This window comes from Micromys minutus (assembly GCF_963924665.1).
Source record: "Micromys minutus genome assembly, chromosome: X".
Lineage (NCBI taxonomy): Eukaryota > Metazoa > Chordata > Mammalia > Rodentia > Muridae > Micromys > Micromys minutus.
The window spans coordinates 121,729,323-121,801,411 of NC_137970.1; the positions used below are offsets into that span (position 1 = coordinate 121,729,323).

A 72,089-nucleotide genomic window follows, 5' to 3' on the forward strand; every position below is an offset into this window, starting at 1 on the left:
TGTTCCTAACAATGACACAAGCACATAGCAATGAATAAAAGACTAATCATTTTGTAAAATTAAGTTTACATACTAGTGTAAAAGACTAACAACTTGCCTGATAATTTTTTGACATCCAAGGAAGGATCATGATTGTGAAACTTAGAATGTTAGTCAGAAGGGATAAAAGATGCCAGAATGTATAAAACTTTAAGACTTGAATAAATAATGAGTTTAACTTTTACCAAAGAAATCCTATCAGAAATCCCATTGGAGTGTTTTGGCAGTGTGATTGGTGTGGCACATAAGCAGGGATATGATTTTGTGTTGGAACTTGACAAAAGAAAAGAGTGGCTACAGGAAAATAGGTGAAAGAATAAAAGCATGGGTAATGCATGAGTGGTGAGAAGGAGAACTGGACTCTGAAAGAATTTGATATGCAATAGGACTGAGAGACCCCAGTATGAGCCCACCTCAGAGAATTTAAAGAGGAAAGATAATGCCACAAACATATCCCGGTGCTGAGGACAAGCGCCAAACACTTTAAATCTACCTAAATACAGGGATGAATAAGACGTTTTTCTCCCTAGATAGTACTAACAGTCCAATGAGAAAAAGAACTGTAAATAAATAATTCTCCTGTATTATAAATGACAGTAAAATATTAAACATTCAGACCCTGTTCTATAATCCGTGCAGAAAAAGAAACAGGAAACATATACACAATACTGTAAGAGCACACTCACACACAAAATTCTCTTTTGTTCCTGTTTTTAAAAGAAGTATTTATTTATCAAGTTTCACTTAGTACAATGCATATAAACGGAATTCACAATACAAGGTAAAATTTAAATCAAAACCCCATAATTCCATGCAAATAACATGAACAAACTCCTAATGCGTTGGTATCACATCTCAAAATTAACCCTAATATTTAAAGAAAAAAAGTTAAAGTGTACATTCATGTGCCTTACAGGATAGTAAACCAAAAAGCTAGAATTAACAAACATGTCGAAATGTGTCACTTTGAACCATAGACAAACCTCCTATATGTTTTACAGAAAAGCATGTTTCTCAACATTCATCAGATTTTTTTTATATATATTGTGGTATAAGAACATTTACTAGAAGTGAAAGTCCTTAAGTACTATAAGTGAACCTAAATATGCAAACTGTCCAGAGCCACAGGCAGAGCTGGCACACAGCCATCATCATCATCTCGGCCTGCCCGCAGAGAACTGAGCACCCAGAGGAGACACAGGAGTGCTCTCCTTACTGAGCCCACAGGTGAGCCCATGCTGTCTATCCACTGAGTGTCTGGGGAGAGACCTCTGGAAACTCTCAGGGTACAGGTATCACACTACTGCTTGGGTCTATTCCCTTCAGGCCTCCAACTTTACTAAGAGCTAGAGCCAGTCCATTGCCATCTAAACTCACAGTCTGCCCATAGAGAGCTGAACACCAAGGACCAATCTCCCTCTGAAGCCCAAGGCCCACAGACACACAGTAAAGACACACTTCATTCAGAGACAACAAGATAAACTAACATCGAAGATAAAAAGATGGCAAGAGGCAAGCACAGGAATCTAAGCAACAGAAAATAAGACAACGTGGCATCATCAGGACCATGATCTCCCACTACAGCAAGCAAGTATATCCCAACAAACCAGAAAAACAAGATTTGGCCTTAAAATCCTGCCTCATGCTGATAATAGGGGGCCTGGAGAAGCATATAAATAACTCCCTTAAAGAAATAGAGGAGAACATGGAAAAACAATTACAAGCCCTTAGAGAAACACAAGAAAACACAAGCAAACAGATGAAGGAATTGAACTAAACCATCCAGGATTTAAGAACAGAAATCGAAACAATAAAGAAAAAACAGAGAAACAAGCCTGGAGACAGAAAACCTAGGAAAGAGGTCAGGAGTCATAGACACAAGCATTACCAACAGAATCCAAGACATGGAAGAGAGAATCTCAGGGTCAAAAGAAAACATAGAAAGCACTGACACAACAGTCAGAGAAAATGTACAAATTAAAAAGCTCCTAACCAAAAACATCCAGGAGATCCAGGACACAATGAGAAAACCAAACCTCAGGATAATAGGTGTAGAAGAGAGCAAAGACTCCCAAGTGAAAGGCCCAGTAAATATCTTCAACAATATTGTAGAAGAAATTTTTCCTAACTTAAGAAAGAGATAACCGTGAACATACAAGAAGCCCACAGCACTCCAAAGAGACTAGACCAGAAAAGAAATCCCTCACAACATATAATAATCAAAACAACAAATGTTCAAAAAACAGAAAGAATACTAAAAGCAGTAAGGGAAAAAGGACAGGTAACACATAAAGGCAGACCAATCAGAATTACACCAGACTTCACAACAGAGACTATGAAAGCTAGAAGATCCTGGACAGACATCATATAGACACTAAGAGAACACAATGCCAGCCCAGGTTACTATATCCAGCAAAACTCTCAATTAATATAGATGGAGAAACCAAGATATTCCAGGACAAGACCAAATTTACATAATATATGTCCACAAATCCAGCCCTACAAGGGATAATAGATGAAAATCTCCACCACAAAGAGTGAAACTTCACCCTAGGAAAAGCAAGAAATTAATCTTTTTGCAACAAAACCAAAGAAGAAAAGCACACAAACATAATTCTACCTCTAACAAGAAAAATACCAGGAAACAACAATCACTATTCCTTAATATCTCTTAACGTCAATGGACTCAATTCCCCAATAAAAAGATACAGACTATCAGATTGGATCCAACATTTTGCTGCATACAGGAAACTCATCTCAGCAACAAAGACAGGCACTACCTCAGAGTTAAAGGTTGGGGAGAAAAAAAAAAAAAAAAAAAAAAAAAAAAAAACTTTCCAAGCAAACGGTCCCAAGAACCAAGCTAGAGTAGCCATCCTAATATCGAATAAAATAGATTTTCAGCCAAAGTCATGAAAAAAGATAAGGAAAAACATTTTTTACTCATCAAATGTAAAATCAATCTAGATGAACTCTTAATTCTGAACATCTACACTCCAAATACCAGGGCAGCCACATTCATAAAAGAAAATCTACTAAAGCTATGTTGCACCATACACAGTAATAGTGGGAGACTTTAACACTTCACTCTCATCAATGGACAGATCATGGAAACAAACTGAAGAGAGACAAAGTGAAACTAACAGAAGCTATGACCAAATGGAATTAACAAATATCTATAGAATATTTATATAAAACAAAAGAATATAACTTCTCAGCACCTCATGGCACCTTCTCCAAAATTGACCATAGAGTTGATCACAAAACAGTCCTCAGCAGATATAAGAACATTGAAATAATCCCATACACCTTATCAGATCACCATGGACTAAGACTGGTCTTCAATAACAACAAAAACAACAAAAAGCCCACATACACATGGAAGCTAAACAATGCTCTACTCAGCAATAGCTTGGTCAAAGAAGAAATAAAGAAAGAAATCGAAGACTATTTAGAATGTAAGAAAAAGGAAAGCACTACATACCCAAAATTATGGGAAACAATGAAAGCAGTGTGAAGGGGAAAACTTATAGCTTTGAGCACCTACAAAAGAAACTGGAGAGAACATACAATAACAGCTTAACAGCAAAGCTGAAAGCTCTAGAACAAAAAGAAGCAGATATGGAGGAGTAGATGGCAAGAAATAATCAAACACAGAGCTAAAATCAACAAAATCGAAATAAAAAGAACTATACAAAAAATCAACACAACCAAGAACTGGTTCTTTGAGAAAATCAACAAGATTGATAAACCCTTAGCCAGACTAACGAGAGGGCACAGAGTATCCAAATTAACAAAATAAGAAAGGAAAGTGGAGAAATAACTGAAAATAACTGAAACTGGGGAAAGTCAAGAAGTCATCAGATCCTAGTACAAAAGCCTATACTCAACAAAACTGGAAAATCTAGTGGAAATGGACAATTTTCTAGACATTTACCAGGTACCAATGTTAAATCAGGATCAGATAAACCATCTAAACAGCCCTATACCCCTAAAGAAATAGAAGCAGTCATCAAAAGCCTCACAAACAAAAAAGCCCAGGGCCAGAAGGGTACAGTGCCGAATTCTATCAGACCTTCATATAACACCTAATACCAATACTCTCCAAAGTATTGTACAAAATAGAAACAGAGGGAACACTACCCAGTTCATTTGTTAAAGGCACAATAACACTCATTCCTAAACCACACAAAGACCCTACACAGAATTAGCACTTCAGACCAATTTCCCCCATGAACATTGATGAAAAAATACTTAATAAAATTCTTGCAAACCGAATCCAATAACACATCAAAATGTTCATTCACCATGATCAAGTAGGCTTCATTCCAAGGATACAAGGATTGTTCAATATATGGAAATCTATCAACATAATCCATTCTATAAACAAATACAAAGACAAAAAAGAGATGACCATCTCTTTAGATGTGGAAAAAGCAGTTGACTAAATTTAATACCTCTTCATGTTAAAAGACTTGCAAAGATCAGGAATTCAAAGACCATACTTAAACACAGTAAAGCAATATACAGCAAACCAGTAGCCAACATCAAACTAAATATTGAGAAACTTGAAACAATCCCACTAAAATCAGGGACTAGACAAGGCTGCCCACTCTCTCTTTACCTATTCAATATAGTACTGGAAGTACTAGCCAGAGCAATTCGACAGCAAAAAGAGGTCAAAGGAATACAAATTGGAAAGGAAGAAGTCAAAATATCACTATTTGCAGATGACATGATAGTGTACTTAAGTGACTCCCAAAAATTCCACCAGAGAACTTCTACAGCTGATAAACAACTTCAACAAAGTGGCTGGATATAAAATTAACTCAAAAAAATCAGTAGCATTCCTCTACTCAAATAATAAACAGGCTGAGAAAGAAATTAGGAAATTGAAAGCCATAACAATAGTCACAAAGAATATAAAATACTTTGGTGTGACCCTATCCGAGCAAGTCAAGGATCTGTATGACAAGAACTTCAAGTCTCTGAAGAAGGAAATTGAAGAAGACCTCAGAAGTTGGAAAGATCTCTCATGCTTATGGATTGAAAGGATCAATCACTTGATATTTCCTGAAGATCTTGGTCACATCCACTCATACGGCTCTGACCACTATAACCACCTCCATAGCCATCGCTCAGCTGCTGACTGGCCAGACCTCCATAACTAGACTTGTTGGATAAACCTATTCCTCCCATCATCTGGCTACCATAAGCACCACTGCTTGTCCCTGCTGTAGAATTCAAAAAGAGCTCTGCGTAGCTATGTAGCTATGATCATAAGCTCCTCTACTCGTCCCTGCGGTAGAATTCACAAGAGCTCCACATATCTGTGCTGCATATTTGCTTTATCTTTTATCATAGCTGCCACAGCATCTTCATGAGTAGCAAACTCAACATCTGCCTCACCTGTAACTCTGCCATTAGGTCTTATTTCAATGTATATTTCTATAGGATTAAGAGGTGAGAAAAAATTGTAAATATCATTTTCGGTGGCTCTGTATGGTAACTGCCTCATGTGTGCACAGTGCCCTGTGGTGCTTTGGAAACTGGACCTGCTATCTCCATATCTATGATCAAACGTTCCTGAGAAACAGTAGTTTAGGTCTCTCCCAAATCAATCAGACCCACAACCATACCTATCATTGTAAAGTCCATAGTCATCATCGACTCCACAGCCTCCACCATAGGCGCCCCGCCTCATCCTTTCAAAGCCGGCTCCTCTGCCAATGCTATTATAGCCTCTTCCAGCCCCTGGCCTATCATAAGCTCTGCTACGCTTGAAGATTTTGATGTACCTATACCCTGTTCTTTACTTGTGTTTCTTTAAGGCCTTTCCGGCTATCTCCTATGAAGCAAACTGCACAAACGCTTCCCCTGTGTTCTACCCCTGAAAGACCACTGGCAGTGTCATCCCATTTAGCATAATTTATAACTCTGAAAACTGAACAATTTTTTCCTTGCTACAGCCAAATGAGAGTCCTCTGAGCCATACAAAACCATCATTGGCAGTATCAGGACTATTTGAACCTATATGCTTTAACAACCAATCCATTTCAACACTGTTGGATTTGAATACTTCAATATATCTGTGTCCCCGATGGCACCTGAATCGGGCAAAGGCCTGAGGATTTGAAAAGAAGAGACATGACTCGGTCATCCATGTTACCAGAATGTCATTTTATTCTCTGAATCCAGCTCTAGATATCAGAAAAAAAAGGCAGTATATATACACATATATATATACACATATATATACAAATATATATATATATGTGTGTGTATATATATACATATAGCCCTAGCTGCCTGGTGGAAGAGACACCCCCTGGGTCGAACCTGTAACCTCCAGCACTGTAAACAGGAACACAGGCATGAGTCACGGCTTGTGACTTGGCTGATCTGAACTTCAAAGGAGGCCGTGTTGTTTCCCCAATGTCTAGGCATAAAAGCCGGCAGTTCGACTAATTCTTTGGGGAGGGCATCACTCCCAACATGTCCCATGGTTTCTTTGTCTTTCTTTAAAGCCAATTTCACTTAATCTTTAGATTCAAGTTCGACAAATGCTTTGCCACTCAGTCTGTCTTCTCTGGTGTAGATGAAATAAACACCTGATGTGCCATTTTGGATTTTGCAATCAGAGAAAGAGCACATCACTTCCTCCGCTGTGAAGGACCAGGGTAGGCCTCTGACCTTCACCACAAACCCCTCCCTGCCCTCTGTGCTCAGCATCAGGATGACTGATGGACTCTTGATGACACGCCTGACTCAATGCAATTTCAAAGTGGCCTTTGACCCTGTTCGGGTTTCTTCCAGAAATCTGATCAACAGAAATACTTAAATGTTTGCTGCAGGACTCCAAAGAGACTGAGAGATTTTTCTCCTTCTTCCTTCAAAAGGCTAGATGATAGCCGATGGCCAGAACTATTTCTCCACACAAAATTCTTGCCAAGGTACATGGAGACAATTACAGGAGTTTTCACGACCCTGGGAATGGTGGCACATGCCTTTATTCCCGGTAGCTGGGTGGCTGGAACAAACAGATCACCATGTATTTAAGGCCCGCCAAAGGAAATATTGAGACCCTGTCTGAAAAGAAATTTTAAAAATAAAAATTTAATGGTAGCAGTGAGAAACAGATTTATAGTCCAGTAGCATCTCTGCATATGCAAAAGTCATACACATTTACTATCTATGTTGTGGCAGACTTGGTGGGACATGCTTTCTCTGCCAGCACTCTAGAAGTAAAACATAGGGAATTCAAGGATAGCCTCTACTAATTCTGATTTCTGGCCAGCCTGCCTTATAAGAAAATCTGTCCTAAAAAAGATAAAAATTATCTTAAACTATTAATATGTCAAACATTACAACTGGTTTCTAGAAGAATGAGACAAGTAACATACACAATAATATGAGCAAAAGAGGGGCCGTGTAAGAACTAATAGTGAGCATGCTGAGAATTGAAAGAAACACTCACTCAAATATTTGCACCTGAACTGAAATAACTACACAATAGGACTTTATCTAATAACTTTAAGGGGGAGAGAAAAGTATAGAGTGTCACAAAATTGTGAAAGTGCGTCTTAGGACAGTGAGCTTTGTGAAGTACAGATACGTTTGAAAGCCCTGAGTAAACTGCAGATCTTACACTTGGAAGATAGAATCTTCACAATCAATACGTCTGTCCCCTTTAATTACACTGTAGTTAAAGCCAATGTCATGCCCCTGTGGTGAGATTTGTATTCAGCCCTACTGGATTCTTAATATACTGTGGCTACTCTAAAGACCATACTTCAATGGGACATTTCTGTTTACTATAGCCTCAAGGAATATGGCCCTTGATCCACTGCCTTAAAGCTAGAGTTCCAACAGCGTTAGTATTGTTCTGGCTGCGGCCAGCTGGGAACTGGAAGCCTAGTACTATGTCACCTCCCTGGGGCAACTCACCCTTCCTGTTCCAAGTGCACACTTCCAAATAAGTCTTCTTTGTCACACTGCAGCTGGAATCATCTGGCTTCTGTGCTCACTTATTCCACACTACAGTCAGGTTTATATCCAACTGCAAAAGATATATCCACACTTTATATTTTTATGTTTCTTCATGGGTGTATGGGTGTATATGCATCCAAGTGTGTTAGGGCGAAGGACAACTTCTTCTAACCTAGTCCTTGCCTTCTACTCAAAGACAGAGTTTCTCTTTTGGTTGTTTGAAGCTAAGGCACATTGACCTGTGAACTTCGGGGGAATAAATTTTGTGGGAGTGCTTACTTAGGCACTTAAGCTCAGCTTTATATGAATTCTAGGAATTCAGAATTTCATGCTCACATAGCAAATGCTTTACCCACTCGAGCCAGACACCTCTCCAGCCCCACATTTACAGTTTTGAGAAGCTGAATTTCACCCATCTGTAGAGAAATTACTCCTGTAGGTTCAAATTTCAACAATGACAGTCTTTTTGTTACTACCTCACCTAGGACTCACTAGTACTTAGTACAGTGCTTGGCACATGGTAGGTATTTAATAAACTTAGTTGGATGCAAGCCTTCTGGATTAAGGGAGCATGGGTCAGGCTGGACACAAGCCCAGTACAGAGGCCGAGGGGCCAGGAGGCTAGGCTTGGTTCTACTGTAGAAGGCAAAGGAAGAGTTGCGTGGAAAGAACACAGTGATGTGCATAGACATTTCATTACTGCTTTACTGATGCCCTGCCTCTGGTACAGAAGAGGTAGAAGGTAGAAGGTAGAAGAGGCAGAAGCCAACATTCATTCTGTCTCACCTTCCCGCCCCCCCACCCCCGTCAATTCTCCTTATTACAAATTCCAAGTAAAAGTATGAGAGTGTGAGGGACAGCACTTTCTGAGAGGGATATTTCCTGAAGTTCTGGCACACTCCATTGGCTCTTAAAAAGTATTCAAAGTTCGCATAATACTTCCCCAAATCGCTGGGTAGTATAGCGATTTATTTTGCATTCTGGCCATAAGGGTCCCAGAAGTCAGGGTCAGTGTAGTTTTATACTGTTCCTATAGCAAAGTGTTCTCCAATCGGACTTATGACTTCTTTTTTGCCGCGACTTCCAGTTCTATCAGGTCCCACGCCAGTGCAGTGAAAAATCTACTCAAAGCCCCTCCACTTCTGGTCGGGCCCCATTTTCGACAACTGGAGGCCTTTTCCTATGTCCTCGTTTCCTCCTATATAGAAAAGACCTCTAGTCCCTGCGGCTGGCCATAGGCAGGACGACCGGTTACTACCCTGTGCGCTTTCCCGCCTTTCATCAGTGAGCGCCAAAGGGTCCACCCGGTTAGCCTGAGACAGGTACCCAGGAGGGCGCATGCGCGTGCTCAGCTGCCCGAGAAGAGGCGAGGGCGGAGCCAAGGGGGCGGAGTCCCCTGGGGGAGGGGCTGCGAGGGTCACGTGGTGTCGTTTGACTGTTTACAGGAGGCGCGGCAGAACCCGCGGCCTCAGTCAGTCAGGCGCTGGGGAGCGTTTCGGTTTCACTTCCGGTGAGGGGCCGCGCCTGAGAGGGCGGGCAGTGAAGCCAACGGACGGCGAGCGCGGGCGGTGGCAGTGACGGCGGCGCCGCTGCCGGGGGGCGTGCGGTAACGCGGCGGCGGCGACGACGGCTGGGCCTCGAGCGCCTGCAGCCCACCTCTCGGAGGCGGGCTCCCCGAACGAGGACGGACGAGAAGATGGAGGAGCTGGTGGTGGAAGTGAGGGGCTCCAATGGCGCTTTCTACAAGGTAACCAGCTACCGGACAGGCCCGGTCCTCGGCCTCCCTCCCTCCCTTGTGTCCCGGGCGGCGGGCGGGCCCCTCCGGCACGGTGGGAACGGCCGGCTGTCGGTTGTGAGGGAGCAGCGGACTCCGGGCCTAGAGCCCGCCTCAGCGCTCGGACTCCCGCCTGAGGCCCCGGCGCCCAGCGGAACGCGTAAGGAGCGCGGGAGCTGAGCGAGGTTGAGCGGCCGAGTTCGGTCAGCAAAGCGGGAATAGGAGGACAGGGGATCCGGCCGTAGCGCCGGTGTCGCGTGAAGTGGCGGCAGCGGCTTAGTCCTGCTTTCCCAAATAATCCTCTCCTAGTGGGTTCGGGGCCTGACACGCGGGGAACCGTGAGGAAACAGGGGGCGCCTCAGCCCCGCCGCCTCCTGCCCTGCTGGACGGCCGTTAGGAGTCTCGGGCTCCGGGTTTTCGGCCCACAGTCCAGACTTTGGAGAGCTCCCCTGCTCTGGGCGAGGGGAGTGGAGGGAGTAGTGAGAAGCGCTCGGCAGCCCGGAGTCACAATGGCAACTGCTCTTTCGTGTCCTCTTTGTGAATTTCGAAGGAGGGGTTTAGACCTAAAAGTTTCTGAAAGACCATGACATCTAGGAGAGCCATTTAAAATGCTAGCCAAAGCTTATATCCACGGCCTCCTACCCTTTCTAACTGGGAGAAATTCAGGGATAAGCATGTCGCGGTTTCTAAAAATATTACCAAGTCTGCTTATTTTAAATTTTCCTTTGTGTTTAAGTTCTCAGGGACCCGAATTTGTGCCACAGTACTTCAGGAAATTAACGGGGACAGTATGATCGCTACTGAATTTTTACCAGGATGGTTTGGAATGTTTGTTCTGTGTGCTGAAGTGCATAAACTTGAGTATATTCGCTTTGACTTTTGCGGTGTTGCAGTGGACTATATTCTTGAGGTTTTGAATAGGCATTCATAGAACTACTGAGGGTTTTTTATACCATTGAATATTAGATAACATTGTATATTTTAAAAGGAACCTTAAAGTATATGTACTGTGATATGATTCTTGATACTGCATAAATGTAGATCTAACAGTATTATAAATTCTCCTTTTTTTGACTGTTTATAAACTCTGTAAGGCCCCACCTCACTAGAATATTTTAGTAACAGAAGCTGCACGTGGAAGGAAGCATGGAAAATAGCTTTTGCCATTGTCCACTAGTTTTAAGTTTATTGTAGAATAACTTGGACATTTCAAATGGGACATACTAGCCTAAACTCAGTAAACTATGCTTTTACCAAGTTTATGGAAACATTTAGTGGGAGATAAATTTCATGAATGAAGGAAATTTGTAAAATACTAATTTATACTAAAAATACCCTTTTGTTGTAGTATAGAAGGATAGAAGGATACAGAAAGAACACAGCATTTATGTTACTAATTATACCAGTGTAGTTTTTTGTTTGTTTGGTTGGTTTTTTGTTTTTGCTTTTTTTTTTTGTTTTGGTTTTTTTGTGTTTTAGTTTGCTGTAATAAAAAAATGTTTCACTTAGTTTTGGTTAGTTTTCATTAGAAGGTTCTAGACTGACAGTTTTAGTTACTCTATAGAGTTGGGGCACTGAGACACAGATGAGCAAGGGATAATAGTTGAGTATTTTTTGTTCATCTCTAATACCAGCTTAGATTTGAGTTCACTGTTAGTGGCATTTAATGAAGTTGGCTTGCCATTGAGGGCAAGTAGCACATCCTACTCTTGAAGGATTTATTGGCCCCAGTAATTTTGCTTGCAAACTGACTGGATGTGCTCCATTTCCACTATTAATCCCCTTGACTTTGTTTTTCAACAATTTCTTAATTTGAAGGTGAACAAAAATGAGTAGGTTATGAATTATCCTTTTATTCCTTGAGGGGACATATAGTACTTTTAAAAAATATATGTTGAAGAATTGCTATTGTGTTTATTTTTGTTTTTTTTAAGTTTCAACTGTTCTATATTAAGGGAAGGATACTGACTATACTAAAAGAGGTTTAAATTTTACATCACTTAAAATATTGACTGTGAACAGGAAAAAAAAAAATAAAGTGGAAACATGCTGACTTGTTTTCTGGTGAAATTCATGACAAAGATGAGAAGTAAAGACCATTACTAAATTGGTAGAAAAAAATTTAAAGCAAGTAAGTCAAATTCAGTATAATTGAATTCAGTCTTTAATTGCTTACTAGAACTACTGTATTGTGAAGGATAGTTGACATCCCCTGACCACATTAAGTTTGCAGAGTAACTATATAGAACACATATTAGAAAAGATTTGATTCTTTCTCTAAAAGATCACTAAAGTGTAGATTTTAAATTCACAAATCATCCTTCTGGCATGATAAGGGCCAACCAGCTCTAATTTGGATTTTTTTTTCTTTTGGTGTTTAATTTTTTTAAACTATTAGATGTATTTGTGACTATGTAAACATAGTTTTAAAAAAAACCTTTGTTTTTTTTTTTTTCTTTAACCTCGAAAGAGTTGGTCACACATATTAGTTTTTGAGCCCTTAAGACATGCTATATTTAAAATTAAAAAAAAAAAAACCTTTGATTTGTATCTCACATGATCTTTAAAAAACATTGCTTAAACTAGTAATGTTGCAAAACACTTCTATACATCTTTATTCAAGGTGCACCTGCCCCATGTAGTTTTTTTGTGTATTGCAGTTTTGGGTATGTTAAGAATGATAATGCATTGACTTCATTTTGATGGAGAATGTGTGACATTTCTAGGTTTTATATTCTAGTATCAAAATTAGTAAAAATGTTATAGAAATACACAAAGCTTTTAAATTTCAAAGTATAATGGCTAATATCTAATTATTATGTGTAGTTATGCAAATTCACAAATATTTTGTCATCTTAGTTTTAAGCTCTGCATCTGAGAATAGACTCCCATCAGCTGATTATTATTACCATATATTGTAGTTTTTGATATACAATAATATACAGTCAAAAAGTTTTTTAATGCCAGGTTTGGTAGATCACACCTGTAATCCCAGCATCTGGGAGGCAGAGGCTGGTGGATCTCTGAGTTTCCTGCCAGCCAGGGCTACCTAGTGAGGCCCTGTCTTTAAAAGGGGGGGGTGTGTGCAGGGGTGTGGTTAACAAAGTCTTTAATACCCAGCATACATTGGCTTGAAGAAATAAATGTTTTACCCCAAACATTCAGAAGCTTTAGCAATTTATAAGTCTACATAAAATTTAAATAAACTCACATTTGTGGTTTTCTCTGAAATCCAGCAATCTTCAAGTATGAGTGTTGATTTACGTGTTAAAGAAATGAATAATATAAATTACCACATTTTACCCTCCCAAATCTACATACCCTTTGTAAGATTTAGTGTCCTGGTGGATGTAACACCCCACCTTGGAAATGTGTGATTCCAGTTCCATACTCTATACCTGATTCTGATAACCTCAAGATTACTAATTTTGTGCAAAATTTTGTTCAGATTCTGGCCCACTATGGGAGATGGTGGGATCATGGTTATGGTAATAGTTACCAGGTGTGGAATCTTAGACACTGCTGTGCCTCTATTAACTTCTTCCCAATGTTTTAATTTATATAAGGGGTGTAGATATATGGGGAGAAGAGATAAAGAATAACTAATGCTTGTCAGGGTGCTGAAAATTTTGGATGTGGGAATTGAAATTAGACTTGACAACGAAATGATAAAATTCAGCTTGAAGAAATAAAGTAGATTCTATTTGTTGCCCACTTTTCAGTTTCATTATAATCTTTGCTCATATGTATTACTATGACATTGCCTTAGAATAATCTCCAGTTTATGTATCAGTGTTCTTTATTAACCTTTATTGTTTGAAATATTTTCCTATAAATTCTTACAAAGGAAAGATAAAGTTACAAATCTTTGACCGCTGTGAAGATTGCTTTTGTTAGTTACTCTAGGAACTCACTAAACCTGAAAAACCATAAGTTATATGAACAGTATATAAGCATCAGGAAAACAAGTCAGTGGATGCAGTTTTCTTTGTATCTGTTGTCTTTGGTCAAAGTGAATCACATTTTTCTTAGAATTTGTGGAAGAACTGTTGCTGTTTTAGTGTTTATTTTATATTGCTAGGGCCTACATGTGAAGTGGGGAGAATAAAAACTCACTGTATATGTGAAGCCTTGGGTTTGAAATGTACAGCTTATAGGGGTAAAGTTTTACTTCATTTTATATATATGAATATTTTACCTACATGTATGTCTATGCACCAAGGAAATGATAGAAGATGGTTTCAGGTTCCATGGGGATAGATGTACAGATTATTTGAGCTGTAATATAGGTTCTAGATTTCCTAACTCCTAGTTTGATATCTTAAAACTTAAGAAGTCATTATAGGGGAATAAAAGTTTACCCTAATAGGACTGGACTTTTTGACCTTTGTGCACCAGTTTAATAAAGCAGTGTTTGCTTTAGTTCTGGTTATAATATATCATCAGGACTATGACTTGACCCAATTGTCATTAAATGAGGGATGCTATGATGACTTAAAATTTCTAGTTTCCCCCTACTGAACAACCTTAGTGTCACTGCTTTTTTTTTGAATCATTTTTTTTTCAAACCCTAAAGCCTTGTTTTATCTTCCCAGAGTAAAAGTAACCATTACTATTTAGTAATTTTATAGGACTGTCCCTTCCTTTCTTGTTGTATCTTACTTTTTAAGCCTTTATTTGACTTTTATTTGGTTTCGTAAATAACAGTCTTTGGATCTGTCATGATTATGAGTGGATAAATCTCATCTCTCCTTAGGAAAACATTAGCACTATTGAGTGACTGACGTCCTGTGGAGAACTGGACTCTTTAGTCTTGCCCTTAATAGTTTCTTGTTTGATAGCCCCATTAAAGCCTTTGTAAAGTATAGAGGGAGAATTTAACCTTCTAAAATACAAAGGCAATTATTGTACTGTATCTTTTATGAAAATTATATATGTTTATAGTTACATTACACCTTTAAAAGGCTAGTCTAGGACCTTACTTAAAAATGAGGACTCTGAAGTTCCCAAATCCTGCAGCTATTATGGGATAGAGCCAAGATTTTTGAGCCTATATTTAATTCATAACAAAACTCAACCTCTAAGTTCTCTAATCCCATTAATAGCCCTACCTGTCAGATGCAGTGAAGCTCTTTTGGCATTCATCTAATCTGCCTTTGAATATATCACAGAAATCTTCTCAGCCTGTTATTTATACAAACATCAACTTAGCATGTTAGGAAAAAAATCACAGCAAAATGAAGTTTTTCAAGTTGGTAGATGAGGTGATAGCTCTCTAGAGGAACCTAGTGAATGAGTTGAGAGAGTCAGAGTTTTTAAAAAAGCATCATTGGAAGAAGGATGATGAGAACACAAAGATATGAAACCTGTGGAGAAGTTTTGCTAAAAGACTTTAGAACTGACAGGATGTATTGTCCTTACTGTGTGTGCAGGGCAAAGTCTACAACTGAGATTCTTTTATTTACTTAGTAAAGCAGTAACCAGAAGGTATTAAATGCCTTCCATAACAGTTAATATACTAACAGTGACTAAAATGACTGATTTTTAAACAACCTTGTAAATATCTATACATAGATAAGCCTCATTAACTCAGAAGCAGTGACCATGTTGGGATGTGATGATTACTCAAACTATTTCTGACACTTTTCATCCAGAATTACATTCTAGGACTGTGAAAACATTTCTTTTTGCCTCTTATTTTTTGGCCTTTTTGCTTTCTCTCTTTTTTAGTTATACCATTTACAGCTCTCTTTGAAAGAACACTTCATTTTTAGGAAATAGGCAAATGTACTGAATGCATATGATTAAACTAGATAAAAATTTAGGCAAGTAGGGAGGAATAAGAATACAGCCATATAGTCATAAGACTATGGCTGACATCTAGAGTTATTTTTTTATGGCTAGTTTGAAAACTCTAAACATCTATAAATGTTTTAAATCAATAGGGTATGCTACAATCGACATTGATCCATCCATAGCTTTTGAACAGTCAAAATGTGGCAGGTGAATTTCAATGAATTAATTTTAATATAAATAGCCATAGGTCACTTCTGGTTACCACAGGCAATACCACAGGCAATACAAACAGCAAAGACCATCTGTACCAAAGTTCAGTTTGCTGACTAAAGCGTTTACCTTATTCAATATATAATGTACTGTAAAGAACTAGTGCAGTTACATATGCTGTTGTGCTGTTGCCAAGGCATGCAAACATCATATAACTTTCATGAGGATGAGGACAGAAGTAGTAGTAAATGAAGGATAATCGAAGTCTTGATTTTAGTTGGCAGTTTAATAATCTCCCCCAGAAATACATTATTAACTTGGTATTAGCTACTATGTGAGGTCAAAGGACACCTTCCCCTTTTCCATAATTTTAGTCTGTAGTATATGAAACCAAGATCCTGAGTGAACAGTTCTCACAACTTTTCATTTAAAATCAAGTACATTGTTGTTGTATAGGACAAACAATCCCCTAGCACACTGGACACATGCTTGCTTATGAAATAGGGTATATTCTAAAGTATCAGAATAATATTAAACCAGAGTTGTTAAAATATACTATAAAATATTTAATAATTTAAATATATCTGGGAAATAAGCAACATCAAGTAGATGGGAAGAACATTTGGATTCATCATCATTTAAACCTGAAAATATAAGGATATATTGTGTTTGCTCCCTGCAGCTTATGGCCTCATATTTCATATTCCTGCTGTTTGGAGTCTCCATCATTCATTGTATTTTGGCTTCACATCATCATTTAGGGGCTCCCAATAGGGATTTTAACCCTGATACACATATCACTTACCTGGCCTCCATTTTTTTTTTTTTTTTTTTTTTTTTTTTTTGCAATTTGGGTGGGTATTTTTATAATTTTTATTATGCATGTAAAAGCTTGTGGATCACCAATGTGTGCTGCCAGTGCCATATTGCTGAAATGAATCCTGGGGAAATAACTTTGTCACTAGTTTGAACATGATTTTCATGGTGCTGCTGTCTTCTCAAAGGAACACTTATTGCTTGAGTGGTAGAAATATCTATCCAACCCCCATACATACATACACACACACACACACACACACACACACACACATCATGGGTTTAATATTCTATTCTTCATTCATTGTCTCAGCTTTATTATTTTTTTTTTTTTTTACAGTCTCAAGCTGTTTTTGTTGTCTATGTTTTTACTCTTGCTTTTCCATCCTCTAATGTCTTTGGCTAATTCATCCTTATACTTTAGGGTCAGTCAAATCTTCACTTTCTAAAATATTTTCTTTTTTGAAAGTAGCAGCACTACCAAAAGTCAGACTTTAACCAGGGCTAGGAAAGGAACATCTTAGTAGATATTCATTGAATTCATTCTAAGTATTTCCAAAATAACAGTGCATTAACTAAATTTAACTTAGTTATAGTTTCTTCCTGAATTGAAACCTAAAAAAGCAAATATAAGATAGGTAAATTAAAAGAGGGAAAAGACAGTGGATCGATCACTTATGGATAAGTTACAGGTTTATCATTACTGCTAGGCATGTGGTTCTAGAATAAGTTTCTTAATTTTTAATAATGTAGCCTAAAGTATACCTCTAACTTCATTCTCAACACTGAATTGTCACGGCCAGTGTAGCTATCACTTTGAGACACTAAACTCTGAGACAGTTTTTCTTATTTAGTGTTGTAATAATTTGTATTCCTAAAGCTTATTTATAGTACCTAGCAAAATAGATGTGGTGAAGAAAGAAACATCAGAAACTGGTTTTCAATCAAAAATCCATTTTATTCTTAAATGGCCTTCGAGTTTAAAAGTTAATTTGTTGTGGTTTTTCTTGCAGGCATTTGTAAAAGATGTCCATGAAGATTCTATAACAGTTGCTTTTGAAAACAAGTAAGTTTCTCACTATATAATCTTAATGTTGAAGACTTTTACTGCTTTATACCCATTCCTTTTTTCCTCATTTTTTAAAATTAAAGTCTGGTTTGAGTGTTTTTTCCTATTACAAAACAAAGCTCCCAGAGAGCTCAGTATTAAATCCATGGAAGGCCCTATTTTGCTAATGTTTGACTTCATAGGTCCTTACTATATAATCTTGATCCTTAAGTCCATTTGATTATAAAACAAAAGACACATTCTTCTCAATGAGCTGAAAGTTTAAATAGTCTGTTAAAACTATTTTATGATCAGTTGAAAATGTGGGGATTTGTGCATGTTTACGGTAAAAATGGTTGTAGGTTTTATGGTTTATTTTACCAGAAGAAATTGTTCCTTATTAGGCTATTATTATTTTTTATATATTTTTAATCAATAATAATGAAAGGTAATCTTTACTGCTTTTTGTTTCTAGATCATAAAACAGTACTTAAAGATCTAGTAATATGGGCTATATGAAAAAGTCAATAGTATAGATATTATTATCATTTCATTGAGGGAAGAAAAGTCTAGTCACTAAATTCATTGCATAGTAATAAAGGCTATTATCTCAGTAAATCTCCTGAACTGTAGTGTGACATGGAGATACTGAACACTAAAAACAAATACCTTGCTTCTAAAATGTTAAGAGTAGACCTATAATCACTGCCTAGAAAAATCTGAAGTTAGACTGTAAGTTTAGATTCGTTAGGCTATCAATGGGACAAAGTAGTAACCGTTTATGCCTGGTACACATTTACAAAGATATAGATGAAAAGACAAACAGAATATTAAACCCTGTTCCATGTTCCAGACTAATAATTTTAGTCTACAAGTTTAAATAATAGAATATCTTTTCCTGAATGTGTAAAAACAAAAGTTCCATAATTGCCTTTTTACTGTCCATCATTAAACAATAGACAACTTTATAGTACATCTCTATTTAAGATATCATGGGTAATTTGGGGAATCATCTTCTTTTGTATTTAAAGTCTATCATTTTTACTTTTAATTATGTAAATGAATGTGTGAGTATGTGCAACAAGAGTGCAGATGTTGGTGGACGTTAGAGGTATCAAATCTCTGGAGCTGGAATTAGAGGCAGCTGTAAGTTGCCCAGCAAAGGTGCTGAGAACGAGCTCAGGTCTGCCGTAGGCATTATTTAATGGCTAAGCCATGCTTCTAGCTTCAATGTGATTATACATTTATCTGCTTATTTCCTTCACTAGTAAAAAACCATTTTCAAAAATGGGCATTTTCTCCTGTAAACTGTTAAGCAGAATCTTTGTTCTTTGTGTGCTTCTTTTTTGGCTTTCCATCTAAAATGGGGGGTAAAGAAAGAGAAAGATTGATCAGAAATCCATGAAAGAAAACACATTATTTTATAGAATAGGATCCTTTTGTTTAGAAAGAATAGCTTAGTTAGGGTGCTTAATTTTTAACCTTCTATATTTCACATCTTTGAATCTGTACTTAGAGTTAAAGTTATTCTCACTTCTTTGGAACCAAGAAATTTATATTTTACATTGCATGCCTTATAAGTGAAATGTACGTGTCAATTCGTAACGTGTTAAAAAGTCACTAGTTATCAGTGAGTGTAAAAAAGCCATTCTGCTTAATTATGCTCTTTTTGAATGTATTCATAAGTCACAGGGGGAAGTCGGTCTAATTTCATCACTCAACAGATTTCCACAAATTCTGACTTATTTGTCCTCTTGCACAATAGTGCTTTGTTTGTAAACAGAAAAATTGACAGATAAATATTCCTCAGTGGTATTTTATTAAAAGCCCTATATCAAAATATAGACATTTTATGAGGCTAGAAAGATTACTCAGCAGTTAAAGATATTTGCTGTTCTTACAGGACTGGAATTCAGTTCTCAGCACCCGAAACTCTAGTTCTAGGCTATCTGAAATTCTCTTCTGGCCTCTGTTCATGCACATTCACAGACACACAGGCACAGAAGTTTTTACACAGAACAGATCTCTTTTCTTAATGGAAAAAGTGACTGCTCTAAGTGATTGAATCATCTACTGTTTTTATAAAATTAGTATGTCTTTGTAAGTACAAAAGTATGGTGTTTTAAAGCTATTCAATATTTTAAGTTAAGAAATTAGACAATTTAATTGAACTCCTGTAGGCTGTCTCTATTGGGTTTCTGTGGTTTAGGAGAACCCCCACCAACCCAGTCCATGCTGATACATCATACCGATCAGCATCCAGCTACCTATGGCAAGAGTTGACTACCTCGTGGGATCTAAAATTTAAAGGGGGAAAAGTGAGTTGAGAATTGCTAATGTGCTGACTGCCATTTTGCTTTGGGAAGCAGAGGATATTTACTGTGGTTGATGGAATCTAGTCAGAATTATTTTGCAATTACTATGTTGATGATATTACTAACAATTGTCAATACTAATTTAAGCATCAAAGGAATTTCTGTTGTAGACTTGGGCTTTTAAAGTCTCAGTTAAAATTATTAAAAGAAAATCCCTTTGAGTAATAGTTTTGATTTGTTGTCTTTAGAAAAATTGTGTGGAAACTCAGGTTGCTATGCTGCATGTAGACTTCATTTAAATGTCTGTACATTGTTATTATGTACCACTCAGCAAAAACTGGCCATTTGAAGGCATTTGCTTCTTTAAACCAAGAGTCACACTTAACCAAAGATGATTGCAGCATGTTCACTATTTGCATTAAACACCAGAAGCATGTCAAATAATGATATTTTGTTTATTTGCAGCTGGCAGCCAGAGAGACAGATTCCATTTCATGATGTGAGATTCCCACCACCTGTAGGTTATAATAAAGATATAAACGAAAGTGATGAAGTTGAGGTGAGTTCCCCAAGCCATGAAATAACCAAGGACTGAGGGCATCTGTATATTTACTTTTCTTTGACAAGATTTTAAAATGGTGTTATTTTTAACACTGTTTAAACTACCTTGAGTGTTAAAGTTGAAATGGACATACTCTTTTGACATACCCTTTTAGTTAATGATTTGAAATTCTGTATGGTACTTATATTTTCTATTCAGTCACACTCAAGGAATATCTTGTTATTGTCCCAAGTTACTTTACCCCATTAGTAGACCCTTGCCCTATCTCTAAATCTTTGTGTAGGTAATACTTTATTTGTTACTATTATATTCACTTTTTAAGCAAAATGAGTTTGGAAAAAATAGTTTTCCAAAGGAAAGTAATAATTCTAACAAAGCATGAATATGATATTTACATGCCTATGATCTCAGCCCTTATGAGGTGGAGGTTGGAAGATCAGGAATTCATAGTTCATCATTGGCTAAATAGCAAGTTAGATGCCAATTGTTCATATATGAGAGCCTTACCTCTAAAAGAAAAATTTTAAAGAATTCTAGAGCCAGGTGTGGTGGCACATGGCCTTTAAATTGAGCACTCAGAAAACAGGCACGTGAACCTCTAAGAGTTTTAGGCCCACCAGGTCTACAGTACTAAGTTCTAGGACAACCAAGTCTACATAGACCCTGTTTGAAAAATAAAAAGAAATTTTATTTAATAGACAAGTAATCTAAAATTTATTTTAGTAGTAGTAGTGTATCTTTCTAGTATATATTTTTTAAACCTATATCTTTTATACCACATATGTAGCCGAAATGTCCTTTTAAAGGGCCATACTGTGAACTACCTGCTCATTTTCCATTTGACTTTTGGAATAAAAGTTGCTGTTGAAACCTTATCAAAATTATTGTATGTGTGATTCTCAGTGGAAATTGGTTTTGTATTATACTTTGGACTTATAGTTTTATTTATCTTACAAATTTTGTTGTCTCTTTTACCTCCTACTTTCCAAGCCTCATTTTTAGCTCCTTTTAAAAACTCTGTGGGGCTTAGTTTATTGCATTATTTTTTACAGTTTTATGTATAGTTGTATGAAGAAAGCAAATATATAGGTGCTTGTTAGAGGTAAGCAATATGAAGTTAAGTTCTTAAATGCTAATTTTCTGCTCAGGATATCAGGTGCATCAAAATAGGACAGTCTTCTCCCTTTGATAAGATTACATTTTAGCTGGAATAGTTAATGTCATGATAGGTTAAAGCCATATGAAAGAAGAGAAAGCTAAGGGGCAGCAGTGATATTTCAGAGTCCAGTTGGAGGTCTCTGAATGTTCAAACCTATGTTCTTTTCTCTGCAGTTTAAATGAGGAATAACACATTTATTAGCCTAAAACTGTACTTAGTATATTCTGGGTTTGGCCTTGCAAGAAATCTTTTTTTTTCTGTAGACATATCTTTTATTCTCCTGTAGTAATTGTCTGGAAGGCTCACGGCCTCAGTCTGCTCATCTAGGCTTCATCCTGGGAGCTTCTAGTCTCCATACAGTCTATTTTTTTTCCTTGCAACTTTATTTTTAAAAAAAGAGAGATACATGTACAGATTTTTAAGAGCATTTTGGAATAAAACTATATGAATATGTTTTTGTCAGTACTTGATGTTTTTAAAGGTTTGATAGTGTGCTTGTAAATACAGTTGTTATCTAAACCTCTACAGGCCTTGTTCCCAAGGCTGATGATCTGAGTTAAATCCCCAGAACTGGCATGGTAGAAGGAGAGACCAGATACTTGGAGATTGTCCTCTGACTTCCACATGAGCACCTATAGCATCACCAAGTAAATAAAGGTTTTTGTTCTTCCTCAAAAACCCTCTGGTATTTCCTTCTCTGTGAGCTTCTTGCTATGTTAAAGCAAAGGCCAGTTTCTGTGTTTGTTTCTATGGCAATACTTTGGAGGGGTAAAGAAAACCATTTTGTTTTTTTCAACTTAATTGCACAACAGTTGAATCCCAGTGAGATGCATCATAAAACTGACCTCAGAAGCTAGTGAGATGGCATAGCAGATCGTGGCACTTACATTCTATTAATGCTTATCTTTTAGTGTCTTCACAAAAGATTGCATGCTACACATTGCAAATGAACTTGGACTGGTTTCCTGAGAGATGATTATTAGAGCTGTGTATGAAAGCCAGAAAAGTGGTATTAAAGTTTGCATGAATAGATTTGTCCTTTTTAAAAGGAAGAGCCAGAAAAGCAGAGTAGCCTTCAGAAGAAATGAAGGCCAGGACTACAGTAAGCTGAGAGTGATCAGTGAGCTTATCTTCTTATCTTCTTAGTGAACATTTAGTTGTTGCCTTTTTCTTTAACTTTGTATTGGTTTTCCTTGTAATAATAAAATGAAATAATGCTTATATGATTTCAGATACATTTTTGTAGATCGTTGAATACCTACAGAAGAAAATCTAATCATGTTATGAATATCAGCTTTTTACAAGTGTTCATGTCAACAGTACTAAGTATTAATAATGTAGATCAGAGAAGTAAGCAAAATGCTTTTAACCATGAGTTTTCAAGTTGTTTTCAATTATGTATCTTTGTCCAAATCAACATATATGTACAGTTTGGTTAAAGTCATATGGCATACTATTTCTAAGATACATACAGACTTTTTAAGATTTCCTCAGTGTCTAATGTCTGCTCCTTCAGAATTATGTTAATCATAAGTATTCTGTTTTATAATTTTTGTGTAGGTTTATTCCAGAGCAAATGAAAAAGAGCCTTGCTGTTGGTGGTTAGCTAAAGTGAGGATGATAAAGGGCGAGGTAGGAAAATGCGTATTTGTTCATACTATTTACATTTTCTAAACTCACAATTTAATTTTGGTATTTATTTTTTAATTGCTGCCTAATTTTAAGCCATTTTATAGAAATGTTTTTATTATAGGTATACTATGTTTCTATATGCTATATGTTTCTATCCCCCCCCACACACACACAAAGAGTTTATATTTTAAAATGATAGGAGCTGGGCATGGTGATCCATTCCCTTAATCCCAGCACTAAGTGGCTGAGTCACAAAGATCAGGGTTCAAGGTCATCCATGGCTATATAATAAGTACTAGGCTAGTCTGGGCTATTATGAGTTCCTATCTCAAAAAAATAGGGAAAGTTAAAAAGTTTTCCATTCTTTTAAAAAATATCACTAAGAATGACTTGTTAATTTCTCTCAGTTTTATGTGATAGAATATGCAGCATGTGATGCTACATATAATGAAATTGTCACAATTGAGCGTCTACGATCTGTTAATCCCAACAAACCTGCTACTAAAGATACTTTCCATAAGATTAAGCTGGAAGTGCCAGAAGATTTACGACAAATGTAAGTTGATATAAAAAAAATGATTTATGAAAAAATGCTGGGAACATGCAAGTGTTTGTGTTTTTATTAATATACATTTTTATATACACATATGCATATGTAAATTAAAATGTATACAGTTTACTACATATGCATTAAGATATTGATATAAGTTACTAATTCAGAATGTAAATTTTAAAATAGTATGTTTTGTATCTTTGGCAAAAGTAGTTTGGTTATAATAAGGAAGGAAAAATAATTTTTTTTCCTAGTTATATAATCAAGCAAATCCTATATTTGTTTAAACTTACTTGATGTATGGCTAAAGTTTATAAATTTACACTGAGCTCTCTAAACAGATTCTTTTCATAAGCTTTAAAATTTTGAAAATGACAAAACGATAATTCTATCAAAAGTGACATTGTAGACTACAAAGTTTCTCCCTTTTACATAAAATATTTTCTGAAAAATACATACAAAGTTAGAGCTGAAGAGGCTTGGAAAGCCCTGTCTGTAATCTTTTATCTGGAATGATGTTAAACACTTCAGATAAGAGATAAACTTTTAAAGGTACAGAAAGTGATGTGGACTACTAAGCTAGATAAATGTCATTATAGTTCAGAATACATATAATTTTCATTTTTAATTCTAGAGATGATGTATGCAAGTAATTTTTATGTTTTCATCTCTCTTTTCACAGATATAACTGCTCCTCTTTAAAAGAGAAAAGAGAGAATTCAGATACCCTGTATCTTATCTCCATAAGTTTTTAGTTTGACCACAAAAAATATTGACATGTGTAAATAAAATCAAAACTTATACAGAAAAGACTAATTCCGATAAATGTGACTTCTTCAGCAATCTAACCCTAATAGAAATTCCTTAAGAGCATAACTGTTTAGCCAGATATGAAACATACCTGTTATCTATTGAGAGGTAGAGGCCAGCCTCAGTTGTGTAATTGAGTTTAAGACTAACCTAGAATAACATCAGCATGTGCACACATGAAAACACATGAGTAAATAAATGCTAAAAATAATAGCTAAAAGGACAAAGATGGGGGGATGTGGATGCAGTGTTTATGCATAAAATTTTCCAAAGAAATTTTAAATGTTTTAATTAGCTGCGTTTTTTACCCTTTTTGTGTTAAATATTTGCTTTAACTATTTTAAAGATGTACAGTAAAAGAACATAATTTGTAAATAGAGCTAGATTTTACAATAAAAGAAATTTAGTATAAATCCTTGGTTCTTAGTGTAATTCTATCTGCATATGTTGTGTTAGTGATTGGTGATCATACATGTTAATGATGAATATGTTTTATTTGTAGGTGTGCCAAAGAATCGGCACATAAGGATTTTAAAAAGGCAGTTGGTGCCTTCTCTGTAAGTTATGATCCAGAAAATTACCAGCTGGTAATTTTGGTGAGTGTTTTTTTTTTAATTGTCTAGTTTGGTTTATTTCATTAGGGACCTTTGCTTTGGTAACAGTGTTGTTAACTTTAAATCACTCAGTCCATCAATGAAGTCACCTCAAAGAGAGCCCACATGTTGATTGACATGCACTTTCGAAGTCTGCGCACCAAGTTGTCTCTTATACTGAGAAATGAAGAAGCCAGTAAACAACTGGAGGTATGTTCCTTTCCCCAGCACTGTTGGTAAGGCTGTCCAGAAGTAGCTATATAGTTCTCAAATGCAAGTATGGACAGCTTATTTATTTACTATTTTCTATTTTCTTCCATTTTGGAAATATAAATTGTACAAATATAAGCATACTAAAAATTTCATGCCTGATGTTTTAAAATTACACAGCAGTCATATATTTTAAGGAAAATTTGAACATTAATTTTTTACCACAAGTTTGTCAAAGCTACTTTAAGTGAGACAATGCTTCTTCTATGTAACATGTTATCATTAAAGTACTTGAAAGATAGTTAAATATCTAATCTTATTCCTTTCATTATGTATGTTTATCTCTGTTTAAAAGGGTATAGAACTTCTTCATTCTAATTGGTTGTCACTCTTTAAAACTCCTGTCTTCAGATTCCTGCCAGAGGCTATTTCCCTAACTTACTATTTCGTCTCTTAAGGTGCATTTTATCTACTTTTATTAATTCTCCAATAATTGCCATCACCATGCATTTATTTTCATTGATAACTATCTAGTACTTCCATTCATTACCATAGAAACTAAATGAGTTTTGTTTTAATGTACCAACTTAAGTAGATTACTGTCAATTTGAAGAGTCCCTCATCATTATTCATTTCTTTAGGGGGAATCATCAATTGGTATAGCAAAAGAAAAAGGAAGTTACAAATTGAAGTTTAAGAGAAAAGGTAGTCAAGGCTGTGAAAAGTGAAAATTTCCACTTTCCAACTTGGTGTGTGATTGATGAACTCTTAACAGAAAAGAAAAGTTTACTTTTGTTTGCCAAATGGCTGTTGAGCTGTTGAGGTCTGTTTGATTGTTTTGGGGGGTTTGTTTGCTTTTTGGGTTTTTTTTTTTTTTTTGCTCTCATTCTTTCTTGATGTCCCCCATGTTTACACTTTGGTGGTTTAGTGATTTTCTCATAACTTTTAGGCCACTGCAGCCTTCTTAATTTCATTGTGAGTATTATGAACATGTATTCATATACCTCTTCTTAAGTATCTAATTCTTGAATGTTCTTTGCCATACCTTTTTGGTTTACATGTATTCATAAATTATCAATGGGAAGGGTGAACCAGGGTAATGAATCAAGATCCAAAAAAAATGCAACTTCTTGGAAAATTTTTGTATACTTTACTACTATTACCTTTAAAAACAACTATTGTTCTTTTAAAGTTGCTTACATTAGATATATTCATTCATGCAAATTATCTGCTGTGTTGAATAATGATAAACTATGTGCATGCCTATTATCTTCACTACTAATATTTAAAAGGTTCATAAATCCTTATAAGAAATACCCATTTTTCAACATGAGCCACTAATCTGTTTGGTTTTCATTAATGGCATGCTAGAACTAAACATTCAGTTTTGATATGCTTCTTAAAGACAGTGATTATCCACATATGTGGGGTATCATTGGAACTTAGTTTTGTCATTGCTGAATATTTTAAAGAGTTCATCAGGCTTTAGTGGATTCAGATCACAAAGTCTTACAGACTCTGAACATATAAGTAATACAAAATTGAGAGTTATGTTTTCTGGGAATGTTCACTTAACTGCTAAACCACAAAGTTTTAGGAATTTTCTCCTTGGGTTTGGGGAGTATGGGGGTGTTGTTTTAATGCCACATCTCAACAGAAAGATGTTTAGATCCCCCATACCTGGTAATATACTATGAAAATATCACCATTTCTGGAAAATGTACTTATATATCCATAATAAGAGCAGTGAATATTTTTTTTAATTTAAGATAGCATTTTTACTTGTTACTTGAATTGAGTCTGTCAGACCAAGTGAGCTGTTCTTAATTGGGACTATTTTGTCTGCTCCTTAATTATTACATTGTGGATGTCATTGAATAACAAAGGCAGCCTTGCAAAATAATAGATTTGCAAACATAACCTTGAAAAACTGTCAGTAAGCTCTTTCCTGTTAACAACAAACAAAAAAGAAAAACTGTTTTAAATGGCATAGACCTTCAGTAGTCTCAAAAGAACTTATGTGTGATTCTAAGATTAGTTTTCCTACTATAACAATTTGTAGGACCCTCATATACAGGGTCAAGATAATTTACATGGCTGACCTAAATGAAATTGTCTTAAAAATTGATAAGACATGTTAATCAGTTGTACATTTCTCTTCAGAGTTCAAGGCAGCTTGCTTCAAGATTTCATGAACAGTTCATCGTAAGAGAAGATCTCATGGGTCTAGCTATTGGTACTCATGGTGCTAATATTCAGCAAGCTAGAAAAGTACCTGGGGTCACTGCTATTGATTTAGATGAGGATACCTGCACATTTCATATTTATGGGGAGGTAAATATTTCACCATATAATCCAATTCGCCCCCCCCCACTCACAACAAATAGTATTTCAAATGCCAAGTCTTGCTTGATACTGCACCCACTCACCCTTCTTTATTAGGATCAAGATGCAGTGAAAAAGGCTAGAAGCTTTCTGGAATTTGCTGAAGATGTCATACAAGTTCCACGAAACTTAGTAGGTAAGTCAAAATTAACTATTGATATATACCACAAAAAATTAATTTTTAGATTAGAAATTCTGGTTTAGTGGCATGAGTTTTGTTCTCTACCGCTGACCTAAAAAGAGTTCAAGGTAGAAGAGTAAGGAAGCCACACACAGCAATAGTCAAAACTGTGGCAATAATTATAAGAACTACAAATCCTTTTGCAAGATCTTTTACTAGTTTGTTACTTAAAATAGCTAGGAAGCAACTTTTTCCTTTTTACCAATTTTGCTTCCTGTAAGGAGACAAACTAAGCATATAGTAGCATTTCAGCCATGGCTTGTATAAGTGCTTTAAGTTCCCCCTAGAATCTGGAATGCTTGATATGTAGGTTTCTAGAATTAATGGTGCTTAATTTGTAAATTCTTGCTTTATACTCATGTATGATGATGGCTATGAAAGTAGCCATGTCCTGATTTTATATATAATTGATTTTTATACAGTGAGGCAAACAACTATTTATTACTACTACTACTAGATTTTTCTGAGTTTCAACAGGTGTTACTAAAGAACACATACAAGCCTTTTCATTGTAGTTTAGAGTTATCTGAAAGTATGCTTTACCTATGAATATGCTGTTCTATATTGTGATTAATGCATTGAAATAATATTGTTAGTTACATTGGCCTGCAGAGTTTTTGTTCCTTTTAGATATTTAGCTAGCTTTCTAAGCTCCTTTGAAACTTAAGACCATCATTTGCAAATGTGCCATACATAATTCTAATAATAGCTCCTATATATAAATGAAGAAATGTAAATCAGAGCTAGATGAGAATTGAAATTGTCAAATAAGCAAATACATTTATTAGCCTTTTTTTCCTTAATTCCTTTTGTAGAGCTTTACAAGTGCTAAAAACCACAATACCAGTGAGTTTAAAATATACACTCTTATGTGAGATAAGGGGTTCTCTTTGAATTACCTTTAAAATTTCAAAATTACCCAATCAGTACACAAGTATTAATCAGCCGTAGTGTCTGACCAAATGAGCTTAAATAATGACCTAATCAATGAGACTAATCTATAATTAAATTATCTTCCTAAAAAGCTTCTCTTTTGAATCTTATAATTCAGTATGTATATGTATATGAATGTGTAAGATGGTTTTAGTTTAGTGTGCTTGTAGGATTTGAGTGATGCCTTAGAACCAAACATGAATTATTTATTTTAGGCAAAGTAATAGGAAAAAATGGAAAACTGATTCAAGAGATCGTAGACAAGTCAGGAGTTGTGAGGGTGAGGATTGAAGCTGAAAATGAGAAAAGTGTCCCACAAGAAGAGGTATGTAATAGTGCTTATTTTTCTGGTTTGTCTAAGAGGAAAGACTTTTGTATGTCTTGATTTTTTAATGTATTAATACAGAGACTGCTTTATTGCGTACATATAATTTTTTTGTTGTTTTTGTGATACTCTGAATCAAATCCAGGCCTTTGCGCCTACTGGGCATTTATTCTACTATTGATAATTGTTCTGATTATTGGACATGCTTAATACTATGGATATGGATACTAGACTGTTTTGATTTGGCTTGGTTTTTGGTTTTTCAAGACAGTTTCTCTGTGTAGCCCTGCCTATCCTGAAATTCGCTCTGTATACTAGGCTGACCTGGAACTCAGAGATCTGCCTTCCTCTGCCTCATGAATTCTATGCCTAAAAGTGTGCCCCACCACCCAGTGACTAATGTTTTTAAATGCTGGGCCTTAGATAAGTAATTTTAACCTCTATTTGTCTTCATTTTGTGATCTTATAATGGGTAGTTATAAGTTTGCTATTATAAAGTATATCACTGGTTCAGCCATTAATGACAAAAAACATGCATAGACAACCTTTATAAATGCTTGTTTGATGATTATGTGGTGAGTTCATTTTGTGTGTGCTTTTTCAGCATGTAAGATCACTTCTCCCAACACGACTTTGTAACTTTTGGTCCTATCTACCTGGACATTTGCTTACTGGTATAAGCTTTTAAGTATTCGTGTGGAGTGTGGAAAGGGCCACAGAATCGCTCATGCAGTTGTACTTTAAAAATACGGGCCATGCACAAGCTTAGAATTCACATTAACTAACTCTCTTTTGCAAAAGAGTATTTAATTAAAGTTAAATTCATTTAGTGTTTTTAAGGTTTATTTTTTTTTTCAGCAAAATGTGGGTTTGTGTATGACAGAGACAGAGAGACAGAGAGAGACACAGAAACAGAGAGAGACACAGAGACAGAGAGAGAGAGAGAGAGAGAGAGAGAGAGAGAGAGAACATGAGCTAGCGAGAGCACTCAATTGTGAGCTGCCTGACACAGGTGCTAGAAACCAAACTTAGTTCCACTGCAAAAACAGTATATGCTCTTACTCTTAACCTCTACTAAAATCCATCTTTCTCTAACCCCTGATTTGGTTTTTTAATTGCATAATTTTTATGCTCTGTAATTTTATATGTCAAAATACTTTATAGTAGTAAACTGTATTTTTAAACATTGTTAATGGGAAAATGTGAACCTTAAACATTGTTTGTTTCTAATTTTCAGATTTCTTTATAAATATTTTAAGTGGCTATGCTTAACAATTGTGATTCTCGCAGTAATTGAACTCAATACTCATAAAATTGGAACTTTTTGTGTTTTATGTTTTTTATCAAGGAAATTATGCCACCAAGTTCCCTACCTTCCAATAATTCAAGGGTTGGACCTAATTCCTCTGAAGAAAAGAAACATTTAGATACAAAGGAAAACACTCATTTTTCTCAACCTAACAGTACAAAAGTCCAGAGGGTAAGAATTAGTCACCTCTAACCACACTAAATGTAATTTCTTTGACACAGATTCCACATTTGGTATTTGGGCTGTTTTCTCTGGTTAGATTTGTAGGCTACTCTTACACTAGGTTTTCACATAGGATTGATATCATATGAGATTACAAAACAAAGTAATGCATATTTTTTCAATTTATTCAGTGACAAATCTTAAGCTGTAAACCTAATGGGGTCACTTATTTTCTGTTGAGGGTGGACTTTTTTTTTCATGCTATAAACTCCTTAAATTTTGCAGGTGTTGTAACTCAAAGTGTATCTTCTATTAGATATGTTAGTAACTACTTAAAACCATATTTTAGAAACAGGTTTTCACTATTTGAACTAAACTAACTATTTAGAAATGCATTTAGAAGTCCTGCAGTGAAAGTCCTGCGTTCAGGCTTCTGTGTTCATTATAGTTAATCACATCACTTGCATTCCTTATACTGCTTTAGGTGTTAGTGGTTTCATCAATTGTAGCAGGGGGACCCCAGAAACCTGAACCCAAGGCTTGGCAGGTAGGAAACCATTCCTTGAAAAATACATTTTAAGTTGATATTTTAATGTTTATTCCCCCTGTTAAGAAAAAGTGAAAATGAGCCTCATGGTTGGGGGCTGATGAAGGAGTGTTTGTGGGTATTTGGATCCACAGCCCTGAGCTAAATCTCAAACATCTTCATTCCACTTAGAAGTTCTTCCCTTACATGTCCAGTGTCATTTTCTACCAGTCTTCCTGCTGTGTCTTCTAGGAAGTTTGATTCCTACTGAAGTTCTTGGAACTCCCTAAAATTTATCATCTCTGCTGCTTTTAGATGTATACACTAGAAACCCAAGTGCGGGTTTATTCTACCCAGACTGTTCTTTTTCCTGCATTTGCCTTATCACTTTGACCCTGTTGTGTGTGAAGCTTTCCTTGTGTGCCTACCACAGGTCTCCCACCTGCTCCATCTTCCTGTGTGCTCACCAAGAGCATGTTTATAGATGTTTTCTTGTTGGTCTATTCAACCACATTGTAAGCTCCTTGACGTCAGGGCCCCTTCCTGGTATATGAGAATTGCTTATAATAAGGATGCTATAACTAAAAAAAAAAAAAAAAAAAAAAAAAAAAAAAAAAGACTGAAAGCAAAAATGCCATTTTATACAAAGAACTAAAACTTCAAGTGAATTGGATACTCCCTTCTGTTGGGCATCCCTGTTCTCATCTTAGAAAACAGAATCACTTTGTCCTAATATTGGTATTCTATATTTTCAGTTTATTCAGATCTTCTGATTAGACACTTGACTTGTCCCTGATACTCTTAACAGTTTGTACCATGCTATAAGAGAAAATAGCTTTAAATGATGTTCTTCGAATTCTGCCTAATTAAATCTACAGCACAGAATTAAAAGCTTGTTTTGGTGATTACTTGGGAAGCATGTAGTATTCCATGACTTGATATTTAGCACTTGGAAATAGTACAGTTAAAGCCTTTGTTACTATGCTGGTGAGAAAAGGAATAATATTGGAGGGGGCACTTTTTATATTGTAGTACAAAAAAGAAAATATTTACAAGGTTTTTTTTTTTTTTTGGCACCTGATAGTTCAGATAGTTACTGCTACTAGGAAGCAGTGCCTTGCCTACTATATGATAATCAGCCTATAAGTAATCTTTTTGGGGGATTAAGTTTTATTCTTCATCAATAGTAACATTCTTGTACAAGAATGGAAAATCCTATGTCCTTCCTTCCTGTTCTAAATCTACTATATACTGAATATAACTAGGGAAAGCATCCCAACAATAGCTACATGTTCTAAGAAATGTTCTTTTAGGAAAAAGGGACATTTTGCTCAAGAGACAGCTTCTTGTTTTCCTATACCTTGCCAAACACTTGTAACTGTAATACTTTTTATTAGTCATGTGTGAGTATCAATAACCATGTATTTCCTTTGTAGCAAAATGATCTGTTTTCAGCTTAGATTGTGTCTTATATGTCCCCTCTTTGTACACCTGTGGTTAGACTTCCCTACTGGTTGTGATATGGAATGTTTTTTTTTCTTCTCTTATGCTGATGAGAAATACAAGTATTTAGATTGTACCTTTAAAATGATCCCTATATTAAAGTGGCGTGCATAGAAGATCAAAGTTTTTCTTATGATTTAACTTTGTAAGATTTTTTTATAATATGTTTTTGAAATTTTCTAGACTTATTAAATATTATGCTTATGATTTTGCCTTGATTTTTTGTTGTAGTTACACTGAGTACTCAGTGTATTTTAATTTAAAATCTAATTTTTGTTCATGATTTGGATTCTGCTGATTTGTTTGGCAATTTTTTTTTTCTATTGTATCCTTGGTATCTGATTTTAAACTAAATTTGGTTTAGGTAAAACTTACAGTGAATGAATTAAAGCATAATTATTCATCTGGTTTACCACAATAAAGCTTGCCTAATTTTTAGTTAAGTATTGGTTATTTTGCCAACGTTAAATGGTTGTCTTTAAAACAGTATGATATTTAAGAAATTACTATACTGATCTGCCCTTGGTTTTACATATTGATTTATATTTTAAACAGACGTTTGTATACTTATTGCTCACCAGACCCTCTACTAGGGATTTAGTCATTAGTTTTTTTTTGTGTGTTTGTTTTGTTTTCAGATTAACCATCACTAGTTCTTTAGGTTCACTGTTACAATTTTTTTTTCAGGGTATGGTACCATTTGTTTTTGTGGGAACAAAAGACAGCATCGCTAATGCCACTGTTCTTTTGGATTATCACCTGAACTATTTAAAGGTGAGGACAGGATGACTTTTAACTTCTAATCTTCTTGTATATAATTATTAAAAACTGTATATAAATCCTCTCAAAACTAGGCTCCTTCTAAGCTGTGTATAACAGTATATGACCTTGTAGAAATAATTGACAAAATAGATTGTTTCAGTTTATTTTTTTCTAAAAGTGTAAGTTAATTTTTAATTGTAAATCTTAAGGCTAATATCCCAGTTTTCAATACATTCCTATATTTATAGTTATTTTTCTCTTAAACCCTTAGATTCCATTTAGGTAATGATTGTTTTATATATACATATATGTGTGTGTGTGTGTGTGTGTGTGTGTGTGTGTGCGCACACACACACACACACACGCACGCATGTATGCATGTATATATTTGAAACTTCTAGCTTTTATGGATGTTTTCCAATCTAAATTTTCAGTGTACTTGCCTTTGTTGTCCCTCCTATGTTATTTATCAAGGAAATTCTAGTATTTCGTGAAGTCCTCTGTTTAAATATTTACTCTTTATACTTTTCTCTATATTGTGTTAATGACAATATAAACCACTTGTGCTTTCTTGTATAAGCTCATCTTACTGATTTTACTGTTATGCCTTCATTAGCTTGCAAGCTGGGAAGTAGGAACCCAGAGGCTATTAGTAAAAAGAGCATGGGATTGGCAATACATCTATGAAATAGTTATGTAATTCTAGGCTATTCACTGCCCTACAATAAATACTTTTTCAATTTCCCTTTGGCCCAAATATAAAATTTAATGAAATGAAATCTTAACTGTTTTCATTGTTATAATGTCTTATTTGTTAAAATATATACCATAATTATTCAATTAGGTCTTTTTTTAAAAGTCTAAAAAATAATATAAGTTCTCTTTTATTTATAATCCTACCTTAAGATGTGTTTGCTGACTTAAAGAATAAAATGTAAATCAGTCTGCTAGTAAGTAAGAGTGAAAAGAAAAAAATGGTGCAGTACCTGGTCATTTTGTTCATTCTTAATGGTGGTCAGTTAATAAGGAAAAGTGGGAAGGTTTCATCCAGCAAGGTTTGCATGGGTAGGATGCCACTTTGGTTTGCTTATTTATTTTTTGTTGGACAGTGTTTTATGTGCAATCTGTTGTATGTTTTTCTTTATAATCTTCACTAAAAATAATTATTGTGACCTAGATAGACAGGGCTGCATTATATCATGTCCCTTGTTCTTTCAATTAATGCTTTTTCTTAGATATTTTGATTTATTTTTCTCTATTGAATATTTGTCTGTTACTGGCAGCTGTTTTGTTGCCATTCTTATCATCAACAAATCATCTTTTGGTTGGGTCTAGCATCTCACTAAAACTTACTGCTTTACCTAAGTAGAATAACTGGAATACCATTCTCTTATGCAATATCTAGATAAAAGATTTCATTAACTAGAAATACACCTTTTCAGGAAGCCACTCATTCAGGTAGACTTTCCTTTTTCCTACCAAGTTTATTAAAGATTCTGGTATAGAGACCAAGTAAAGTTCTCTGAATTCTCAGTTTGACCATTTTTCCTCCACATGTGAGAACCAAGATTTTGACAACTTAGTTTCAATGACCTCTTCTTAACTGACACACTGGATATTTGCTTTAGTTACAGATCTTATTCCCTGTAGCTAATAAGTGTGGTGTCATGGATATGCAAGAAAGGCAAGGATTAAAGTGAAAGTTTCATCTGCATTTTATAGATCCCATGTTATTGTACATACTATATGTAAAAGGGTCTATCAGTGGATTCTGGAGTTGATATATTTTGTTGAACCCAATGCATATTGTTTTCAATGCTTGTTTAAGCAGAGTTTTAGTATTTTAAGAGATTTTCAAGGCATGATGTGAGAGAGCTAGGCATTTTGATGTGAGACCCAGGGATTTCTTCCCATTCATATAAAGGAATATTATTAGCATGCTTAGTTCATTGAAAATAAGTGATCCTGAATCATATGATTATGTGCAAAATAGTACATGTTCTTTTAAAAATATATCCCAAGCATAATACTTAGTAAATTAGGATATTAACTGACAACATAATTTCATTGAGCTCATTTATGTGTGATTTCTTTTTTTAAGGTTAGTTGATTAAACCTAAAATGTCTGTCATTTATCTGTATTTTTATATTTTTTTAGTATTGTTTTAGTCAATCTTAAAAAGTCCCCAAACTATATATCTCTGCCTTATCCATAGACTAATTGATTAGCAGTGCCAAATCACTCAAATTTACTCAATATAACTTTAAAACTGAGTGTTTTTGTTATATTTCTAAGTCTTGATATCAGTAAGTATATCAATAATAATCTTTCTTTTTAAGACCATTCAATTTTCTAATCTGTGTTACCATTGTTTACTATAAATTTAGAACTGAAATTGAAATATTTCCAGTATACTTTTTTTATCTGATGAAAAGGAGAAAGGTATTACTAAGTAAAATGTCAAATTATTTTTACTTTTATCTTGTATATTTTAAATAGGAAGTAGACCAGTTGCGTTTGGAGAGATTACAAATTGATGAGCAGTTGCGACAAATTGGAGCTAGTTCTAGACCACCACCAAATCGTACAGATAAGGAAAAAGGCTATGTGACTGATGATGGTCAAGGAATGGGTCGAGGTAGTAGACCTTACAGAAATAGGGGGCACGGCAGACGCGGTCCTGGATATACTTCAGGTACAAACTAAGCATTTTCCTCAGTAACTTTATCTGTTCCTAGACTTAATAGCTGCTAATCTCTAATATTCCTTAGAACTCCATTATAACAGTTTCTCACTACATGGTTTCCAACTCAGTGGGTCAAATTGTGTTTCAAGAGACATGTAGAGTAAAAGCCCGTTAATGACACACATAGTTCACAGGGCAATTGTGAGTTCTGTCCATATTCTAATTGGGGATAAATCTGCATAAGCCCTTGTGTGTTGATGACCTAAGACCTCTCCTGATTTTATTACTGTATAGCCAAAACTTTTTTCATTTGTGTACTGTGGCTCATTTTTTGTCAGGCATGTGCTGGTCATACTTGCTGGATGGACTGTGTAAACCAGGGGTGTGCATCCTATGGCTCATAAGATGATTTTGAGTGGCATGGCAAAAGTCAGCCATAGGCACAGTCAAGAAGTAGGCGAAGTGTCTCTTTGCCTTCCCAGCTCTTCTATCCGTACTTCTTTCTTTTTTCTCAGTAACTTTCAGTGAAACCAGTGCCCAGCTACGAGTTCCTACTGTCTTTCTTGCTCAACTATGTATCTACTATGTAACTTGCTAATTATGGTATAAGGTATAATCCATCTCACAAATATTTGCATTTCAAAAGGGAACTCTTTAAGATGGAAAAGACTTCAAGATCCACAGGAGTGACGCTATAATGGTGAAGCTATAATTGCTCATTAGCTCCAACAGAGGAAGAGAGAGAGGTAGTAGAGGTGATGATATTCCAGAGTGGGGAAAAACACCTACTCAAAAGGCCAACCTTGAACCTAACCCTTAACCCTCCTCCCATCAGTTTATTCTTTTGACCAATGAATTTCCACCTCACTGTGGAACTCTTTTCCCCGACTCCCATCCCCTATATCATTAATCCCCTCAGACATAAACAGTTGTTTAAAGTGATCCTTTGTTCAGTCATTTCACTGGTAGTGGGAGGGATACTGTGGGCCATGCATCAGGAATGCATATCCCCTTTCATTGGGGATAATCCCACAAGAGTCCCTTTCCTGAGACACAACAATCATAGTGGCCTGCTTTTAGAGTTGGCCAGAATGTGTACATTCTTCTGTCCCTGTGTCTATTAAAAGCTCTCATTATAGAAGTTTTGATTATCAAACTATTACATTGTCATAGACAATTTTCTTCTATTCATCAGAGCTATTTAAAAAATATGGCACATTCAGAGCTGAACTTTAGGCAGCTAACAGAACACCTTTTAAAATGTATAACAAAAAATTACTTCAAATATGGCAAGCCCTTTGAATTTAAAATTACTTGTTTTAAAACACAGATGAGTATATTCTTCGGTAGGCTTTTAAATAGAATATTGAATCACCCCTAAAACTTCATCTCTGGAAGCTTCTGTTAACCTTTTTTTTAAAGTCAGACAATGGTATATAACTTTTAACTCTCGATAGGAACTAATTCTGAAGCATCAAATGCTTCTGAAACAGAATCTGACCACAGAGACGAACTCAGTGATTGGTCATTAGCTCCAACAGAGGAAGAGAGGGAGAGCTTCCTGCGCAGAGGAGACGGACGGCGGCGCGGAGGAGGAGGAAGAGGACAAGGAGGAAGAGGAAGAGGAGGAGGCTTCAAAGGTATAGCTGAGAAGTAAAGGTTAAGGGCCAGCGAGGTGGTTCAATGGATAAGGTACTGACTGCCAATTGTGAAACCCTAGTTCAATCCCCAGGACCCACATGGTGAAAGGAGTGCTACTTATCTTCTGGCCTATACATGAGCTGTGGTATATAGGCCTCCTGGTATACAGGTACACCTGGAAATAAAAAATCTAACAGTGTTTTTAAAGAGAGAGAAAGATTAAAAGTAAACTGTTAGCTATTTGAGGCTGAGTAAAAATCATCATCATCATAGCAAATGATTACTTTTTCATTTGTATAAAAGAATATTAGACAGACTTCCTTACAATCTGATTGTTAATTACATCTGATTGTTAATCCAGATTGACCTGTTGATTCATAAGATAATACCTTCAGAATATTTTGTTTCTTGTTACCAGAATAGATTATTAGCTTGTACAATTGGAATTGGTAGGTTCTAAATTATATTTTAGCTTCCATTGTTTGTCTGAATGGGGAATCTGAAAATGGAGACTTTTGAGCAAATTACAGTCAGTAACTGTTAAATATCTTTAAAATATACAGGAAACGACGATCATTCCCGAACAGATAATCGTCCACGTAATCCAAGAGAGGCTAAAGGAAGGACAGCTGATGGACCCCTGCAGGTAAAGCTTAGGTGATTCTTTCCATCTAAGTAGTTTGAATATGGCAATTTGAGAGGAGAGGGCTTACTTTGCTTTATTTTTCAGCATGTTCAAAGATGATATGTTCATACAGTATGATTTTTTTTCAGCATTACATTTGTGGACAGTCTTAGTTCTTTGTGACAACTAGTATGCGGATTTTTCCAGTGAATATATGATATTTGTGAACACTTTGGCAGCCACATTGTACTTTGTAGACGCTGTGGTAGTTCTCCAACCCTCTGGAACAAATATTCTGAATGAAATGTAATAAGTGATCCTCTCCCTTTGACTGCAGGGATAACCTGTTGTCTTTATCTGTCTTGCAGTTATGACAAGATAGGACTTACGGTGTTTAGCTTGTTTCCATGCCCTGTGTGTAGGTCAGCTATTCATTTACAAGCACAGTCTTATCTGAGAATCCCTTCTCAAATAAGCTATTGTCAGTGCTTAAACAGTTGTTAAGTAATTTCAGATTTACTCCCTGAACACACCTGGCACCTTTACTAAGAGCTTCATGTGTGTTTTATCTCACCTAATCTTACAGTAATCCACTGAGGTAAGAAGTTTTATTATCCAATTTATAGGTGAGTAAGCAGAAGCTGCAGTTCAGTGTCCACAGTTACTTAGCTAGCATATGGTGGAATGATACTCATTCACTTTGCTATCTGATTCTCAGAACTCATGGTCTCTTTCACTATCTGTAAGGTTAACTCTAAATTTTAAAACAAATAAGAGTTTCTTTCTGCCTAGATACCAGTATACATGATTAGCTAATTTTAACTCAAAATGTTAAAGTAGAATCTTCTGAATCTATCCCAACTCTAAGGGACTCTTAACTTCATGACATGGTCCTTTCTGAAGGACCAGATAGTTTGTCATTGACACTTAAAATAGTTTATACCCCTTAAAATTTTATTTTTAAGTTACATTAATCTTCATACCTTCCTTGGATTTTAGTTCTACAAATCATTGTTTCCAGATTTTCCCTTGCCATTTTGTTCTTCACAATTCAAGTTATTCAAGTTAGAGGACCATTTGATTCTTCTTACTGACAACTTCCAGGTTCCTAGACTGATACAAGCTAAAATCAAAAATTTATGCTAGACATTATTTGGAATCTCAATGTCTTTTTGGTTTTTTCATGTATATATTTTATGTGTATGAGTATGTAGGTACATCAGGCATTGGGTCCTCTAAAACTAGTTAACAGGTGATTGTGAACCACCATGTGGGCACATGGGAACTGAACCCAGATCCTCTGGAACAACAGGGGATCTGAACTGCTGAGCCATCTTCCCAGCCCCCACTATTTAGACTTTGAAGCAACTATAAAAGAGGTTTCTAAAGGATCGGGTGGAACTTTTGGTATAGAAAAACTTACTGATACCATGATACATGTAAAGGTGGGAACTAAGGTTAGCTGATGAATTGTCTAGTTGAATTTTTTATTCAGGTGAACCTGTCATAGGAAGACATTATTTTTTTGTCTCTCTTGGATTTATTGTGAGGTGTGCTTTGTGTATGTGCATGTGTATCTATATGGTATGCCGGATACTTTACCTATAGCATATATATTTTCTATTAGTCAATAATAGTAATGTGTTTTGAATAGTCTCATTATTTTATTTTGTTTACAACATAACGTTGGAAAATACAAAGTGATTTTTTTTTCTTATAGATTGGACACAATGAGATGGCTACTATTTTCCAGCTAAATAATATTGTTTTAAAAAGTTAAAACAATAAAGAGCCTACCATGCTTTACTTTCTTACAGTTCTATTTTGATCTGCATTCCCCTTTTATTTTTTGAGACAGGATTCCACTGGGTGGCCTGGAACTCAAAGATCCAGCTGCCTGTTTCCCCCTTGAACATGTGGATTGCATATTTTAGGCTTAACATTTCTTGTGAGGCCATTTATGTAGGATCTGGTGTGTATGTATATATAACAGCTATAATTGTTTTAGATAAGAGTTAACTGCACTAATAAAAGGAGTGTCCATACTAAACTATTACAGAGTGCCTCCAGTGAAGGGAGCCGGCTGCGCACGGGTAAAGATCGTAACCAGAAGAAGGAAAAGCCAGAAAGTGTGGATGGGCTGCAACCGCTCGTGAATGGAGTACCCTAAACTACATAATTCCGAAGTTATATTTCCTCTACCGTTTCCGTAATTCTTACTCCATTTTAGAAAACTTTGTTAGGCCAAAGACAAATAGTAGGCAAGATGGCACAGGGCATGAAGTGAACACAAATTCTGCAAAGAATTTTTCTGATATTGGCCATAATCAACAATCTTCCAGATTTGCACAAAAAGATCTTGAAATTTGAAGCATAACTTTTAAGTACACTTAACACTTCAGGGCAGAAATTTACTTTTATTTTTTAAAAATACTAAGCAGTAATCTTTATTAACTATGACCATTTTCCTGCATTGGGCTATATAACTCAGCAGTATGTTTCAGTCTTTCTGAGTAAATCACATTTGTGGTAATCATACTAGATTTCTGTCTTCAGTCTCATATAAAGTCTCCATGAAATGCCATGCCATTTCATGTCCTGTGTCAGTTTATGTTTTGGTCCACTTTTCCAGTATTTTAATGGACCCAGAAATGTGTGTGATGTGACATTTGTTATTTTCATTAGCAAAAAAAGTTGTATGATCTGTGCCTTTTTTATATCTTGGCAGGTAGGAATATTATATTTGGATGCAGAGTTCAGGGAAGATAAGTTGGAAACACTAAATGTTAAAGATGTAGCAAACCCTGTCAAACATTAGTACTTTATAGAAGAATGCATGCTTTCCATATTTTTTTCCTTACATAAACATCAGCTTAGGCAGTATAAAGAATAGGACTTGTTTTTCGTTTTTGTTTTGTTGCACTGAAGTATGACAAATAGTGTTATTGGAAGGGATGTGTAATTTTTCTGTATAGACAGGAGAAGAAATAACTATCTTTTCATTTGGGAGAGGCTAAAGATGTTTCAGCTACTTGCAAATCTTCCTGGTCGAAAGTTAGTAGGATATGCCTGCTCTTTGGCCTGATGACGAATTTCAACTTAGAAAGTTTTTCTTTGTCCTCCCTAAGTTTTGTCAAGTTTTTCATTCATATTTACATTAAAGCTTATTTTGGGGAGATATGAAGGTCATCTTCATAAATACATAATAACCCTCAAAAGTATATAGGTACTTTGTCTGAGAAACATTGAAAGCAGGTTAAATGTTTTATAACTTTGAAATACAAAGTCTAATGTAGAAGCAGAACTGAAAAGCAGACCTACAATTGGTTAAAAAAATAATTCTTTTTTTTTTTTCTTTTTTGATGTGTTGAGTTTTATTTTTTGTTTTTATTCTGTTTTTTAATGAATGAAATTTACTGAAGAAAAATATGTGAAGGGCCTTCACTCTGAGATGTTATATTTTTCTTAAAAAATAACTCTGAGTAGGGGTACCACTGAATCTGTACAGAGCCGTACAAACAGAAGTTCTGCCTTTGATGTACTTTGTGAATTTTTTGAATTTTCATTTTTCATTTAGTTTTCCTTGCATACAAATAAGCATATAAAATGGCAACAAACTGCACATGATTTCACAAATATTAAAACATCTTTTAAAAAGTATTGCCAAACATTAATGTTGATTTCTAGTTATTTATTCTGGGAATGTATAGTATTTGAAAACAGAAATTGGTACCTTGCACACATCATCTGTAAGTTGTTCAGTTTAAAATACTGTAGATAATTAACCAAGGTAGAATGACCTTGTAATGTAACTGCTCTTGGGCAATATTCTCTGTACATATTAGCGACAACAGATTGGATTTTATGTTGACATTTGTTTGGTTATAGTGCAATATATTTTGTATGCAAGCAGTTTCAATAAAGTTTGATCTTCCTCTGCTAAATTGATGTTGATGCAATCCTCAATGATTGCTTTTAAAATTTTAAGATAGGAAAGAAATCTATAGAAAGTGTTCTGTTACAAAATGTAACTGTTACCATTGGAAATTTCACATGTCATAGGAGATTAGCCGTTATTTACCAACTTTCAAGAACATAATCTTGTTTAATAAGGTGAAAAATCAACATTTGGTACACAGTCACAATGTACCGTTAAAATATGCACTAAGTCTCTTTTTTACAAAGGCTGAATTCAGCAAGGCGCTAACTTGCTTAAATGTGAATTACTAACTTCTAAAACTGTAATTTGATTCACATGTTTTCAAATGGAGTTGGAGTTGATTCATATTACAATATTTGTGTGCAAAATGTGTATGTTTTTCAGTTCAAAGTCATGTTTTTAAAATCTTATTAAAGTTTCAAAAATCTGAAGATTGTTTATCTTATCTAGATGTAAATTTTTATTAAAAAGTTGCACTTATGAAAAAGCAAATACTAGTCTGACAGATGTTTGCTCTGGTTTTAAATTTCGACACAAATGACAAAAATAATGTGTTGGGGTTGGAGGAGATACTTATCATTCAAAGCAAATGATTGTTTTACATGTTCCTTTTTGTTTTGGTGCATGTGTGGGTGGGTGTGTGTGTACATGTGTCCACAGAGATCAGAAGAGGGAGTCAGAACCCTTGAAATTTGAGATACAGGTTACTGTGAGCCATCATGTAGGTGCTGGAAACTGAACCCAGGTTTTATAGAAGAGGAGTAAGCACTCTTAGCTGCTGAGCTATCCCTCCAGGGCTGTTTATCATTGTGACAGAGTCTTATACTGTAAGGTAAGCTGGCTTGGAATTCATTATATAGACTGGTCTTAACCTCAAAGTCATGGCAGTCCTTTTTTTTTTTATCCCTCTTACCTCCTGAATGTTGGGATTTTATATGGGTGTGATCCTGGCTTCTATGTGCTTTTAAAAAACAGTAGTGAACATTTGTGTTTTTTTCTAAAAAGAAGCAAGGGTCATGTTGGGTGGATGAACAAGAGGTGGGAAATGCCTGGGGGAAACAAGAAAAAACATGATCCTATGTTGAGACATAGGATTCTAGTAAACTTTATTATGCATTCACTAATGTCTGTGCACACATCAGAATACCCTGTCATTGGGGAGGCAGGGTGAATAACCAGGCCTTTGTAGTTTAAAAAGGCTATTGTACATTTTTTTTATTTTACTGTGTGTGTGTGCGCGCGCGCATGCGGGCCAAAGTATTTAAGTAGACAATAGAGGACAAGTTTTTGAATTTGATTCTTTCTGTGGTATGAGTCCCAGGGATCAAACTCAAGTCCCTTAGGCTTGTTGGATGCACCTTACTCTAAATTCAAAACAACAGCAAAAAGATAATAATTTGTTTAAATTTTTTGCATGAATATAATCAGAGAAATAGGTTCACTAGAGCTTGGGTAGCCTGTCATGGACTGGGTCCCTGAAGAAAACCTGTTCTTCCTCCTCTAGCAAACAGCAGCCATCAACTGAGGTCATCAGATATGGGTTGAACATTTAGCCCTGTCGTATCCAGAAAACACTCCATAAAAAGTCCTTCCCTACCTATGGCTCTTACTATCTTCTACCTTGGGGTACAGGTTTGATACCAATCTCCTAATTAGGACTGTGTCCTTTTCAGTCTTATTCTGCAGTTTGGCCAGTTGTAAGTCTGTATTGACCACCATCTACTATTTATTACAAAAGGAAGCCTCTGGTGAGGGTTGAGTGTAAAACATACTTTAAGGGGCAATTTAATACTGTGCTCATTTATCAAAAATCATGGTATTAGATTTCTCTTCTAGAGTCTATACAGTGACAGGTTCTTTTGAAATAGCCATTTACCAAGTGTAAGTCTTGGTTACTCAGAAAGCTTAATAAGGCACAGAATTTAAATCTTGGACATCTATTTTTTTTTCTAGTGTATCTGTTGAGCCGTTTTAAGTACTTCAGTTTTTATTTATGTTATATTATTATAGCTCACAAAATTTGTTACATAATAATATATGATGAATACAAGATTTTTTTCTTTTTTTTTTCTAAGAAGGACTGAGGCTTCCACATTTTGACCTTCCTTTTTGAGCTTCATAAGGTCTATGAGTTGTTTTGGGGTATTCAGATATTTCTGGGGCTATTAACCAATTGTCAGTGACTGCATATCATGTGTGTTCTTTTGTGACTGTGTTACCTCACTCAGGATGATAGTCTCTAGTTCCATCCATTTGTTTAGGAATTTCATAATGTCTTTGTTTCTAATAACTGAGTAGTACACCATTGTGTAAATGTACAGAACATTCTGTATGCGTTCCTTTGTTGAAGGACATCTGGGTTCTTTTCATCTTCTGGCTATTATAAATAAGGCTGATATGAACATGGTGGAGCGTGTGTCCTTATTATATGTTGGGGCATCTTTGGGGTATATACCCAGAAGTGGAATAGCTGGATGTCCAATTTTCTGAGAAACCGCCAGACTGATTTCCAGAGTGGTTGTACCAGTTTCTGACCCCACCAACAGTGGAGAAGTGTTCCTCTTTCTCCACATCCTCGCCAGCATCTGCTGTCATCTGAGGTTTTAAACTTAGCCATTCTGACTGGTGTGAGGTGGAATCTTGGGGTTGTTTTGATTTGCATTTCCTTCATGACTAGGGATATTGAGCACTTCCTTAGATGCTTCTCAGACATTTGATATTCCTCAGTTGAGAGTTTTTTGTTTAGCTCTGTACCCAATTTTTGAATAGGATTGTTTGATTCTCTGGAGTCTAACTTCTTGAGTTCTTTATATATATTGGATATTAGACATCTATCAGATGTAGGATTGGTAAAGATCCTTTCCCAGTCTATTAGCTGCCATTTTGTTTTCTTGACAGTGTCCTTAGCCTTACAGAAACCTTGCAATTTCATGACGTCCCATTTGTCAATTCATGATCTTAGAGCATGATCCATTGGTGTTCTGTTCAAGAAAATTTCCCTGGTGCCTATGTGTTCTAAGCTTTTCCCCATTTTCTCTTCTAATAGTTTCAATATACCTGGTTTTATGTGGAGATCTTTGATCCACTTGCACTTGAGCTTTGTACAAGGAGACAAGAAAAGATTGATTTGCATTCTTCTGAGTGCTGACTGCCAGTTGAACCAGCACCATGTGTGGAAGAGGCTGTCCTTTTTCCATCGAATATTTTTAGCTCCTTTGTCAAAGACCAAGTGACCATAGGTATGTGGGTTCATTTCTGGGTTTTTAATTTTGTTCCATTGATCTACCTCTGTACCAATACCATGCAGGTTTTTTTTAACAACTTTATTTAAAGAAGAGATACATGTACAGATTTTTAAAACCATTTTGGCAATTCTTTTAGAGGTTTCATAGCATGCATTGAAATCCCACTAGCTACCATAAGCATAAAGTACATGTAGAACAGAATGTAACATGGAAACAATTTTTTGGTGTGTATAGATTAAACATAATGATCTTTTTATTACAATTGCTTTGAGGTAATTAGCTTGAGGTCAGGATGGTGATTCCTGCAGACGTTTTCTTGTTAAGAATAGATTTCTCTATCCTATGTTCTTTATTATTCCAGATGAATTTGCAAATTGCTCTTTCCAGCTCTATGTAGAATTGAGTTGGAATTTTGATGGGGATTGCATTGAATCTGTAGATTGCTTTTGGCAAGATGGTTATTTTTACTATATAAATCCTTCCAATTCATGAGCATGGGAGATCTTTCCATCTTTTGAGATCTTCAATTTCTTTCTTCACAGACTTGAAGTTCTTTTCATACAGATCTTTAACTTACTTGGTTAGAGTCACACCAAGGAATTTTATATTGTTTGTGACTATTGTTAAGGGTGTTGTTTCCCTAATATTTTTCTCAACCTGCTTATCCTTTGAGTAGAGGAAGGTTTACTGATTTGTTTGAGTTAATTTTATATCCAGCCACTTTATTAAAGTTGTTTATCATCTGTATAAGTTTTCTGGTGGAATTGTTGGGGTCACTTAAGTATACTATCATGTCATCGGAAAATAGTGATATTTTGACTTCGTCCTTTTCAAATTATATCCCTTTGACTTCCTTTTGCTGTCTAATTGCTCTTGCCAGGACTTCCAGTACTATATTGGATAGGTGGAAAGTGGTAAGCTTTGTCTAGTCCCTGATTTTAGAGGGATCGCTTCAAGTTTCTCGTTATTTAATTTGATGTTGGCTACTGGTTTGTTGTATATTGCTTTGCTCTTTCCAAGACTTTTAACATGAAGGAGTATTGGATTTTGTCAAATACTTTCTCAGCATCTGTGATGGTTTTCTTATGCTTGGCCCATGGAGTGGCACTATTAGAAGGTGTGGCCTTGTTAGAGAAAGTGTGTCACTCTGGGGGTGGGTTTGGAGATACTCCTCCTAGCTCCCTGAGGATGTTCAGTCTGCTTCTGGCTTCCTTTGTATGAAAATGTATAACTCTCAGCTCCTCCTGCACCATGCCTGCCTGGATGCTGCCATGTTCCTGCCTTGATACTGGACTGCACTTCTGAACCTGTGAGCCAGCCTCAATTAATTTTTTTATTTATAAGTCTTGCCTTGGTCATGGTGTCTGTTCACAGCAATAAAACCCTAACTAAGACAGCATCTATTGAGATGATTATGTGTTTTTTTTTTTCCTTTGAGTTTGTTTATATGGTGGATTACATTGATGGATTATACTGAACCATCCCTGCAGCACAGGAATGAAGCCTACTTGATGGTGAATGATCATTTTGACGTGTTCTTGGATTGGCTTTGCACGAATCTTATTGAGTATTTTTGCATCAATGTTCATGAGGGAGATTGGTTTGAAGTTTTCTTGTAGGGTCTTTGTGTGGTTTAGGTATGAGGGTATTTGTGGCCTCGAAGAATGAGTTGGATAGTGTTCTTCTTTCTTTATTTTGTGGAATAGTTTGCAGAGTATTGGTATTAGATCTTCTATGAAGGTCTGATAGAATTCTGCACTGAACCCATCTGGTCCTGGGCTTTTTTTGGTTAGGAAGCTTTTGATGACTGCTTCTATTTCTTTACTTGTGGGAATGTTTAGATGGTTTATCTGATCCTCATTTAACTTTGGTATCTGGTATCTGTCTAGAAATTTATCCATTTCCTCCAGATTTTTCAGTTTTGTTGAGTATAAGCTTTTGTAGTAGGATCTGATGATTTCTTGAGTTTCCTGTTTCTGTTATTAGGTCTCCCCTTTCATTTTTGATTTTGCTAATTTGGATAATCTTCTGTGCCCTCTAGTTAGTCTGGCTAAGGGTTTATCAGTCTTGTAAATTTTCTCAAAGAACCAGCTCTTGGTTTTGTTAATTCTCTGTATGGTTCTTTGTGTTTCTACTTGGTTGTCTTGGTTTCCATTGCTTTAGTTCTCGCACTTTCCTTTTGCCATCTTCTTGTCAGTGATTGTAGGTGATCTTTTTGTTTCTGACTGGTGCTTGTATCTCCTGTGGGTCTGAATCCCCATGGGCTCAGGCAGGAGATTGATCCTGAGTGTTCAGCTCTTTCTGGGCAAGCAGTAAGTTCTTATGCCAGTGACTCAGTTATGTCTTCAGGGGCTCAGGTGTGATAGCTCTTGTGAGACTATTCTGGGAGCTCAGCCCTCTGTCCACATTTCCTGAGTCTTAGTGGCAGGGACCCTGCTCTTTCTCTTGGCCAAAAAGGACCCTTTTCTAGGGAGTATCACGCTTCTTGCACTCCCTGTGTTCCCTCCTTGAACAGCTATGTGTCAGGCTTACCCTTGGTCCAGGTAGAAAGGAGCTTGTGCAGCTGCTCTGGGAGCTCAGCCTTCCGAGACAGATCCTGAGTCTTGATATAGACCTGGCCCTTTCTGTGGGCCAGAAAGGACCCTTTTGCAGAGAGCACTGTGCTCCCAGTGCTCTGAGAATTCCCAGTGTGACCTCCCCGGGGCCTGTGCCTCAGGGTCACCCTTGTTCCAGGCAGAAGAATGCCTGTGCAGCTGTTCTGGGAGCTCAGCCTTCTGTGGCAGATCAGGAGCCCCGATGACAGAGACCTGGCCAAGTACTTTCTTTTTTATGCCAAAGAATTTTATGTTAGTGGCAAGGTATAAAAGCCTGTAAAGTTTTCACTTGCAACATGATAAGTTTCAGAACTGTTACTGAGAAGTGAAACAAAAGATTTAACTATCAAAAGGTCATTTCAAGGAATCCTGAGCCTTAAAATTTATTATCATTATTCAGTATTATACAGAATTAAATGGTATCTGCTGAGCCAGAAAATGGAACTTGTTTGTTCAACATCAAGATTATTTTGGTCAATTCTCAACATCCTTGTCAGATTTCCCCCGAGATCAGGACATGGAAGGACTCTGTCAAAGAACAGTGCTAGGACTCAAAGAATCTTTGTCATTAGAACTTGTTGGTATATCAAGGATACCACACAATGCAACTTAAAGGGGAAGATGGAAAACTGGGTTCCACATTTGACTAGAGTTTAGAATAAGCCACGTGATGCTGGATGAGTCATTTGATCTCAGGCTGTTAAATATGTTGATTAAGATTAAAGAAGTTGCATTCTTATTCCACATTAGTATTCATGTTTTATGAGGAGAAAGCTTCTTAAAATCATGATGGAAAATTTATTGAATTAATGGACTGTACCTATCCATTGAATATTGTCACCACCAAGACACACAGAATTACATGAACCACATAAGAGGTCCACAATCCAAACAGGACCGGCATGGAGTCAGTGAAAAAGGGAAGAGAAACAGGTTTGCCTATGGCATTGATTTATACATGGAAAACCCAGTATTTTCAGGAATAATTCATGTTTGGTATAACTAAGACACTAAAAATTTGAAGGTGGGGAGATATTTTTGAGGATATAAAAAGCCAAACTGAAGTTGAATGTGAGGAAAGTCTTTGAAGAACTGTAAACAATCAGATTTTTACTTAAGTGTGGGAGTCCAAAAGGAATGACAGTCTTGATTGCCAACAGGGCTTTGCCCAAATCCTAGGCCAATCTAACTAAGAGACTTAATTGCCTTGCAGTACAAACCCTGTTGACACCCAAGGTTATGATTGCTAACAGCTTGAGACAACTCTGCTGAAAGTTGTCATCTGGACTCAGGCTGATTGACATGTAAGCCCCAATTTGAATCTCCATCTTGCAAGGTTGCCAAAGGCCTTGTACTGTGGAGAGATACTCATAAAAAACCACTCTTGTAGTATAGATGTAGACAGATATGCCTTTGTGTTGTCATGGTAGAATGGAATGAATTCATGTGCTGCTTCTGACCCTTTGCTAATAAGAAGTTCTCATTAAACCTTCATTTTTTGTATATGCTATGTGGTTTGCTTTAACCCACTAATTTTCAGAAGATACTTAACTAGTACAAACTATTACTTGCTCTTTGGAAACTATGGAAGGGATCAAACAGAACCATACCTTGCAAAAATGAGCATCCCTCATAGGACTGGGTAGCAATACATGAAAATGAGGGGACAGACAAGCCCTCAGTGGAGTGTTTTCCTAGCATTTCAAGATATCCTGAGTTTTGTTGCTGTGTTGGCATGTTCTTGGGCACAGATGTGCATGTGAAAGCTTATATTGACCTCAGATTCCATGATTAAACACCACTTCATTTAGTGAGACAAAGCCTCACATTTATTTGAGATGGTTTTATATACTTTAGACTAACCTCAAATTTTTCATCCTGCCTTTATTTCCTGATAGCTGGTTTCTAGTTGTGTACCATACTCAGTTCATGCAACAAAGCCATAAAAGGACACATTTCCATATTAACACTGTCACTGAAAAATACAAAAATGAGATAAGGTGTGTGTAGGATGGTATGAGAGAAAAAAAATTCCTTTTCTCCACTGGAGTAACACTGGCTATATTTACCATATCCTGGGGTAGGCTCCATTCTTAGGAGTAGTTGTAAATATAAACTGGACTCTGAGGTATGTGTGTGTGTGTGTGTGTGTGTGTACATGTGCATACATGCATGCCCTTTGCTTTGGTTTGTGAGTTTACTATTGTTTTGGGGTGTCTGTGTGTTTGTTTTAACAAAGAATGAACATGAAGTTGGGTAGGTAGAGCATGGAGAATCTAGATATTTTAGGAAGGGGAAAATATGATCAAAATATATAAAAATTCTCAAACCTAAATTAAATCTTTAAAATAGGAGGGAAAGGATACTTGCTGCCAAAACAAAACAAAACCACAGGCTTGTTGCCTATTTGATCTCTTTAGGTATCAGAAATAGTATATTCATACCTAGGTATGTTATTCAAACATGTAAACCAATTCACCATATTGGTACCCAAATTTGAGTTGAGACCCCTGTTCCTTAAAGTCTCACAATTCCATAAAACATTGGCTGCTATTCCCAACCATTCTGATCTCTTGATGTCTTTGTAACTTTGACTAGTCTCATACCTTATTCAAAATTTCAATCTTACTTTGGAAGACTGTCAATTGAATGCATCTCACATGTCTTTGATTGGCAGTCAACCCAACTGCAAGGAGAAGTGAATGCCATGCAGTGTCTACTATGTTAGTTTAACTGCCTGCTTTGCCTGAGACATATACAGGCTCAACAGGAATTTGAATTTTGAGACCAGATACCATCTGAAGAAGTATACTTAACATATAAGATGGCCTTCCTCTGTGATGAAAAATACTAGTTTTCCATCCTCTGTGATGGAATACTGCCATATTGATAATACATGTTAGAAATCTGTAGAATAACCCACTCTGCACAACAGATGGAACCTCGGGTAGTGCTTTGAGCAATAAAGCAGTCTGCTTTTTGAGGAATACAATCTACTTTTCTATAGAATTATGAGCTTCTGCTAACAGCATCCCTCTTTGAGCAGGCAACCCACAATGAGACTTAATCAAATGCATTCCATGCTCCCTTTAGAAATCTCTTCCACAAGCTAAATCAATAAACACACACACATATATATACACTAATCATGTAGCAAAACTTACATTCTAAAAACAGTAAAGCACCTGGAATTAGAAAGTTAAGTGAACCTGTGTGCCATCCTATTCATGATAGTCCACCAAGTACATATATATTCAGTTCTTCCATGGTAACAAAATAATCACAAAAGCCTGTTTTACATACAAATAAGTCATTGATAATTCTAAAGCCTGTGCTCCTTGAAAAGTTCAGAACCATGTATTTCAGACTATATCACACAGAAGAAAATTCATTACTGGTTTATGTTAGTAGATTAATTTAGAGGCTCCCTCTTCCTACATGGAGACATGATAGATTCTGCCTGCTTTGTATTAACTCTCTACTAAGTGGTCAAAATCACCACCCCTTCTGATCTGCACTCAGATTTAAGACTATCTTGGCCTTGTATTGCAATTTCCTTAAGTAGTACAACATGGCAATTGATTCAGCAATATGTCAGTGGGTGTGCCAGCATAGAATTCATTCTTATTGCCACGCTCCTTGCTATTCTCACTGAGCAGGTGCAAATGAGTGGTAGTCTATTCAATGAGTTCAAGCACCAAAAATATCTACGGCTGGGGATGCAGCTATAACACAGAGCACTGTCTAAGACCCCGAGTTCAATACTCAGCCCTGCATAATCAACCAAGTCAACAAACTCCAGCAAACTCTCACCAAGGGCTATTTTGTATGTTTAGGTTCTCTAGGAGGTAAATTCCAAAGCCGAAGTAGATGTGTAAGAGACTCAAGGGGAAAAATATCTGTGATGCACAACATGTCAGAAAATGTCTAAAGAGACTTTAGACTGAGATATAAAGGAAAACCAAAAAGGAAGAGCTTCCGCTACAGAGCAGTCAGGCAGTTCCAAGTAAGTTTCATCAAAACTCGTGAGTTCTTATAAGGCAAAATCAACTGTTGAAAGAGTATGTTCACAGCAATAACTGTACAAGTGCTATCACTGTGCTCAACAGTTGACTGCAAATACCACACAGGAAGAATCATCTTGCTTCAGACACAGTTATATGGCACAGTTGTTTCAGTAAATCAGTTGTAGTTTCCACCACAGATCAAAGTGGCAGACATTCATGTGCCTCACATTATGTGACAGTTACCATCTTTTTGAATCTCTACAGTCCATAGTGAATTCCTGGATGTTTTTCCTGCATGGGTCAGAAAAATGTGGGTACAACACCTCTGGCCTCCATGAGTACCTGTACGTATGTGCACATACCTGCATTCAGACACATGTCCATACATATAATTAGAAGTGCTAAAAATAAACCTTAAAAACTATAAAGATGTCAGTGTAGATATGGTGCCATATACCTTTAATTCAGGTACCTTTAATCACAGCAAACTGCTGTAAATTTGAGCCCTTCCTGGTCTAGCTAGTAAGTTGTAGATTATCCAGTACTGTATAATGAGGCCCAGTTTAAAAAAAAAGTCTCTAATAAGTTTCTGCCCTGTAAGGGTAGCTGACAGATCCCAACTGGTTGTGCATAGATACTTCCAACCATTAGAAGCAACTAGAGGGATAAAGGCATAAATAACCCTTTTTTTTCTGTTTTACATTGATATCTGCCTGAGATGCCTAGAGGCTTATTGGCTAAGATATCCTTGATAGCTACCTCAGATTATTTTGGATGTTTGTATAAATTTCCATTCCAGTAGCCCCTTGTCAACTATGGAGGATAAATACTTTCATGTACATACCTAAACCCACAGGTAGTACCGAACTCAATAGTATTATACTCCTTCTGTACACTTATCTATAATATGGTTTCATTTATAAACCATGTATAAAGTAAGATTAGCAATTAAAATCAACAAAACAATCAAACAACACACAACTTATGTAAATATTTTCTTCTTTCCTTAAAACACTGAATCTCTATGTCATAGGAATATTTTTAGATTGGAGATAAACAAGGGTAACTGAAATAACAGAAAATGAAATCTTAGACAACATGTGTTGTAGTCTGCCTGATCCTGGGTCAATATTTGAGCACAAGAAGAGATACACATTAGAAACTGTTGAAGCAAGTAAGAGGGCTCCAAACTACCCCCAATATAAGCTGTGGGTTCTCTTACTCCTCACTGGATTTGTGCTTCATGGATACAGCTCTTAAGCAATATTACAAGATTACATAATGAACTTTGTGCTACTATTTATTACTTCCCTCATTTGGCAACACATTCTTCAGCATACTAACAAACTCTATAAACATTGTTATTATGATTTTACTAGGAAACCTCCATTTCTTTAATGTAACAGAGCAACATATTGTAGACAACATAGTTGTTGTTAAAAGATGACATCCTGGGTTTTGGCACCAATGTTAGGAAAAGAATGAAGAGAGTGGGCGGGGGATATGGACCATGGAGGTGCCGAGAGGCCTCTGTCTGGAGGCCAGGGGGATGCCTCTGGGGGATCCATGTTGAGAATCCCTTCCCCCTGAGGGAACAGCCACAAGAAGGTATAGTACTGAATATTGTTTATTTAGGTCACGGGGAAAGTTAAGAGGGTAGTAGAGGGGGAGGGAGAGAGAGAGAGAGAAAGAGAGAGAGAGAGAGAGAGAGAGAGAGAGAGATGAATAGAGGAGTGCCGGCCATGAGCATGTGGAGAGAGAGGGGTAAAGGGAAGGGGAAGAGAAGGGATAAGACAGGGAGACAAGGGAGCAAGATAAAGAGCAAGATAACAAGAGAGAGGGGAGGGGTCAAGCAGCCCCTTTTATAGTGTCAGGTCACTGGGGCGGAGCACACCTGGCTACTGGCAGGTAACTGAGGGCTGGGGTATACCTGGCTGTAACTTAAGGGTGGGGTTTAGAGAATCCCAACATTTCCCCATTTTGGTTTAATTAAAAAAAAAATAGAGGCGATGGTGATCTCTGCTTCACACTTGTTTTGATGTGACGTTTCTAGAGAGTCTAGAAAAGGGAAGGTGTGGATGTTTGTCCAGTCTTAGAGTCGGCTGTTTCCTTGTTGTCCAGAGTCTGTGGAACCATCTGAGGATAGGTCAGAAGGAACAGGTCCAATAGAAGTGTCTGTGTCTGCGAGAGAAGGCTGAAGCATCTGTAGTTTGCTTCTCTTGAGCTGTTCTAGGTGTAATTAGCTCCTGGACTTGACGAGATGCTGGAACACACACACACACACACACACATTATACACACACACACACACACACACACACACACACACACACACACACACACACACACACACTATAGGAGATTAAGTACATTTGGAAGAAAGAAAATTTTGCAGAGTCGGCCCTAGTGCTGCCATTTGTCCCCTTTTCTTATAAAAAGGAGAAAAGGGGGAGTGGGAGGCCAACGGTGAAAGAGAACAGAGGTGCCAAGAGTCTCATTGAATACTTCCTGCTGTCTTGGGGCATCGTAGGGTGTGGAGCTGGCTTCCACCATCGGGGTCCACCTGACAAATTTTCACATCAGGCTTCTCTATGGACAGTGACTTGTAATCCTGTAACAGGACAGATTAAGAGTTTGGTTATAATTTTTTTGTGTCTATCATTGAAGGAATGTAGAAACAAGATTGATAAGGTTTGGAGCAAATTTCTACAGAACATGTCTTGGATGTCTTAAATAGTTTGTCATGCCATGAAGAGGGATAGGGGAAATGTATGGAGTCATGGCAACATCAGAGTCAGGGAAGCTGGAAAAGGGTGAGGTAAGGTTATTAGGAAACATCACAGAGGAGGCTGTACGTGGCAATAGTGAGTTAGTTCCAGGAGGTATCCATAGCCATCAGTCTTTAAAGCATCTGCCTTGGGTAACATCAATTGAGACATATTTTCTCTGAATTTTGAAAGTACTTATTATGAACCCTGGTTGGTTTTTACGGTAGAGCTTACCAACAACTTCTGTCTCCCACCTGGGATCCCATGAATCTTGTATGTGGAAAAAGAGCGTCCTGTGTCTCCTGTGTCTCAAGAATCACCTTAAAAGAGCCCTGGTAGGGTCTAGTAATTGGATGACAACAGAAGAATGATGTTTAGCAATAGAGGGGTTCTGGACATCCCAGATTCAGGGGTCTACCTGAGAAGCTGATAAAGGAAAAATGTTTGTGTAGTAGGTTGACTGGCTAGGAGAAGCAGGAGAGAATTTGCTGGCGAGCTTGGGTTCAGGCGAATGGGGGGAGCAAAGGAAATAGAGGCTCCCAACTTAGCTAGAAGATCTCTTCCCAATAAGGTGACAGGACATGTCAGCACTACCAAAAGGAATGGGTGAGAGGTGCACCCCAAAAATTCAACTAAGTGGTGGGTTCTGGTGAGGAAGGTAAGGTTCTCCTCTGACCCCAACAATGAGAAAATGGGAGGGAGAACTGGGTCCCCAAAACTCCGTCAGGACCAAGTAAGTGGCCCCAGTGTCCAAGAGGAAGGAGTTAGGCCGCCCACATAGCATGATAGCTACTTGTCAGGTCTAGGAGCCCTGGCCTCTTCAGTCGTCCATAGCCAAGCCTAGGAGATCAGCTGGAGAGTTATTTGGGCATGATGTCCCTCTGTCTTGTGTGACACAGGGCAATCGACAGACCAGTGTCCCTCTGGATGGCACTTAGGACATGTCCCCCTTGGCTTGGGGGGGAAGCTAGGGCAAGCTTTCACCCAATGACCTGTTGTCCACATCTGTAGCAGGTGTCTGGTGGTGTAGCTGAGGCTGGTCAGGCAGCCTTTGCCAGCATATGGTGTTTGTGTGTGAGCCTTTTCGCCTCTCCATGGTACACAGCCAAGGCCCCCAAGGCCAGTGCCAAGACTTCTGCCTGTGGAGTTAGCGGCCCCCTCTCTAGCTTTTTAAGCTTGTCTTTTATGTTGGGGTAGCTCTAGAAAAAGAAATAGGTTATTAGAAATTGTTTACATTCTGGGTTTTCAGGGTCTAAATTAGTGTACTGTAATAGGGCCTTCATGAGGTGCTCTAATATTGGGATGGGTTTTCCTGTCTGTCTTGGAAAACCTCTCCCGCTGCTCTGTGGAGACCAGCCAGGAGGCAGGTTATGAATCTGTCTCTGGCCAAAATACCACCTGTGGAATTGTAATCCCATCCAGGATCTTGGTCAGGTCCTACCTCAGATCTGATTGGGTATGTTCTATCTAAATCATGGAATGTCAAGCTATATGATTGTGACACAGAAGAAGATGAGAGAGGGCGGAAAGGGGCATCAGCGGTGTTGCGGGCCCGGTGGCATGTCCACGCCCACATATGAGTTTGGTGGTGGAGGAGGGGAGGCTTCTGGAAAGCTTAGAGTAGCATGAGTAGAAGCTGAGGCTGCACTCTGGATTTTTCGGTGAAGAAGGTGGCTTGTTGGCTGGGTCAAGAGTTGTGATGTCATCTTCTGTATGCCTCATTGCTAAAAGGAGTTGGGTGGGGCTACAAGAAAAATACAGAGAAGGGTTAGAGCAAAGGTAGATAAATGCCTGTACATAGGGAACCTCTTTCCATTTACCAGATCGTCGGCAGTATGAATGAAGGTCTCGTAAAATTAACGAGTCTAGGGTGATATTTTGTGGCCATTTTGAGTCATTATCTAGTGGATACTGAGATGACTTTAGCTGAGGTGTTGGTTTTAGAGATTTGAAATTTTCAAGGAGACATCTCAGTGGAGAGCCCGGTGATACATTCTGAGACATTGAGTTGCCCATTGGGAAAAAAGTGGGGGAGGTTATCGAGTTATCTCAAACCGGTGTCCCAGTGGATAAACATGGTAGAGAAAATTTTGCCTATATGCAGGCATCCAGAGTCCTCACTTGGACTCCTGGTGGCTGTGTCCAGATCTGAACCTGACAGAGAACGCCCTCACCAGGCCTAAGCTTTAGCAAGAAAACCAACTGCAAGAGCCCTGAAGAGGGGGATGAGCTGAAAGGCGTACCCGAGGTGTCTTCTCAATGGTCAATGCCTGTCTCAAACCTGTGGCTATAGAGAATTAACCCTCTTTGCCTGCAAAGGCTGGCCAAACCTTGTTTGGGAAATTGGGAGTTCTCTTTGCCAACCAGATTAGCAATCCCTATTAATCTACCGGTGTTTGTATGGAAGCCTTAGCCACGATCTGGTGTCAGGAAAAAGTGAAGCCATGTGGTGTGTGGCTGATCTATCTCAGTGGCCCATGTGGCGGGAGCTATTGTCATAGAAAGAACTAAAAATTCCTTAGATGTACATTTGAGACCCACATTTGAAATATAGAGGAATCCCACCTTTAGAATAGCTTTAGACAGATGTACTTATCTGGGTGGAGTCTTATTTGGTCCATGAGAGGTAGATCTGAGGGGGTTTCCTGTAGTTTATAAGTTTATAAAAGAGATAACATGAGTTAACAACATAAACATTTTTAAGATGAGTTCCTGTGGAGCAGAAGGAGTAAGAATTATATATTTGGATAATATAGTAGAAAAGAAAGTTTAGCAAGAGGCAACATGAAGCATTAATGGAACCCAAGTTTAGGTAAGAAAGAAACCAATCATATCTGTAAGAGCTTATATCTGAACTAGTTTTTAGTTTAACTAAATTAACTGAATAACTAATTTTAGAAAAAAAAATCTGTTTCTTTAGTTGTCAGGCTGCAACTATCTTAGCTGTCAATGCAGTCAGAAATCTGGCTCAGAATAAAACTTTAATCTAGCAGGCATATCAATTAAAAAATGACAGTCTATCAGCCAACAGTTCCCCCTGGTCTCTATTGCCTTCACAGGAACCTGGACACACTGGCCTGGCTTTCGAGCCCAGAAGACACAGGGCCTTTGTTCTGTGGAGTGGATGGATACATTGAAAGACCCCCACTTAGCAACAATAAATGCCATGTCTGTAAGGCTGTGCACACACGGCAGGCTAGGTCAGGATCCCAGGTGGCCAAGCAAGATACCGGTTGGTGGCTAGCTTACAATAGACAAAGAAAGGAAGACACTCAGATAAGCCCAGCTTTCAGATAAGCTGCAGCCCCCAACTGGTACCAGGAGTTACTTCCTTGGAGCCATATTTCTGTCACCGTTCCCACACTTAGATAAGCCCAAAGCAATTATCCTTGGAAGCTGCATCCCCAACTGGTACCAGGAGTTGCTTCCTTTGAGCCATATTTCTGCCACCATTCCCACACTTAGATAAGCCCAACACAACTATCCTCGGAAGCTGCATCCCCAACTGGTACCAGGAGTTGCTTCCTTTGAGCCATATTTCTGCCATAGTTCCCACACTTAGATAAGCCTAACACAACTATTCTCAGAAGCTGTAACCCCGGCTGGTACCAGGAGTTGTGTCCTTAGAGCCATATTTTTGGGCTCACTCCCTGGCCACATTTAAACTAGCCAATTAGAACCCGGTTACTATGTTTCTGCTTTTGTACTTTGCTTCTGCCCCCCAAACCCTATAAAAAGAAACTGTCCCTTGGTCTAGCGCGCCAGTCCTCTGAATAGGCTGTCGCCCACGGACGTCTGTGACCAATAAAACCCTCTTGCGACTTGCATCCAGTGGTCTCGGCTGATTCTTGGGTCCTGGGGTCTCCTCAGCTAAAGGTCCTCTCAACGAGGGTCTTTCAACATAATGCAAGAAAGGACCCACCTTGCTTTAGAAAAATCATTTGACTCCAGTATCCAGCTTTGTCCACTTTGTTTCTCAGTGGTTATCACACCACAATCTAGGAAGCCTCTTGAAGCTGTATTCATATCTCCTGAGAGCTGTCAATGGCTTTTGGAGATTCTGTCAGTCATAACTTAAATATTAATGATTAACAGATTTCTGACAAGATTGAGGGTTTTATCGGTTGGAGCACATTATAACTTAATGGCAGTCCTAAAAAACCATAAAGACAAAATAAGATTGAAAGATAGTAAAGAGGAATAAAAATATGTGTTGTGTTTGAGACAGGCACTAGTGCACACAGGTGAGAGAGTACAATTGATATACTGGACGGACTCAAGTACTGGGAGGGAGTGTGATTCTGTGGCAGCAGTGCAAGGCAGGAGGAAGCACTGAAAGAGAGGTTCCGCCTTGGGTGGCGCCACCCTGCCCCTTAGTGGGCGGGGAAAGTACCTGTGCTACCGCCCTGGCTGGGAGACCACGTGTGTGATCAGCTAAGCCACTGCCTCCCGGAAGCCCGCCTTTAGCTCCAGGCGGTTAGCTCCATATTCCTGAAGCAGGCCAGGCACTGCCTTGCCCCTCCGTAAGTGGGAATAGTGGCTGGGTCCAAAGAAAAAAAAGCTGTGCCCCCCGCGGGACCAGATGCCTGCCCGCTTCAGGTCTAGCAGAGTCCCAAGCAGAGGCTAGGGACAGGGCAAGACCAGCTCTTCTGGGTAAACGGGGACTGTGGGGCAAATCAGTGGATGGCATGAGCTAGAATTGGGCTACAGATGTGGGAGAACAAGCCTCACAAACAGAGCACCTTAGTGGAACCCCGGGGCGGGCCCCGGACTCATTCTCTGTACAGCAAACAAGGCAACAGGCAGTGGAACAGGGAACCTATACCCTAGATCGCTAGCAAGGGAGTGCAGCTTGTTGTTTTCTGTTTACTGTAAGTTAAACCAATGGATCCCGGGACATAGGAACCAATAGTGGTGAAGACAAGCCCATGGGTGAGAGTAGGGATAATTGTCCCTGTCAGCAACTGGACTACACTCAGAGGCAGTGCTCTACGGAGCCAGTCCTCCAGAATGAGAGCAACTTACCCAGGCCAGGCCTGGCATCAGTAAAAGGAGGTGGGGAGGAGTCCCAAGGACAAAAGTCCTAGAATGAGAGTCAGTAAAAATATCTGTCCTCAGAGGTAGCTCCAAGCTCAGGAACTCTTCCCTGGGACCAAGTGGATGCTTACTCTGACCAATGTGGGGAGGGAGCTTACAGGCCTCTGAAGCCTGGGCTAGTGAGCATCTGGATGCGAACCTGCAGTTTATCCTAGTCACCATACCAGTGAAAGGAAAAGGAGATAACCAGTCCTGAGGAAATCTAATCTCCTTACAAGGGGCACCAATGTTGTTAAAAGATGACGTCCAGGTTCTCAGCACCAATGTTAGGAAAAGGATGAAGAGAGTTGGGGTTGGGGGGGGATATGGCCCATGGAGGTGCCTCGAGGCCTCTGCCTGGAGGTGAGCGGGATGCCTCTGGGGGATAAATGTTGGGAACTCCTTCCCCCTGAGGGACCAACCACAAGAAGGCATTTGGTATTTTACTGAATAGTGTTTATCCACGCCATGGGGAGTTAAGAGGGTAGTAGAGGCAGGGCAGGAGGGAGAGAGAGAAGGAGTAGAGGGGTAGGGGCCCGGCCATGTGCATCTGGAAGGGGGGAAAAGGGGAAGAGAAGGGATAAGGGAAGAAACAAGGGAACAAGATAGAGAGCAAGAGAGGCAAGAACAAGAGAGAGGAGAGGGCCAGCAACAGCTTTTATAGTGTCAGGTCACAGGGGCGGAGCATACCTGACTACTGCCAGGTAACTGAGGGGTGGGGTGTACCGAATCCCAGCGATAGTGAAGGGTATAGGGAGCAGAGCTGTGTGTTCACTTCACCATATTTAAGAAGCAGACAAAGGGGATCAACTGAGGACAATTAAACGTTTTGAGGGTATATTCCCAGTGATCTATGTCCCCTGATTAAGCCATATTTACTAGTTTTTATGGATCATAAAATTAACATTAAATTATAAATTCAAATCAGATTGCACCACTTAATAGGTCAGAGTCTAGTCAATCCCCTCAAATCCTATCTCCAAAATTGAATTGGGAAAGAATTATTCAACACATGAGGATTCCTAATAAAACCATAAATAGATTGGCCCATCTGAAACTGAGTGATAATAAATCAGTCTTCACTTAATGTTATTGACAGCAGATTTTTTTTTTTGTTACAGGAAGAAGTAAGACTGTTAATGTAACAGCATCTAATTAGGTGTTCAGAAGTGTTTCGATCTGATTTGTCAAAGAAATTTAGACAATTTTCAAGAAACAGTTGAGGGAAAAAAATACAACCTTTAAATGTTTAAAGCAAAACAGAACTTAATGGGTGATTCTATTATCAGTTCAAAAGACCAGAATGCTGATAGGAACATGAAAAAGACAAAACTGTGAAGTTACAGAAAATAAAAGAGACTCTGTTGAGCAATGAGCTAGAGATCAGTGCTTATGTATTGTGCCCCCTGAAAAATGTATCTATATTTTGTCCATGTTCTGAGATTTTGTGCGAGGCTTAATTTAAAGGTGACAAATAAATATGGTGAAAAAAAATTAGGAATCCTAGCATTTGGGCTGTTGATGATTGCTTTGCTCTATATATACAATGAAAATCTTGGGGGAAGCAACAAGGAAAATCTAATAAAGAAAAGAACTAGAAGAAGTTATAAACAATAGCATTGCAGTTTAACATTCTTGGGCTCCACAATGAAATTGTGTTCTAATTGAAAAGTACGTTTTTTTATCCTTAAACCTTTAGATGAGTTAATATTGCTCACCAGAAAACTGTACACCAATGATAACTTATACCGAAGTGAACATGGTGAGTAAATGTGAAGAAATTATTTTGGTGCCTGGAAAATATTTATAAACACGTTTGACTATATTTCAACTAGTCATCATCTATCCTAAAAATACAGAAAGAAAGGGAGTAGAGCCTTCTTTGCCTGTTTTTTTCTGGAAGCCAGTCAACTGTACGTAGACACAGTTGCAGTAGAAAATTCTAAAATTATGTAACAGATGTCCCACTGGACACTTGAAGTGTAACTCCAGACGGGCGTAATAAATTCTGCAGGATTATGTCGAGAGGGTTTTAGAGTTTATTGTAATTTTGGACCACAAAATGTTGTACAGCAGTATCAGCTACCAAAAGAGCCATTGTCTTCCTGAGTCTAATGGTGACTGGATGCAAAATATTATCACTGCTGGGCTTGTTGACTGCTGACATTCCCTCAAGGAAGGGAGAAGTGGAGAAGGTCATTGAACTCTCTCACCTGAGTACCCAGCCACTCTTCCCAACCAGGTGTGTGTGAATTTGGCCTAACTGCAAATATTTTCAAAATTTTATAGGCTGGGAAAAGCTAGGAAAAGCAGGTTCCGTCTGGGTGCTGGGTACAGACCTTAAATTACAGCTGCTACAGGATTAGGCAAGCTCCTGTCCATAACCCCTCACCCATGCTCTGTAAGGAAGCCCAGGAAATTCATGGGAGGCCCAAGGGGAATCTTGTGGAACTGAACCTTGATTTGTCATCAGGAGCTTAAAATATTTGATAGATCCTCATTCTCTCCCTTCCTTCTCTGCCACCTTGTGGTACAGAGAAAATTCTCAAAATATAACAGGACACCAGACTGTTATTAGAAATGTCTTTTCTTCATATATGTTCAAAGCATGGTGTTTTAGGAGATCATTGAGTATTTTATGGTATAAACAACGCATTCACTCTTGTTGAGAAGGCCAGAGTCACTGCCTTCAGTGTGCATTGGGAGGATCATTAGCTACCAGTTCATACAATTTTAAATTTTATTTTAAATATCAATTTTAGCCTTATGCAAGGCATGCAAACTTGTTGAACCAAAGTTTTCTCACAAATACAGACATTAACAGTTATCTCAAAGTTTGTAGAGGATTAACATGATGCTAATATGGAGCCTGGGACATGCTCTGTAGCAGTGAAATACAATTAGTGGTATGAACTTAATTGCCAAGAAAAAAAATCACACCAGTTTTCAGGATTCTATAAGGATGATTGATTGGAAATCTCATAAATGTGGAAAGTTGCAGATTTTGAGCCAAATTATCTTTGGCTGTATTCACTTGCCCAACTCTGTCTTTGTACTTTTAGGTAAATTGTCTTGGAATATACAAACAGACCCCTACCTTTACCTGAACCAAAAGTAAAGAATGTCATCAGACAGGATGTAAAACTAGAAATTGAGATTTCTCCCTTTGGCTGTTATCTGCCTACCTGATCTTTCTACCAATGTATTTTAAAGATGACTTTATTTATGTCTATCTTTGTTCTGCTCTTATAAAACCTCATGGAATTATTACCGCACCGGGACAAGGTATTTTTAGGTAATCTGAATCTGTGTTCCTGAGTCACTCATATTTGGCTCCAAAATGAAGTATGTCTATTCTCTTTAAAGTAAGAGTGGAGTGTTTTTGCATTAATGCTTTTGGTACCAAAATGTTGGGCTCCAACATGATTCATTTTCGCTGTTACAGTCACTCAAATAGGTACCAGGTACTCGTTTTGTCTCCTTGTATATAACTATTTTCCCCTAGGGAAGCTGAAACATATATTTTATTCATTGATTGGAAAAAATTGTGTTGACCCTGCCAAGAAGCTATATGTAAAAGTTAATTAATCACTTAGGGTTTTAAGTATCATCATCTTTCTACAAACATTTTGGACAAGCCTGAGACACAGTCAGTTTGACTTTGGAATAAGGGCTAAAGGAGCTAGCCTGGGCTATATACAACCTTCTCTCAAAAGACAAATGAGCAAATCCTACAAAACAACAATAATAAAACACATACACACACACACACACACACACACACACACCATGTCTTTGCTTGTCTATCCTGCTGAATTCTTTCAGTCTCCAATAAAAACTTTCCTGTTAATGAGACAAAGAAGACCCAATGGGAACACATAGAAGAGAGACATTTAAGAGAATATTGGGAAGAGTTGGAGTAACAAAGTCTGCGTGAAGCCTTTTTACCAATTGAGAGTCAAAAATTCCAACACAATTAACATTTGTTTATGGCCATTCTCCCTTCAGTTATAAACCTGAAATATTTTAGGACTTTCATTAGATCCCATTTACTCCCCCCCAAAAAAAGCGAAAGCTCATTCCTGCAATTCTGTGCCTTCTGGTTTTGTTTTATCAGATTGGAATCCCCTAAGGCACTAAGGTAATTACTCTAATCTCAGTCGTTGAAAGAAAGAGTTTTCCCTTACTTTCCCATGCTTTCCCTGTCGCTATTGACAGTTACAGCAATGTCTTCTGTTGCTTAAAGCTTTGCTGACTCCCCCCTCCCCCAACAAAAGCTGCCAGCTAGGTAAGGACTACTTTAAAATGTAGTGTCTTACAAAAGCTCCCAGTGAACAAGAAAGGTGGCAACCATTAAACATAGTGTTCCTTAAAATGACTACATACTGTTTTTCATAGTCAATAACTGTAAGTGTAATGATATTAATCATTAGATGCCAGATCTCAGGAAAACGTATGTGAGGAGCATTGGACCCGTCTTTACTTGAAGAGGCAAATGTAGCTAAATCAGGAGGGGAAAGTGTGTGTTGAGGGGGGGGTGAGGGTAAGATTATAGGTCTCAGAAAGTTTGGCCTAAACATCTGAAGGAATAAGAAGGTAGCAAATGCTGAGTTCTTATAAATCACTAGGTCTGTTTTGTAACTCTCTGAGGCCATCACCATTAAGGATATGGAGTGCTATGGGACCTAAGAGAACAGCTTGTCTCTCCCGCAAGAAAATAAGCAGAACATTACCGCCAGCAGATAGGCCCGGGATAATGCTAATGAGGCTGTTAAGTCCCTCTGGGATGTTTCTGATCACCACTGAATCCTGCCTGAGCTGCAGATAGTCTTGGGGGTGCTAGAGTACACTGGAGGTCCAGGATTGACAGGAAGATGGGAATCTTCTGTAGCTTCACTGTCAAAGGGTGAGCCAAAGGAGGACACTCACACTAGGATGCCAAGGCGGAGCTGTTTTTGTGTCCTCCTTGCTCCTGTGAGTAAACACAGGGAACTCATTTGTATTTCAGGATAGACTGGGTGGATTCCTTTCTCCAGTCAATCTCTCCGGGTGAGGTCCGTGTGTCTTTGTCTTCACAACGGAAACCACCCAATGAGGGTGACTACCCACTGTGGAGAGGCATTAAACAAGAGACTAACACAATCAGATTTGCTTGGTTATTTGTACACAAAAGCCAGTGTGTGGTAGAGGGATTGAGAAGCAGGAGGCAGGGCAACCCATATGATAAATGACAGGTCGTTCCTCAGTCAGTTTTCTGCACAGCTTGTGTCTATGACTCCTGACCCCTTTCCTAGGTTTTCTATCTCCAGGGTTGTCTCCCTTTGTGATTTCTTTATTGTTTCTATTTCCATTTTTAGATCCTGGGTGTTTTTGTTCAATTCCTTCACCTGTTTGGTTGTTTCCTCTTTAAGGGCATCTACCTGTGTTGTCCTGTATTTCTTTAATGGAGTTATTTATGACCTTCTTAAAGTACTCTAACATCATCATGAGTTGTGATTTAAAATCAGAATTTTGCTCTTCTGGTGTGTTGGGGTATCCAGGACTTGATGTGTTGGGGAACTGGGTTCTGATGATGCCATGTGGCCTTTTTTTATTGCTGAGATTTTTGGATTTGCCTCTAGGCATCTATCTGCTTATCTTTGTTGTTAGGTGGTCTTCCTGATTCTGACAGTGGCTTGACCTTCCTGTAAACCTGTGAGTCAGTACTACTGGGGGACCAGCTCTCTCAGGAGGGTCTGGATACAGAGAGCTGTGCTCTCACATGTGTCCACACTTCTGTGACACTGGCTCTCGCAGTGGGATTTGGGTACAGAGAGCTCTGGCACCAGGTCAGCTCCAGGCACAAGCAGAAACCAGAAGGATTCTGTCCCAAACTGCTCCTCAGTTCCTGTGTCCTGAGGGTCCCTGAAGGCTCCTCTTAGGCCAGGAATTTGAGCAGAGGTGGTGGTCTCACCTATGCTCTCAGATGTGTCAGCACTTCTGTGAGATCTGACTGCCATATTTCTTAACTGACATGTTAATGCCATGTCAGATGAGGTGAGTGAGATTCCTTGGTCTTACATAGTTCTGGGATTAAAGGTGTATACCACCACTGCCTAACAAATCATCACATCTTGAGATCTGACTTGTCATATCCATCTACCAAGTCTGCCTTTCATGAAAACTGTCCTCTGACCTCTATTTGTGCTATGGAACCCATACCCACACCTAGAGACAGACAGGCATACAAGAAGAAGGAAAGAAGGCAATATATAATATGGAAAGACAGTTGAAGGGATGGACTGACAGATAAAGGAAAAAAGGAAGGAAGAAAGAAAGAAAAAAAGAAAGAAATCAAAGAAAGAAAGAAAAAAAAGCAAAGAAGGAAGGAAACAAAGTTGGAAAGCAACTGGAAGGGATGTGGCCAGTTTAATTCCAAGCATAAGGATGAAGGCCAAGGGGCAGTTTTGATGGCTCACATCTGTAACTGTAGCACTCTGGAGGCCGAGGATCACAAATTCAAAGCCAGCTTGGCTCATTTAGTAAGTTTCAGACCATTGGACTACTTAGTGAGACCATATTTTAAAAGCAAACAAAATGACAAGTGCCAAGAATTGTGACCAAAAGGAATTCAGATTTAGGTGCTATGGCATATAATTTGGGAGCTTGAGTATTTATTAGGACCCTAAAGTGCAATCAGATACTATGTGCTGTTGCTACCATCTCCGGCCAGCAGAAAAGGAGCGAGGACACAGTGTTCTTCTCAAAGTGGTTTATTCAGGAACCTTACAGCATGCGAGTGAAAATCTTTCTGTCTCCCCTTCTCTCTCTGGTTTTCTGTCTTCATCTGCCCCCAAGCGCAGTCCCTTTTATCCTCTCTCAACTCCACCTCCTCAGTCCATGTCTCGTGACTGCAGTTTATAGGTCTGTGTCATCTGGCCTGATCTCGCATCATGGGTGCACCTGAGCAGCTCACATCGTGGATGTGGCTAATCTGGTGGGGGTGGGCAGGAGGAAGTCAGGTGCTAGTCACAAGACTTGGCCAGAGTCCCAAGCGCCGTCTTGGAACTTCCACCACACCCGCTCTCCACATCTCCCTGTTCTTTATAATTTTGGCCGAGAGAATGTCTGTCCTAGGTTGCCCCCTGTGGCAGTGCCCCTTACCTGTCACTGGGAGACGAACATTTGTTCAATCCCTGTCTTAGGTTGGTGACATGCCCAAGGAGTCTTACCCATCACTGACTACTTCTCTAGCATGCCAAGCCACACTTGAGGAGACTGCCCAGTCTTCACTGCTGCAAAAGCCTGTATAATTAAGGCTTGAGTTCTGCGCTGTCGAAATTGTATACAGCACATGCACTAGAACACCAGGACGCTTATGAGGACCAAGCAAAGGGCTAATCCAGCTAGTCCCGCCCATTCTTTCACTCTTGAGGTAGCGGTGGTGATCTAAAATCCCTTTTAGGCCTGAATAAAGTCATAGCTGAGGGGCCTGTACAGGCCAGGGAACAAACTGAGAAACAGAGGTCTCAAATCCCATAGACCCATTCCAATGAAAGCTTGCATTGCCCCAACCCCCTTTCAAATAGCATACTTAAAGCAGATAAATCTGTGCAACTACCATTAACACTACACAGAAACCATACATTAAAGGGATTGCTGGCAATTGTCTGAACAGGACTTTGGTATGTCCAATTATATCCTGAAAATGATAATCATCTGAAAACATAACAATCCTGGAAACACTGATAGGAGCCCCCATCGCAGATCTTCAGTCTTCACCAACAGGAGCATCAGCAGCATCAGGCTCATCCACAGGGTCGTTGCTCCGCTCATCCTGGACCACTCTCGTCAACCTCTCTGGGACCCACAGTGGCTGTAGATGTTCCTGAGGAAACACACAAACAGACCCTCTTGTCCAAACCAACACCAGACTGGGACCCTGTCATTTGCCTGTCAGGACATTTTCCACATAACCAGGACTTTGGGAGAAACATCAGGATTGTCATGACGCTCAGCAGTGACCCGCCCATGCTTGTCTTCACTTAAAAAAAATTTAAGGTAAAAAGAGCAATAGCTAGTCTCTCCCTCAGGGAAGAACCTGCGGCAATTCCCCCCCCCCTTTGTTTAACTAGACATTCCTTGAGGGTGCAGTGAGCACTCTCAATGTCTTCTTGTCCTTGAGGATTATAGGGCAATCCGTGAGTTACTTGACCACCCATAATTTTGTAGAAGGACACAAAAGAAGCATAAGTATAGGCAGGCCCATTATCTGTTTTCAATTCTGTGGGCTGTCCCCAGGCACTCCATGCTTCAAAGCAATGTGCAATTACATGATGTGCCTTTTCCCCTTTATGTAGAGATGCAAAAGTAATCCCAGAGGCTGTATCAACAGAAACATGGAGATACTTTAACTTTCCAAATTCAGGGATATGAGTGACATCCATTTGCCAGAGGTGTAGAGGGCGCAACTCACGTGGGTTAACCCCAAACCCAATCTGGGGTAGCATAGGGGCACATCTCTGATACCCTTTTAATATATCCTGTGTTTCATCGTGCGTGAGGACAGGGTCTTGGTATTAACATGGAACTGTGAATGAAATTCTTGAGCCAATGAAATAGGTGATGTATTGAAAAAAATTAAGCAAGCCCTGGTGGTTTTATTTCCCTCCGCTAGGGGAACAGGTAAGTTAGTATGGGCACGGATATGCTGTACAAAAAGGGGCGACGTTCTTTTCAAAATCAAGTCACACAAGGTGACAACGAGATATCCAATAGTAGATTTTGAATTGATTTTACCCACTACTTCCAAGCAGACCAACATGTTAACAACATACTAGCTATCAGAAATCAAATTAAAAGGACCTGGAAACAATTCAAATACCTTAATCACAATTTGGAATTCAATAACTTGGGGTGATGCAGGGGGAAATTGTATGGTAACCGGAGAGGAACCTGCCACCACATATGCTCCTTGTCCTGTCTTGGAACCATCAGTAAAGATAAGTGGGGCTTCTGGCAAAGGATCCTTTGAAGTGATGCAAGGGAAAACTACAAGATGAGTGGTAATCAACTGTAGGATAGGATCCTTAGGGAAATGATTATCAAAGTTACCCTGAAAACTACATCTCAGAATAGCCCAGTCATCTATAGTAGATGACAATACTTCTAGTTGTCTCACATTATAAGGGATTATAAGATCCTTAGGTGGGATACCAAAATACTGTATGCATTGTTGAATGCCTAGCAAAGCCAATTGTGCCACTGAAGTGGGATAATGGACAAATGTCTTGGCCGGGGAAATCTTGGGATGTATCCAAAACAAAGGAGCTCCTTGCCATAGAACTCCTGTAGGCTGTGCCTCTGTGGGCAGAATACACAGCAAAATGGGTTGTGACTCATCCTGGTGCTTTAAGGCCGCAGTCTGGATGCCCTGCTCTATCAGTTGTTACGTGGCTTGGGCAGCATCAGTGAGTTGTCTGGGAGAATCAAGAGCAGAATCACCTGGCAGAATATCATAGAGTAGTTGCAGCTGTCTGTTGGTCAGAGATAAATAGGATCGAACCCATTGAATATCTCCTAATAATTTTTGAAAATCATTTAGCATTTTTAACTTATCAGTACGAATTTGGATTTTCTGGGGAGTCACCGAATCTACAGTTATTTTAGTCCCCAAGTAGTTTACCACCATATCCTTTTGAAAGCTGCTTCAAACCTTCCTGGTCCCATCAGCATGTCCTGATCCCAGGCAGGCTGACCATTGCGAGTGTTAAAAACGGCCTGCTCCGCGGCAAATTCAATATAGTATGCCTTACAATCTAAATATTGACCAGAGGTCAGGGAAGCATAAGCCAAATTTTGCCAGTCACTAGGGGTCATGCAATACCGGTGTAGGTGTTCTAATTGTGCCACAACATACGCAGCACTAACTCCATAGGTGCACGCTCCGTCGGCTAGCCTCTGAACGATTTTCCAATCTAGCAGCTCATGATAACGATTACACTGCGCATCCTGAAATACAGGAAAGCACTGGGCTCGTAGCTCTCTCCAAGTTTCAGGATGCAGACTACACCCTTCCGCTCTGCCTGGGGCATAAGGAGGCGGAGTTGGCAGCCCTGGAGCCGACAGTTCAACCCGTACTTTTACTTTCTCCAAACTGTCGGCTATGCCCTCCAGATTGTCTTCCAACATTTCTCCCTCACTAGACACTTCTCCTGCCTCTGAATTCTGGGAGCGCTCTTCCCTAACCTGATTCAGAGCCTCATTTCCCTTCTCCAGCTCTGCACTACACTGTTCCTCATCTCCTATACAGTTTTTCACCAATTTCCATACCGGCAGCACTCCTTTAGCTAGTACCCCTTGTTCTTCGGCAAACTGCAAATCCTTTCCTAATTTTTCCCAACTAGACATTGTGAGATGTCCAGATACCGGGAACCAGGGAGCTACCTGGTCCACTGCTTTTAAAAAATTCTCTACAGTCTCCTTTCTTAGCCCGATTCCTTTTGCTTTCAGCAAATCCTTCAGAGCTTGGTGAACTGTCTGAACTGATGTTGTGTTTCCCATAGTGCCGGGTACAACTTGTCCCTGTACTGGGAACTTTATCGTCTCAAACTGAGAGTCTTCCTCATCCCCTTTACTGGGAAGCTTTATAGTCTCAAACCGAGAACTTTGATTGTCCCACTTACCTGGGAGCTTACCCTGACCTCGATGAGTTCTGAACGCCAAAGGGGAGTTTCCACATAAGGGCCACCACTTGTCGCTTCAGTCTCCGACTAGCAGAAAAGGAGCGATGACACAGCATTCTTCTCAAAGCGGTTTATTCAGGAACCTTACTGCATGCCAGTGAAAATCTTTCTCTCCCGTCTGTCTCTCTTTCCGTTTCTCTTTCTCTTTCTCTTTCTCATCTCCCCACCCCCAAGCGCAGTCCTATTATCCTCTCTCATCTCCACCTCCTCAGTACATGTTGCGTGGCTGCAGTTCATAGGTCAGCGTCATCTGGCCTGATCTCTTGTCATGGGTGCGCCTGCACAGTTTGAACGGTGGGAGTGGCTAATCTTAGGGTGGGGGGGGGCAGGAGGAAGTCAGATGCCGCCACAGCCGCTCTCCACAATGTGCTCTAGTAGAAAGGAGGTTGGCAATAGTAAAACCATGGTCTGAGGGAGAAAAAGACTCTAATTAGCATAATGATTCTTACTCATTCTCTGTAAGTAGAAAGGGAAGCCATATCCATCTTGGGGAAGAATCTTGCTGTTAGGTTAATAAATATGAAGCTAAACCTCAGCTGATTCAAGGAAAACAAGGGACATGGGAAAGTGTGAGGATTTAGATTGGCTTCTCTACTCTTAAGGAACAAACTGAAAAGAGCCCTTAGAATAAGAGTTAGAAATAGAATATTCTTTCATGTACACTGCTCTGACTAAGGTGGATGTATATTCATTGAAGGTGACACTGTCTTTCACAGCCTCTAACCAACCTAAGACATGTGCATTCATATATTATACAATCCAAAAAACTAAAAATTCGAGATTTTCTTGTACACAAGGTTTATATGTGGTTTAGGTACAGTCAGTCAGATATAATTATATTATACTTAAATGGAGGTATAATTTCACATGGGAAGAAAACAGCAAAATGGATGTAATGTATTCATTTTGCTGATAAGTCTGGAGCAAGAAATTTAGGGAACAGTTACCTAATGCCTAGAAAAAAAAGAAGAGTATAGAATTAACTCCTGATCTCCGGCTTCTTGTTGCCCTATAATAATGAAAAAAATTTGGTTCCTGTGAAAATCAACTTAGAGAAACGATTTGAAGGAAGAATGATTTATTTCAGCTTAGATTTGCATCGTGTCATGAGGGCCATAGCAGCCCATGTCACACACACCAGGGAACAGAATGTCCATGTTATAGGAGTTTTAGTTTTCTTCCTCCTCCTT

General features: G+C 38.1%; 1 protein-coding gene and 1 pseudogene across 7 annotated transcripts; one reads left to right on the forward strand and one right to left on the reverse strand.

Moving 5' to 3' along the window:
- Positions 1-5,094: 5,094 nt before the first annotated feature.
- On the reverse strand, positions 5,095-6,771 carry LOC308414375 (heterogeneous nuclear ribonucleoprotein H2-like; annotated as a pseudogene). Its single transcript has 2 exons — positions 6,692-6,771; positions 5,095-6,146 (listed from the first exon to the last, which is right to left on the reverse strand). The product of its transcript is annotated as a heterogeneous nuclear ribonucleoprotein H2-like (transcript).
- A 2,744-nt stretch (positions 6,772-9,515) lies between these two features.
- Positions 9,516-42,965, forward strand: FMR1 (fragile X messenger ribonucleoprotein 1). 6 transcript variants are annotated; one of them, XM_080910327.1, is made up of 17 exons: positions 9,516-9,775; positions 17,638-17,690; positions 20,453-20,546; positions 23,269-23,340; positions 23,748-23,896; positions 25,206-25,299; positions 25,390-25,506; positions 27,670-27,840; positions 27,949-28,027; positions 29,221-29,330; positions 30,679-30,810; positions 31,286-31,348; positions 33,518-33,604; positions 36,093-36,288; positions 37,737-37,919; positions 38,484-38,566; positions 40,605-42,965. In XM_080910327.1, exons 1-17 carry the CDS (start codon positions 9,725-9,727, stop codon positions 40,713-40,715), a joined length of 1,845 nt encoding a protein of 614 aa, XP_080766453.1. In that variant the 5' UTR covers positions 9,516-9,724; the 3' UTR covers positions 40,716-42,965. The 6 variants fall into 6 exon arrangements, with proteins under 6 accessions (XP_080766453.1, XP_080766454.1, XP_080766456.1 ...); XM_080910328.1 differs by having other exon boundaries at positions 37,773-37,919; XM_080910330.1 differs by having other exon boundaries at positions 37,812-37,919.
- Positions 42,966-72,089: the final 29,124 nt, after the last annotated feature.

Coding starts and splice junctions, on each gene's coding strand:
- FMR1 (XM_080910327.1), top strand. CDS start 9,725: ATGGAGGAGCTGGTGGTGGAAGTGAGGGGCTCCAATGGCGCTTTCTAC. Junction 17,691..20,452: donor ACAGTTGCTTTTGAAAACAA/GTAAGTTTCTCA, acceptor GTTTATTTGCAG/CTGGCAGCCAGAGAGACAGA. Junction 38,567..40,604: donor CAGCTGATGGACCCCTGCAG/GTAAAGCTTAGG, acceptor AAACTATTACAG/AGTGCCTCCAGTGAAGGGAG.